General features: G+C 40.3%; 2 long non-coding RNA genes across 3 annotated transcripts; one reads left to right on the top strand and one right to left on the bottom strand.

The window, feature by feature from the left end:
- Nucleotides 1–10,209: 10,209 nt before the first annotated feature.
- Nucleotides 10,210–14,779, bottom strand: LOC101411889 (uncharacterized). Of its 2 annotated transcripts, XR_001118548.4 has the most exons (4): nt 14,697–14,779; nt 14,251–14,409; nt 12,183–12,361; nt 10,210–10,891 (listed from the first exon to the last, which is right to left on the bottom strand). It is a non-coding gene; the product is annotated as an uncharacterized lncRNA (long non-coding RNA). The 2 variants fall into 2 exon arrangements; XR_188140.4 differs by lacking the exon at nt 10,210–10,891 and having other exon boundaries at nt 11,570–12,361.
- Nucleotides 14,291–34,913, top strand: LOC131275993 (uncharacterized). The gene is made up of 3 exons (XR_009183464.2): nt 14,291–14,475; nt 15,539–29,974; nt 31,205–34,913. It is a non-coding gene; the product is annotated as an uncharacterized lncRNA (long non-coding RNA).
- The last annotated feature ends 28,516 nt before the right edge of the window (nt 34,914–63,429 follow it).

Here is a 63,429-nt window from a genome sequence, read left to right as displayed (position 1 = left end):
TTTCCCCCTCACATTTTCTCCTATTGTATAACATCTTAAATTAGTGTGGAACATTTTTTACAATTATTGAACAAATATTGAAGCATTGCTACTAACCACTGTCTAAGAGTTTCACAGTTTTGAGGGAGAAAAAGTTTGAAATCCACTGGGTTAGGTGATTCCATAAGATTTCAAGCTGAAGTCCCTGCTACCCACTCTGTCTTAGTGTAGGTATGCACACTTTTGGCTTTCTTAAACCGTCTTAATAAAAAAGATGCCCTTCTAACTATGATAGGACAAAAGATGAGATTTTTTAAAAATCTCATTATCTTCTGAGAAGCAAAGTCTCAACTGGTATCAAGTGTTGTCACCCAGAAGAGCTCTTTCTGTAATGATAAAATATTTTTGAACCTAGTGGTCTAAGTCAACTCTCAGTTGGAGGATACATTTGTCACTTTTTAGGTTCTCTTTTCCTATCTGCACTTGCCAGATGTTTCTAGAATACATCATTTTCTTTAATCACCAACTTTCATCATTTTCTTTTAACACTGCCCTATCTTCTTAGTAGTCATTTTGACAAGCCTTAACACATATACAGTAACTTTAGAACTTATAAAAAATTCACCAGTAACTCATTTAATCTTCTATCTTATAGAATGAACTATCAGCCAAGTCTGCCTTCCTCCTCCAAAATGATCACCTTGAGTATGAAAAAATAAAGAGAAAAAAATTGCTGGAACAGATATTAGATTTTTTTTCCACTGCAATTTATCTTTACTAAGCGGCTGTCTGGGAACTACTCCAACCTGATGTGAGGTTCTCTTTGATAACATGGTGTTTCTAAGCAACATTGTTGGACAAACCCATATGTTCAAGTGGTCAGCCACCACTCTGTGGCTTCAACTGACAGGATGACAGTGTTCTTTTGTTGGACATGTATACAATTTGATGCCTGTTTTGTTTAATATCTGTTTTTACAGCAGGCTTTTTAAAAGGTACAACTAAAACGACGCCATTTCAGAATGTCTCCTCATATAGATTGTCATCGATTAGACATCTTTCACCCAAAAACACAGGAGTAAACTACCTTGATATCCCTGTAAGCAGTCAAGTAGCTACCTACAGTAAAGTCATCAGGCATTCACAGCTCATTTGCTCATTTTTCAAAAGATTTCTCTCCACCAGGCACTACTTCAACGTGAGAGCTGTCATGATTCACCAGGTCTTTTCTCTGAAGAAGCCAGAAGAAACTTCTCACCATTGAGGTGTCAGTCACCTCCACTTACCGGTTCTAGTTTCTGGGTGAATTTCACTGGGCAACCAGTGTGAAACACAGCTCCCACCAGATACCCAGTGCTGAGGGACAGAACCCGCAGAGCAAGCCCTGAGGGGCAGTCATGTCTAGAATTTGGTTAATAGCAATGCCACCTATCTACATAATAAATGGTAATTTTTATTTGCGTGACATTTACTGAAGACTTACCATGTGCCAGGCAGGTCCTGCACTGCCTCATTATTTTAATACTTGCCACAGATATAAGCCTTGAGACAGCTTTGAGGCAGGCATTATAATTTTTAAAAGTGAGAAAAATAGAGCTTAGAGGAACTAAGTCATGACCAAAAGCACAGGAGCAAGTAGAAAGAACCTGGATTCGAACTTGGATCTATATGACTTCAAACTCATGCCCCTCCCACCACCTCAAGTCCTCCAATATTTGTCGTGCTGCACCATGTTCTCTGATACCTAAACCAGGAGAGCATTGGTGAAACCCCACTAGATCAGTGTTGATTTCAAGCTTGCTCTCAGACTATAAAATGTGTACAATTCTACTGTCTTTAAGAAGGAGAGAAAAACCTCCTGTTCCTATGTTTTCTGGTTATATTTACCTGTTTTAATTTTCTATAAAGTCATTTATCTTTTTTATGGATAGATTTTGCAAATAAATCCTTCACTATAAGAAAGTCTTTTGTCATTTTATATTCCCAGAACCCAAAGGCACCTGTGTGTCAAGGTTTTGGGGAGGCAGGGGGAAGGCTAAGCACATTCCACCAGCTGTGTCACCCCCTCCCCCAAATGTTCAAGAGAAGAATTCATGTCCAATCCCCCTAAACTAGACCTTTCAAGTTCAGAATTTTTCTTTTCAAATTTTCATTCTTATTTGCTCATTTATGATGGGGTTCCTGTATAGGCTTTCATTTTCACTTAAAAAAAAAAAGTCCGCTAATCCCACAATCCCATAATGGTTTTCAAACAATCCATCAAGACCCATGAGTGGGCCAAAAGTCATTGTAGTAGGTTACAACCAGCTCTTCAAAAATAAATAAGTAAATGGAATACAATATAGAGTAGGATAGAAAATATGAAAACATATCATCTCTGTGAGTGATTTTCAACCAGGTTTGCTCCTTGGGGACATTTGGCAACATCTGGAGATATTTTTAGTTGTCACGGTTTGGGTTGGTGGAGGCGAGGGAAAGAAAGGGGGGGAAAGGAGGAAATGTCACTGACATCTAGTGGGTACAGGCCAGGGACAAGCTCTACAATGAAAATGACAGGCCCCATAACAAAGAATTGCCCAGCTCAAAATGTTAATATTGCTGAGGTTGAAAAACTGGGCTCTATGCTTAAGAACAGCTTCATGAAACCTTTTGTTCCTGTTCTAGTGTGTGTGCATGGTTGAACATGGGTATGCATGGGTGTGCATGTGTGATGATGGAGATTTTAAAATGAATTCTTTCTAGGTGCTGAAAATTGAAGAGTTTGGCCAACACTGTTTGAAAATATGCACAGAAATGCTCATCTCTCTTACTAGAACAAAGGCTTGAGAGCAGGGCTCATGTGGCTATGGTCATGGGGTAGGAGACAAAGCAAGGGTGAAAAAGGAGAATGTATTAGGTGGGGTGGGGCAGGTCAATTTACTTCCTCATGCGAGAGCTTCTTCATCTATAAAATCGTTGCAGAATAGTGGCTCCTTGCAGGGGATTGTTTGTAGGAGTAGATGAGGCGATACTAAAAGAGATAATACTTGTCCAGTGCCTCCACCAGTGCCTCACAATTAGTAAATACTCAGTAAATGTTACTACTGCTAGAGTATCTCGGTTCCACTGTGCCTTCAAAACAAAACCCCTCACACATGGTAGTCAGTAGGTTTTAAAGGAAAGGGTTAGAATTTTGGAGTCACAGAAATGCTGATTCATGTGCTTCCATTGACCATTTCTTTTCTTTATAACCTTGACCAGGTAAGCCCCTGGATGAGGTTTACCACTTATGTTTCCTTAGTAAATTGGCAATACTATCTAACTTCAGGTGGTTTTAGTGAGAGTTATATCAAATAAGTAATGCAGAAAGCAATATGTATGCATTATATATATATAGCTATAGATATATATATATAGCTATAGATATATATATAGTTATATATATATAGCTATAGATATAACCTACTCAATAAATATTAGTTATCACACCCTTTTTCTTTGAGTAGTCAATACCTAGCAAAGTAGTCACCACAAGGTTGATATTCAAGATATAAATGTTGTATCTGAAACATCTAAACTGCTCATTCATAATTTTTGCTATAATATGTAGACTATTATTTTAAGTAGGGGGTTGAAAAGGTGCAAAAAGAAAAAAGATCAAGCAAAGACAAAGAACTAGCACCCTCCTTTCCTGTGTATCTCTGTGTAGCATCCTTTGACTCTTTTATATCCACAGGTGTGGTAAATTCTGGGTCTACTGAGCTTCTCCATGCATCATCCTTTTTTGATTGTCACCATAAGGCAATAGACAAGGCTGAGCAGGAATTATTATCCTCTTCTTACAGATAAAGAAACTAACACAAGTCAGGCAGAAAAGAATAAGAGAAATCACCTTGAAATTAGGGCCCATGACATTGTTTCTAAGCTCCTATTGCCTTTAACTAGCACAGTGTAGTTGCCTCAGTTTCTTCAAACTACTAGCCTCAACTTCCTCATTCATCAGGTTAAGGGGTGGACTAAATTATTTCCAAGGTTTTTTCTGATTTTTAAAATTCTTCTAATCAAAAAAACCTATGTGACTTTCCCAAGCTTATGGCTAGTGAATGCTGAACCAGAACTCTAGCTCTGGCTGGTGGCTAAGCAGGACTCACTCCCCTGTCCCCACACTGCACCAAGGCTTGACGTTGGTGTGGCCCTACTCAACTAAAAGACACCTGAAAACTACTTAAGTAAGACCCATTTAAATCTTCACTCTTTAAAAAAATAAGAAGAATTTGCGTGAGATGGTGCTTTTTGAAAAGGGAAGCAGCACCATCAACAAAACCCCATCAAATGCCCCTTGACTGAAAGATTTGGTCTTATTGACAAAGGATGTTTCTTTAAAGAACCAGATTATAAAGCCTCTCCTGTTATTTTTACTGGAACTGTGGTTGGCTCTGGGGTTTTGTGTATGCTCAGAGGACCTGAATCTCTGGACTGACCATGTGATAGCCAGGCCCTGGGCCTCAACAGACCTGCAACTCCTACCCTCTGGTTTAATGAACTTACTCCAGGGAGGTGAAGAAGGTCAACCACTACAGCAGGGAGCCAAGAGTGCCTACAACTGCAAGCAGGAGAATTGCATCCATCATCCATGTGGAATCTAAGCCCACTCTTGATATAGAGGTGGAGTGGACATAACCATCCCAGGGTCCACAGGATGGAGGAATAGAGTATGGATTAGAGTGAACTTACTGATATTCTACTATGGAACTATTATGATTAGTAATGGAAGAAATCATAGCATTGATGTGGAGAAAGTGGCTATGGTAGCTGCTGATGGTTGGGAGAGGGAAGAAGAGATATGATGTGGGGGCATTTTCAAGACTTGGAGTTGTCCTGGGTGATACTGCAGGGACAGTTGCTGGGCATTGTAGGTCCTCCCATGGCCCATGGGTGGACTGGGTGAAAGTGTAAACTACATTGTAAACCACTATCCATGTGGCGCAGCAGTGCTTCAAAATGTATTCATCAAATGCAATGAATGTGCCACCCTGATGAAAGAGGTTGTTGATGTAGGAGGAGTGGGGTGAGGGGGGTGGGGGCTATATGGGAACCTCATATTTTTTTAATGTAACATTAAAAAGAAAAAAAGGCAGTGGACTTGGCCCAGTGATTAGGGCATCCGTCTACCACATGGGAGGTCGGCGGTTCAAACCCCGGGCCTCCTTGACCCGTGTGGAGCTAGCCCATGTGCAGTACTGATGCGCGCAAGGAGTGCTGTGCCACGCAGGGGTGTCCCCCGTGTAGGGGAGCCCCATGCGCAAGGAGTGCACCCGTAAGGAGAGCCGCCCAGCACGAAAGAAAGTGCAGCCTGCCCAGGAGTGGCGCTGCCCACATGGAGAGCTAACACAACAAGATGACTCAACCAAGAGAAACACAGATTCCCGTGCCACAGACAAAGAAGACACAGCAAATAGACACAGAGAACAGACAACTGGGGTAGGGAGGAAGGGGAGAGAAATAAATAAATAAATAAATAAATAAATCTTTAAAAAAAAAGAAAAAGAAAGAAACAAACAAACAAACAAACAAACAAACAAACAAACAAAGAGAAAGAGAGAAAGAAAGGAAAGAGAGAAAGAGAGAAAGAGAAAGAAAGCTAGGAAAAAAAGAAAAAAACAGATTATAGTTTCATCGGCACATTTCTATCTGTTTCCTTTTCCAAAGTCACATTCTTCATTTTTGAGAGAGAGTCTAACTAGATCATTACAATACTGATAAGATATAAAACAACTGAATTTTGAAATGTTCCCTTTCTGTCCTATCGATTGCCTCAATAGCGGTTGCTGGTCCCAGGAGTAAATGATAGACTTGTTTCTTCTCAAATGGCACATTATGAAAATGCAAAATGTCTAGCACTTTTATAGGAATAAGTTCCCTGAGCTTATGCTTGAGAAACTATCCTATCATGAGGTAGCTAATCTGGAGACTTCAAACCATCTAAAAAATTAGCAGAAAGTATATATAACAAATTCAACCTCAACAATGCTAGTCACCACTCACATACTTTAAATCTTTGCAGTGCTCCCTAACACAGACAGGGTAAAGGACAGACCCCTTGGCTTGGCCTTCAGGCTTCCTTCTCAGCCTCACACTCACAGGTCTTGGGCTGCAGTTGTCCTAGACTGCTGACCCTTCTTCCAACTATGCTCTTTCATAGTCATTTGGTTTTGAACATGATATTCTCACTGCCTGGAATGTCGTCCCCCTTCTGCATCTCATAAGCACCTATTTCCCTTTAAGGGTTTCTTCTCCAACTAAACGTTTCCTTATTTCTTCAGGCAAAATTAACATCTCTGGCTACTGTGAGCTCATAGGAGCCCTTATCATCTCTCTTAAAAATGCCAAACTGTGCTGTGACTTTTAACCCACATATCTGTCTTTTTCACTGAGCTGTGACTTCCAAGAGGGCAGGGACTGTGACTGTTTAGGTCAAAACTCTGTGTCCAGAATTTAGCAATCCTTTCTTGTAATCATCATCCAATACCATCATCTCTGCTAGACTGTAATTTAGGAAGGTCAAGATCATATCTATCTATCATGCTATACTATACTAAGTATAGCACTTAGTGGGTGCCCAAGAAATAGATATCAATGGTATAAATCAACTGCAAGTTTCTAGAGGGGAAAAGAATATCTCAATTGATATGTGTATTCCCAGCACTTAGAGCAATTCCTGGCACATTGTAGGTACTGGTAAATGAACAACATGCAGGAAGGGTGAACCCTGTTTCTGACCCAGGTTCAATCCTGACCGGACTTTGTCTGCCTTGGCCAGATCTGGCTTCTCAAAGATTCCTCACTAAATGATTAATTGAGGCTTACTGAGGCCTCAGAGTTCACGCAAACAGTGCAGCTTGGCTTGACTTATGTTGTCGCCGGTTAAGAATTTCTTCTGCACAAACATCACATGTCCCAAGGATGAAGGGAAAGAATTACTATGAATTTGTGGGACTGATGGGCAAGGGCAGGAGACCAAGGACACAGCCTTCTAGAAGTTCCTCACTGTTCTTATCCAAAGGCATTTATTTGCTTGGGATAATGCAATTTTCCCATTTTAATTTTGCCACCATCATGAAAAATGTAACCATTGACTGTTCCATCGGAAACAGAACTCAGTTGGGGCATCTCAGGTTGTCTCTGGTTTCCCTCCTACAAAATCTAATAGAACTGACAACTCTGAAAGCTAAATGTCATGTGTTGTGACTTCTGCCTGTTCTTTTCTCTTTAGAATTTAACTAGCAGATATGCCCTTGTATTAAATTTCTTACAACAGCATTTCTCAAAGAGCATTTCTTAGAATAATTGTCCCCAAGATGACCCATAGAGAAGAGTTCTTATTTTAAAACACATTAACCAATAAAAGGCCCTTTGAGCCCTCAAGTTCAGTAATCTGCTTAACCTTGCTTGCATTTCCCAAACTCATTTGCCATGGAATCCTTTTTGTTTTAATACCTGAATCTGTAGTACACACTTTGGGAAAGAGTGCTCTAGAACAGGGGTGAGCAAATATTTTCTGTAAAAGACCAGAGAGTAAATATTTTTGACTTGGTGGTCTCCTTAGGGTCTCTGTCACATATTCTTTTTTTAAAATAACCTTTTAAAAATGCAAAAACCATTCTTAGCCCATGGTTTGTGCAAAAATAGGTTATAGGCTGGAGCTTGCCAACTCTTCCACTAAAATATTACTTCCTGACCAATCATTTGCCTTGATGAACGTGGGTCCAACAAGACTCAAAATGCACCAAGTTTTAACTATAACTTTCACTTCTTCTCTTTTGGAAGTCTATGAAAAATATTTCCTATAAAAGCATTTCCCCAGGATAGATGCTGGATAAGTAGTACTATAAGAAACCTAGTAACATGTTTGATTCTTTCTTGTGTGTCCAGCACTGTATAAGTTCTGTACTTATATCTTCTTCTCTAACTATCACAACAACCCTACAAGTTAGCTACTGGAGAAGGTTGCATTCAAACCCAGGTGGTGCAGCAGCAGACACCACACTCCAGCACTGCACAGCCCAGACTGATGACTTCAAGGCTAACTGGCCATAGATCATGACTGATCAAACAGATTTGTACCAACTCTGGAGGACAGAACAGTGAGTCAGAGCCCAGGCAATCTGCTCAAAACCCCATCCCTGGCTGCTGACCAACCAATCCCACCACCCATTGCTGTGGGTTTTTCCCAAACAGCCCTGTCCAAGAAAGGATTTTGGAAATACCTGGATTCAAATCCTGCTTGCATAATAACACTAACTGTATAATCATAGCCATGTTAATAAATTTCTTTCATTCTCAGTCTTTACCCAAAAAGATCGTACACCAACTACCTCGGAGGATTGCCCAGAGGGTTTAGTGAGGAAAGACAGGAAAATGGAAAGTGCCAAAATACTAGCTCCCATTCCCCCTCAACAGCCCTCTGAGAACATCTCCTTGGAACCAAACTGAGCTGAGCTCTGAGGATACAGAGCTGGTGAGCTATGGCCCCTGGCCTAGCCCCGTCTTCAAGAGAGCTGTGTTTAAACTGTACATCAAAAAGAGAAGCATTTGCCGGGCTGGGGGAGCACAGAGTAGGATGGGCTTAATTCTGGCTGGGGAGCTGGGGGAGACTTCGCAAAGACACATTTGAGATAGAATCCTTCCCGGGGGGGATAAGACTTAACCAGTTGGAGAATAGAGTATGATAGATTTGGGGCAGAGAGAAAGGAGTAGAAGACTGAGAAACCTGACACATTTGAGGAATGGCAGTTGCTCACAGGTCACTGGAATGCAATGGGCTGACAAGGTGACAGCCATGGCAGGCCAGGCAAATACCATGTGACATGACTTGGTTTCCAGGCTGCAGTGTGTATTTTATTCTGGAGGTGAGAGGTGAAGATTCTTCCATATCTTCCTCTAAAGACATCACTCTACCACTACTGGCATGCAATCATTTTTCTCTACATGCGTCACCTCTCTCCAGCCGTGAGCTTCTTCATCGGGCTGTCCTTGGAGCTACAGAACGAAAGTGCTTCTGCCAAAAGGTAAGTTAATTGTGTCCAAAGTCTGGTTCCCCTTTTAGAACCTAATCCCTGGTGTTTCCCACAATGTATAAAACACTTGCTTTGCACGCTCGTCTGGCACGCTAAGCATTCAGAAATGGATGTGGGAACTAAATCTAATTTTAGGTGAAACTGTCTTACAACAGAGTATTTTGGATTTTCCCTTCAAAGGTATCTTAAATAGATCCTTCTCATGCTGAATTCTGCATTTCAAAATGTATCAAGAACATTTTCTGCTTCTGACACTCTGGTAGACTCTTTCATAAAATATTTAACTTACAGTTGAAAGCAACCTTTCTTCATTTTGCAGGTGATTTAAGTCAAAGTTAGATAATAGGCCCAAGGACACAGAGCTAATTTTGGGGGGATATTCTAGCAAAATTTCAGGGGCCTAATATTTAGTATGATGAGCACATGTAAGTGAGAATGCAAACTCCTAAGCAACAAGGCAAAAATGGGTTCAGGTGATGTTCTCCTTATCACTACACTTGGCTTCTTGTATTTCTGCTTCCTGCACAGGATTTAAAATATTAAAGGCACCCAATTCAGATATGTCCTTTTTGTTATGAGGAAACAAGATAATCTCCCACGGTTTGTTTTCTGTCACCAACTCTGAGAAATATGCCCATTCATTCTAATAATGCCTAAAGCGGCTCACTTTCTCCTTCTAAAGGTACGGGTGAGAAAATGCATTTCCTGGAGGCCCTGGCCGCCCATGGCCTTGCTGGCATTCAACGATTCCGTCACCCCCAGTTATTTCACAGGAAATTTTGTGACCCTAACATTTTTCCAATTACAAAACATCTCACAGAACCGAAACATCCCAAGATTCAAACACTCCCTATGGCCTTTCGCACCCTGAATTGTCCTGGGGGCCGATTTGGGTGAGTTTTGGTTTTGCCCCCGTCATCTTTCCCCAGAAATTCTTGGCACATAACTCGTCAAGAAGCAGATGGACCCAGGCTGAAGTGAAAAAGAGTCAGGCTCTCTCTCAGGAGAAGGACGACTCTCTGGCGAGGGGGACCCAGGGGCACAGGTTAATAGCACTACTTTGTGGCCCCATACATCCTGGTAAATGCTCCTGTCTTTTGTTTACCCGCACTAGACAGTCACCAACACTCAGACAAATGAATTTGGCGCCTGCAAGATTTATGATATACTTCTGTGCTTAGCAATGTTTAATCAGGGAGTTAAAATATCACGGCGTGGAATCCTTTACAAGCATATACAAAGCTACCATTAGGGCTTCGGCAGGCAAGGGGGTTCAAACAGTCCCTCCAGGCCCTCCCGAAACACAAGAAGGAGCCACCGACTGGCAAAGAGCCTTAGAGGACAACATCAGGATTCATTTTTTTATTTCCTTTTGCCATTTTTTGTTCCTTATTTTATTTTTTTAAATTCTCAATGTTGAAGTGGCGGGGTGATGGGCAAGGACAAGTGACCCCATCTCTACCCCACCCCCACCCCCTACCCTCTCTCTGCTGAGAGCGAGGAATTAGGGGAAGGTAAATTAGGGTCAGGAAAGGTGGTGGAGGCCGCTCCCAGAGTTCCGCGTGTTTGGATAAGGCCAGCTAGCATGTGGGGGAATCAGCATGAGGCATCACACCTGGAGGAGGAGACGCCGGCCCCGGCCCCCGTGCCATAAGCCTGGCTCCACAAAGTCTAGCCAACATCTGGAATGGATATCAAGACACCCAAGGCGGTCCTCTCTGGCGCGCCCTCCTACCTTTGTACTTTTCTGTTGCAAATTGAAAAGCAAAACAGACATCAAGGATATATTTATATAACTGTCTTCAAGCTGCATTTTCTACTCCCATCTGCTGCACAGGATAAGTTTCAAGTGTTTTCTAATAAAAAAAAAAAAAAAGAGTGGAATTGAGGGGAGGGCGGAGGTGGTTGTGCACGTGTGTGTGCCTGAGCGCCTGCTCCTTATTTGGTGTACTGCCCTGTCTCTTTTAGGCTTCATTTATAAGGAGAAGTAAACACATGTTGTCTCTGCAGGTAGCTGTGTTTTAAGATGTTCCGGTGTTCTGCATGTCACATTCCTTCGAAAGTTTGCATTCACCCAAATTTAAGGAAAGGAGGGTATATTTCTTAAATTCCTAAAACCTCCCTGCTTTGGTGAAGAAAGTTAAGGGGGATAGAAGCACATATTTTTGTTGTTAAGTCTTTGGAGAAAAGAGAAATGTAGAAGCGTGAGATGGTGGTGGGGTGGGGAGGTATTTAAAGGGAAAAAATACAGCGTAAGGTAGAAATACATCAGATCCAAAATAATTTAGGTTTGTCTACATTTACTTAAGTATGTGAATCCAGATGTGACTTTTGTTGATTATTTGTGAACAAAGCTGGGAGCACAGTTGGCCAAGTTTAGTGCAGAGTTAGAAAGTTTACCAGCCAGGGCAGTCTTTTTTTTTCTGTTAATAAGGAAATGGAGAAAAGAACTAGGATAGAGGGATTCTGAAATTTTTCTTCTACCACTAGCCTATGTTTAAATATGAGAAGTGAAGTCATGAATCATGCAGCAATTATGCAGATAATTCAAGATTTATTAAAGCAAACAAACAAAATGGGCCTCAGCTTCTGGATGTGTTGAGTAAAAATAAGGTATTCCCCCACATCTCAGTTAGCTGAACATTTTTCTCAGTTTGCTACTTCACAGAGGACAGTTCAGGTCAGATATCACCAGGGGAAAGGCAAAATGTACAGTTTGTCTATTGATTGCTTGCCAATCCATATTTTCACTGGTAATTTTTTTTTTATCTTTACCTCAGAATGAAAATAAGCCTTGGCTGATCAAAAAAATGCCATGCCTAACAGTAGTACTCTAAATTAAAAAATACCATCAGTGAGAGTTTCCTGATTTCTCAGAAAAAATGACAGCTGGTTTCTGATTACAGCAGAAAATTGTGAAAAGAGCAAGACTTTGAAAGGAGACAGATATGAGGTCAAATCAGAGCTCTGCCACGTATTGGGCTAGTGACTTAAACTTTTGGATTTGTAATTACCTCATCTGGAAAATAAATCCAATAATAATTACCTCATAAGGGAGTTATAAGGAATAATGTGTTAACATTTCTAAAGTGTCTAGTGTACATTTACATAGGATTTAAGAAATGATATATATTTTTTCGATCTTACACCAAATATGGTCAAATACCCAAGGCAGACATCAATAATCCATCCCTGCATCCTTTCCCACAGGGCTGGGTCTCAGGCTTTTATAGAATCTTTTCATCATAGCTCTTCTTCATATTCCCAACTCCAAATTACCAGACTTGTTATATCGAATATAGCTGTCATCTTGGTCTTATCTGGACCTGGTGGGGAGGAAAGAATTAATGATATTTGTTGAGCACCTACTATATTCCTGATGCTGTGACAAGTGTCTTGCATTTGCTGGGGTTACCCTGCTGTTCTATTGGCAATAGATGAAGATCAGTTGGATTCCTGGGCGCTTGTTACCTGGATCCTGGAAGTGGACATAAAACCTGCTAGCAGGAATGAAGAGCGCAGTCAGGGTGATGGCAAGGACTTGCATGTTCCTCATAGGTCTAGCATGAGATCAAGCTATAAATTTGCACAAAGTATTTAAACCTAATAGCTAGTATCAGGTTACATACATTTGTTTTGCCAAAATAATGGTCACTTTATCACAAAATATATAAATGAATTTCTTTGAGATAGGGTACAGATTTCTATTTCAACTCTTGTCATGACAAACAGAAGAGAAAAATAAAAAATCATTAGACAAAACATGACATTTTCCTTTTCTCTGTATGGAAGAAACCACCAGCATAAAGAAAGCCCTGATTTTACAATTGAACTGCTCTGTGCTCCTCTGAGACCTGTTCTCTTTGCATCGTTGTCCATCACAGTTACAGAAGCCACTGCTGGGTGTGGAGATACCTAGAACCAGCCAAAAATTCCCCACGCTCCCTGTCAGCTCTTTCCAGGAAGATTTTGTGTTCATGTCCTTGAGTTTTCCTTATCGTAACAGATGCTGAATGGTCAAGAGGAAGAGAAGACACCCACACTTCCAGTGGCATCAATGGAACCAGACCTCGTGTGAAACTCCTCTGACTACACCCTATGCCTCAATTTCCCCATTCATACAACTGGAATATTTATCTCCTGGAGCAGCCATAACAAAGTACCACAAACTGGCAGCCTTCGCACAACAGACATGTATCCTCTCAGAGGGCAGGAGGCCAGGAGCCCCAGGTCAAGGCGCTGGCCCGGTGGCTTCCTGCTGGAGGCACGAGGGAGGGTCTGTTCCATGCCTCTCCTCATGTGGTTGCCAGCAATCCCTGCATTCCTTGGCTTGTCGCTGCATCACCACAATTTTTGTCGTGGTCTCAAGGCCTTCTCCTCCATGTCTCTGTGTCCACATCTCCCTCTCTTTCTCATCTAAAGTCACAGCAATTGAACTTAGGGTCCGCCCTAACCCAACAAGGCCTCGTCTTAATTGAGTACATCTGCAAAGACCTTATTTCCAAAGAGGATCTCCTTTACCAGTACCAGGGACTGGGATTTGAGCAAATCTTTTTGGATGGCCCAGTTCAACCCATGACCAACAGGGATGACAATAGCACCTACTTCTTGGATTTGTTGTAAGGATTAAAGGAGATAAAATGTGGAAGGTACATACAACAATACCTGACCCTTAGAAACTACTCATTTCTTGATGTTTATTACTATTACACCAGATGTTTATTACTATTACAAGTACAAAGGCCATTATGATAATTCTTTTAACGATTCTATATATCATGATATATTTTGTGGGAATAAAGATTGTCAATGCTGGAAAAATAGTTAAAAATACCTATGATTCTGAAGTTTTAAAAAGAACCACATATATATATGGGTATGTATAGGTAGTTATGTAAAATTATTTATAAGAAGCATGTATATATATTTATATTAAAGTAAAAATATTTTAAATATATTTAGATTTATATTTACTCAAAGAACCTTTTCACATTTTCAGCCCCAGATCCTATCAGGTTTTCTGCTGCCTTTTTAGTTGGGGGATAGGTTGTAACTACATCCACATAAAATTTTAGAACCTAAAAAAAAAACCTCTTTCCCTAAGGTTAAGCAAAAACATTACTGTTTTGCTGTGAACTTTGCTTGTTGCTTACTGACAAAATTTCCAGTTTTGCTCAATTTCCAAAAGAATGTTATGAAGAGGTTGGACTCTTACCTAAACTATGTTTGTCCAACGAGGTCAGCATCAAGCTTAAAAGCCTTTCTGATCCAGAAAATAGTGGTCATGTCTTCAGTCATTCTGTGATAGTCATGGAAAGTTATAGCACAGATGTTCACATTGGATCTTTCCTCCTTTGCCCAATGGCCTGTGGAACTACAAAACAAAACCAGAGCAAGAAGATGGGAAGTACCAGGTTCATGTGGCAAATGAAAAGAAAAGGTAAGACTGTAGCACCGCCTTCAAGCCAGGGACAGCAGGGATAGGAAACAAGTAACGAAATCCAAACAGTGCACTAAAGGCAACAGAACCCTTTAGAGAATCCTCTGAAAGGTGGTGCAGCTTTATGTTTATGAGTGTGGATTCTAGCAGAACTCAAGGAGTTTGAGTCCCAGCTTTGCCATTCACTAGCTATGTGCCAGGGAGCGGAATACTTTACTTACCTCTGCTTCAGCCACTTTCTCTGTAAAATAGGAATGAAATTAGTAACTTGTTTAGGGCATTGCTGTTAGGATTAAATGAGTTAATAAATGTTAAATGATTAGAACAGTGCCTGGCACAAAATAACTGTCTGATAAATTTTAACCCCAAAATACAAAAGACTAAATGGAATTATTCCCCTTAAAATGTGAAGATTCAAAGGTTATTGGTAGCAGACGAGTGACTTCCAGGATTTGGGAAGGTGGGGAGTGGAGAATGACTGCTTAATGGTATGGAGTTTCTTTTGGGGTGATGAAAATGTCTTAGACAGAGGTGTTGGTGGTACAGCAGTGTGAGTGCGCAAAATGCCACCAAATTGTACACTTGAAAATGGCTCATTGCTAATTTTATGCTATAGGAAATTTACCTCAATTTTTTAAAAAGCTAATAATAGCTGTCGACCCACATGGACCCAGAAAAGCATAACTGTTTGTAGAAGAACCTCAACCTTTAAGGATGACCCTAAACTGGCCCAAGGGCAAATCCAGTGGCCTTACTTTTTAGGTGTTCCTTGACCTTTTGCCAAGCTACAGCCGGCACGAGTTCTGCCAGGCCAATGCGGTGCTTTTCCGCTGCAGTTCACCTGGGTTCACTGAAAATCACAAAGTACTCAATGCAGGGAAAAGATGTTCCCAGGTCTGACTCTCCTGCCCTAGGGCAAACCTTACCACGTGGGACAAATGGCTCCTTCGGTTCCTCCTTAGAGGTATAAGAAAACAGAACTCCTGCAGACTCTTTACTCTAGTTCTGTGGATTCAATGTAAAGGAGGGGATGGAAAGCCACTCTTTTTTGTTTTCTTTAAAGATGAAGAAGAAGAGCTGTCACCAACTCGGGCTCAAAGAAGAAATCCCCTTGTACCCCCTGAGCCAACCCCTTACCACTTTTTCTTAAAAGAAGGGTGGCAGTAGGAGCTACTCGTGCATCTGGAGGCAAGAGGCGAGCCCACAGGTCTTCAGAGCTAGGCTTGCAGCCAAGAGACAGACCAGCGAAAGCCTGCGAATGCTCTTTACGGCTCTGAGCCGACAGCTGAGCCCTTAAAAAGGCTCTCAAACAGCATGTGCCTTTCAGCTGATTTCTCAGAATCACACACCTCAAAACACTGAGCAGCCCTCAGCTCCAGTCCGCATAACTCTGCTGGGGAGGGACAAGGCTTCTCCGGCAAGCCCGGGCCAGCAGGTGGAGTGAGCAAGCAGAAGGCTCCACGTCCTCGCTGACAGCCACTAAAGACCCTGGCTTGACACGTTTTCCAGAGGCTCTCCCTTTATTTGAGTACTCATTTCCAAAATCACTCTTTATCATCTACATCCATTCAATAATTGAGTACCTTCTATGTATCAATCACTGGCATGCAAAGCATTAGAATATGAAAATAAATTAAACTGGTCATTAACGGAGAGTAGATGTAGCTCAAGCAGTTGAGCACCTGCTTGCCACACGGGAGATCCCAGGTTTGGTTCCCAATGCCTCCTAAGAAAAGCAACAACAACAACAACAACAAGCAAACAAGTGAAAACGCCAATCCAGGGGAGTCAATGTGATTCGGTGGTTGAGCACCAGCTTCCCACATGAGGTCCCAGTACCTCAAAAAAAAAAAGGTCATTAGCCAGTTTGGGGAGAGGAGCTATGTAAAATACAGTAGGATAAATGTCATAATAGAGCTGCCACAGGGGAGGAGAGCACACCTAACTCTGTCTGAGGGAGGGGATGGTGAAAGATGGGTTTGCACCAAATCTTAAAATTTGATAGATTGACAAAAGGGTGGCAGGGTATTTCCTAAAGTGATTACCAATAGAGTTATGCATAAAATTTAAATTAATGTAAATAGATGCATTTTAGAATGTTTATTTTATCATTGCTGAATGGTCTTAAATCATTCATGGAAAAAGAAAGTAAAAAGAGAGTGAAAGAGAAATGGAGGGAGCGTGGGAGGAAGAGAAGTAGGGGAGAGAAGAGGAGAGAAAATAGAATAATTTATGACTTTGTCCACATAACATACAAAGAGGGGTTAACAGTAAAAGAAATGTGAGAGTGACCTTGTTAAAAGTGTGAATAAGCTAAACACTGATAGAAAAATTAACTTTAAACTCACTAAGTAGTTCCAGGTCAGTTAATGACTGAGACACTGAGTGTGTATGTATAGTATATATGTGTAGATGTAATGAATCTGTATGTGTATATGTATGTGTATGTGTAAATGTATATGTATGTTAAAGAAATTGAGTTTGACTCACATAATTACCTCCTTCCAAAATGTGGTTTTTCATCCTATTTGCCAACTACACACTTTTCTGGAAAGTTTCTACAAAGTATTTTTTCCAAAGCAACAAAGCCACTAGGATTGATAAGAAGTCTAAAAATGATACCACAGAAAGGTAATTGAGAAGATTGTGTGTTTAGGATGAAGAAGTCAAGACCCAGGGGAGTCATGGTGGCTGCCAACTAACGTCTACCCAAAACCAAGTGCTTAAAATATTTAACTCCAACAACCAGAACAGAAAAGGGAATTGACTGCCTCTTGGAAGACGCACCTTTATGTTCACCTGAAAGTAATCAAGAAGAGACCAGAGGGTCATCTACCTTCGAAGGAAGCATGATACAGAAAGTTGAAATCCAGCTCTAATATCATTCTTAATTCTAAGCACTGTAGTTCCTAGATGATCATTCTAACAGGAAGGGTGATAGCCTCAAATTTCACCAAATATAAGAGACCAGAAGCAAACACTGTTTTCCCATATTGGGGCTGCCTATTCCTGAAGGTGAGTCTCAGGAAAGCTTCAGATGGGAAAGAATTAACAGTCTTGTGAGGCAGTCCATGATGAAAGGAGTGTCTGCAGATACTTTATTAAAATTTCGTTAATGTTTGGAAAGCCTTAAAATATGTTGATTGGGTTCAGAGTCTGTCTTCCATCCCCCTCCAGTTTTCTCAAGTGATTCTCAAGTGGTCCATAACATGGACAGAAATCTCACTCATTCTGTCCATACATCTCTCTGATAAAATTTCCATCCTTAGTCAAAAAGTCATATATACTGTACTATGGAAAAAAGTTCTCACTTCAGAAGAACAATTGCCTGCTGCAGAAATAAAGTAATGCCATTCCTATGAAATCTATAAACTCAAAACAGGGACACAGAACTAGTGGTTGCCAATAACTTTAACTTCATTTATCTATATTTGGCAAAAATTGTGCTGCAGCTGGAGATGAAATGCTGAGCTAAATAACTGCAGAGACGTGAGCTCCAAAACAGCAATTACTAAGCTGTGCTGCCTTGTGTAAGATTTCACTTTTATTTATTATATTTAAAGCAACTCTCTAACTCTGTACAGTACAGACAGCATTGTCTCTTCAAGTGATAGCTGCTCAAAGAGCACCTCCAACCTGCTATTTGTCCAGGAAGGTGCTTTAATGCAGACCATAAATGTCTCTTGCGGCCACATTAAAGCAAGTCTAAGTGGCAGCCTTGCCACCAAATGCACCTCTCCTTTGTCCATAATTGGAAGAAACAATTCTCATTTTCAACTCAAACTTGGCTTCTCACATACTGTGCACAACTCTGATGATGCCTCTTTTTTATCAGTGGAGATATTGATAATTATAATTGGCAGGCTGAGGAAGAGGGCTATAAATAACTCATCAGCTGCCACAGAGTAGAGAAGTGGTGGGGGAAAGAGGTGGCAACCTACGCCTCTGAAAGGGTATAATGGAAGATGGCTCCTCACAGCCATTGTCTACCCAGCCAACATCTGTTTCTTATAGTGGGTGATGATTTTCATAGAATCATAGAAATTAGAAATAGAAAAGACCTATTAGGTCATCTACTATAGTTCTCTGCCAGTGCAGGATTATTCTCTACAAGAGCCATTCTAAACTCTTTGTTCTCATACAAAGATGTGGTATTTCACAAATGGCTCCCCAACAGAGAATGGTTTTAAGTGGACTCCAGAGGTAGAGGAGCTGAAACATTATTAAAAACCTAATTCTGTACAATAGACTTTTACATTTTAGAAGACACGGCAAGATGGAATGTTAGCAATTTATATAACATAGAGCAAATTCCACTAGGAATGTTCCAACTTATTTCAGAGGACACTCAATTTTTTTTTTTCAGAAATGGGAGAATAAAGGGCTAGCTAGGAAGTTATTGAAGTTATTTGTTAATCCAGTTCTAAAATTATTCCAAAAGTTAAGCTCTCTGAGATTGAACATTTTTAGGGGTATCATTATTCAGTTTCCTCTTGTTAATGACAAACTATCTCATTTTTAAAATTTATTAAATATATTAAGTTCTATTTTAGAAGCAAATTTTTGGTTTCATGTTTCTAATAATGCTTTATGTCTCTGAAATTCTACTTGCAACTCCCCAAACATTTGCCTGGTCTTCAAATCTTCCTTTTTACCTGTCTTGGTCCATCAACAACATTAGGAAACAAATCTTTTATAAATTTAACTTCTAGTACTGACCCAACTCTTTCCTTTGGGAGGAGCTTTAACATGAAAGAACCCCTAAGGTTATGCCTACGACCCTTACCTTCTAATCAATAGGAACCAGTTCTTATTTTTGCTCTCATTGTCTCCTTGCTCTTATATTTGGCGATAACTCATACAATCAACTTCAGACATGTTCATCACATTCTGCTCATCAGATATGACTCAATAAACACCAACTCATAAAAAAATATATTCTAGCATTTTAGAAGTATGTGGTCTGAAACTGTAAACAAAAGAGGATGTGTTCTAAATTAAGTTAGGAGCACATGCCAATTGGGATATGAAATATTAATCTCACCTTTTCTACCCATAAATTATTATCATGCTATAGTGAGTGATTGAGGTATGCTAGGGTCAGAATTATTTTATGACACAGTTCAAATACTTTGTGGTTTCAAAAAGAAAAGCCTCTTTCTTCCAGTTATGAAATCTTTTCTTTGAAGGCATGACAATGACCCTGGAATTTCTTAGTAATATTTGTTGTTGTTAGGAGCATCAAAAGATATTTCGTTGAGATCTATTTTCTATGTAACAGATAAAAGGGGTTAAATGGTCATAGTTTTTCCACAGTAGGCAATTTTCGAGCACCTATTCTAAACACAGCACTGTGCTGGGAAATGTTGCTAAGATAGCCTCTGTCTTTGAGGAGATCATACTAGGATGGGTGAGACAAAAATGCAGGTTTATAATTCAGTGTGGCAAGACAGCCAAGGGTAAGGCAGCAAAGAAATATAGAGGAAAAAAGAGGTGACTTGGCCTTACCTTCTAGAAACTTACATCTCGGCATGGGTAATAGTGAAGGGTGCTTGTGGAGAAATGACCCATAGAATGAGGATGAATAATTCTGTGTACATTTTGTGGTGTCCTTCATCTAGTGATTCTGTAACCAAAATCCCACAGAGACACAGATTGTAGAAGAGTCATCAGAAACTCTTTCCTATGTAGTCATAAATCATGAGAAGAGCACTAGATAGGACCAAATTTTGTTTGTCCTATTGCCTGTAGGCTGAGTCACACTCACCAAGTTGTTCACTCATTTGTTCAACATGTTCTTAGTAGGGTATAATCCATGATAGTCACTTAATTTCGGTCAGCAACAGTTTCTATAAAATTGTAAGAAAACGACCTGTCTGCTTTTAAATTTTTTTTTAAAGATTTATTTATTTATTTATTTCTCTCCCCTGCCCCCCACCCCCCACCCCAGTTGTCTGTTCTCTGTGTCTATTTGCTGCATCTTCTTTTGTCAGCTTCTGTTGTTGTCAGCAGCACGGGAATCTGTGTTTCTTTTTGTTGCGTCATCTTGTTGTGTCAGCTCTCCGTGTGTGTGGCACCATTCCTGGGCAGGCTGCACTTTCTTTTGCTCTGGGCGGCTCTCCTTATGGGGCGCACTCCTTGTGTGTGGGGCTCCCCTATGTGGGGGCACCCCCGCGTGGCAGGGCACTCCTTGCGCGCATCAGCACTGCACATGGGCCAGCTCCACACGGGTCAAGGAGGCCCGGGGTTTGTACCGCGGACCTCCCATGTGGTAGACGGATGCCTTAAACGCTGGGCCAAATCTGCTGCCTGATCTATCTGCTTTTAAGAACCACATTAGATAATTTACCTGATTTGTAAAGTTAATTCCAATACATTTGTGAGGGTAATGTTGACCTGAGTGATTATTTCCCAAATCTGTACATTTAACCAGTTTCTTAATGATTTATACATGTTCATACCCAATTAAAGGCATTAAACTGATATGTTTCCAAGTCTCTTTTTTAACATTGCCATGCCCTTTTCACTAACTTATCATGCACTTACTATTTGAGAGAGCCTGGGAAAAGTATTGTGGGTGATACAAAAATTCCTTTGACTGAGTACTTTCTTAAAGGGGCTTAATCTTAGAGGAGATGCTTATGATTGTCTTTTTTGATCATTTGAATTATTTCAGAGTTTGACTGTGCTACATTTCTTATTAAAATTTAATCATAACAAACCATGGTCCTATAAGGATCACTCTATCCAGATATAGGGATGAACTTCCTTTGTTACCTATGAAGAAAAGTTTCCACAATACTGCACTGCTAGGAGTGGAGCTGTCCTTTTTTTGAGGGTGGTCTTGATAGCATACAACCTATCTAGGTTACCAAGAAGACTATGTTTGCATCTCCTAAAAGATATCCACCTGTCGACTTCCAAATGGATTTCCCACACAAAATCATTTTGGTAGCAATGGTTTTTCCATTTGGGTGATCCCACATCACACACAAATACACTCTCTTAGACTGTGAAATCATATTATGAACAGGTGCTTTCTTTTTCTGTCTGAAGAAAATGTAGACAGCCCTGAAGAATCCTGGAGAAGGGCCTAATACCATTCTCTATGCATTTCCAACTTCATTTGCTTGCAAATTGTGCTTCCTGGACTTTTCCTGCTGTTTTTCTTATCTTTGACTTTCAGGATTGAGATTTCAACTTTTACTTTTCTAAAAAGAAATTATTGTAAGAGTACCAAATGGTTCTGACCTTAAGTGACCAGCTAGTACAACTCATCCCTGGATAAGGTTATGGAGATACTAGCCTACCACCATAAGTTCAAGAACTTAACAATTTGACAGTGATGCCAAATGCCTCCCATGATTATTTCATTCTTTTTGTTCTTTTTCCTTTGTTTATGCTTTTTTGCCAATTGACATTGAGCTACAGGAAAGCTAGAACCATGTATGAGTCATCTTCTAACATCCCTTGAACCCCAGTAAAATCACCCTTCTGGAAAATGCCCAAAAATACTTGATGGGTGATTTTGCACTGATCCAGTCACACTCCCACCATTGCTCTTTTGGTGTCATGAGCTGGTGAGCAGAGCAGCCTGTCCCAAGAAGCAGATAGAAGCCAACTCATTTGTAAAGGAACTGGGCCAAAACTCTTTATCTTACCAGCACCACTCTCTAAACAACGAAGAAAGCCAGCTACAAGCAAATGAATAGTATATCCAGAGTATTTGCATTATCTCTTTCTTTTTAAACTATAAATATTTGGATGACCTCTATCTAATGAGTTCTACTACCTGGTAATTTGGGGCAAATTGCTTAACATCTCAATCTTCATCTCTATAATGAAATGGGTAAATAGCTGATCTCCTAGGTTCATTTCAGATCTGAAATGCTTTGAATACATTTTTGTTAATAATGACTAAATAGTTATTGGGTGAATTGGATAGGATGAGCAGAAAAGCATATGTTTACATTTTAATTCAGTTTGGTAAAAATACATTAATATCTACTTTATGTTGGGTCCTAGAGGAGAAAGAAAAGAGACCTTGACATTGATTTTGTCTGCAAGGAACTAAGGTCCTGTCTCTGAATGGTGTCATAAAATTGTCTTATACTTTTAAGATTATAAATATAATTGGTAAAAGATGTGGTCAAGAGTGAAAGCAGTTCTTTAGCAATTACAGCCCTTTCATCTCATAATCAAATGAATCACGCATAGTTGTGAAATGGGTTTGTTACAGATGAGCGTTGCTGAGGTTGGGCAGGCCTCACTTCCCCCTTTAATGCCACTTCCCCTCCTCAATCCCAGGACACATACACTCTCTAGTCACAACAAGCTTTGCACGGCTTCCTTCCAACTTACACTAGACCCTTTCTTCATTCTGGGCCCTCTTTCTCGGAGACTTTCTCCCTCTGCTTCCTGGCTCCTATTAGAGCTGGTCATCCTCTTCTCTGTGTTCCCCTTGTCCTGGCCCTGACCTCCATTTTTACAAGGCCATAGCATTGCAATTGTTTGTCAGATGTAGATTTCCCTCCCTGGCTTCCAAGTTTCCCAAGGACAGGAACTGCCTTTCCAATTGACCTGAGCTACAATGGCCTTCAATAGAGGTGAACATGTATCACTTACTATAAAAACATGTGCAGTTCACCTGCCCCTGGTCCAGGGTTACAGATCAATTTGTTGCTTTGCCTTTTGTAGCTCTATCATTGAAGAAGAAATAACTTCCCTGTGTAAAAGCCAGTCTCCCATTTAGAGAGTCGACACCACCTTAAAATCACTCCTTCTAATAATGCTAGAAGGGCCTACAGAAATGGACTAACCTCGAGAACCATGTAAAGGTGTCAGATACGAGGTTGCAGATAGGCCAGTGGAATATTGCCGCCACTAAGCTTTCTCCTTCCTCTGTCTCTTGCTCTTCAGCTTATTATAATTTGTTAGTGGACATGCCTATCTTTCCCTCTGGATTGTATTCCTCCTGAGAGCAAGAACTGTGCTTCCAATGCAATAGCTTCCACCTTGCAGAGTCCATGCGGGCTGAATTAATTACATCATTGCTAAGATTTTTGAGCCCTAGCTATGGACCAGACATTGTTCTTAGAGCTTTATACATAGTAACTCACTGAACCCTCACAAGGCCCCAAAGAGGAAGGTATCCTCATCATCCTCATTTTACAAAAGAGGAAAGGAAGATACAGATTGTTAAAGAAACCAGCTCCAAGTTACACAGCAATATGTAGCAGGATCGGGACTCATCTAAGGCAAGCATTCCAAAAAGCTCATGTTGTTTGGCACTAAGTGGCATCACCTACCTGTGTATCAAAACATGGTATTTAATATTTTTGCCGTGAGCCTATATACCAAGGAGCAGTTCAATGAACCACCCCATTTCCCCTTTCTTATATTTCCAAAGGGGTTATGCTGTAAGAAAATTACAGCATTAAACCAAAAGTGCAAAGCCAGAAAACAGAATCCAAAAGAATGAGTACATAATTAGTGTGCTCACATAACACCAACCAAAATATAAACCTGAACCAACTCACAGAAGTCTGCAAGGCTGATAAGAAAGTGCCTGTTTTTGTCTCCTAAGCTGCTTAAAGCAAATACCATGAAATGGTTCAGTTTAAACAATGGGAATTTATTAGCTTACAATTTGAGGCCAAGAAAATGTCCAAATCAAGGCATCATCCAGGTGATGCTTTCTCCCCAAAGACCGGCGGCTGGCAACCCTGGGTTTTTTTGTCACATGGCAAGGCACATGGAGGCAACCTCTGGTCTCTCCCTTCTCTACCAGGTTTCAGTTTCTTGCTCCTGTGACTTTCTCTCCCTCTCTTTATCTCTCTGTATTTGTTCCATTTATATAGGACTCCAGTAATAGAATTAAGTTCCATCCTGAATGAGGTGGGTCATACCTTAACTGAAGTAGCATCAAAAAAAGATTCTACTTAGGGAAGCGAATGTGGCTCAACTGATAGAGCATTTTTCTACCATATGGAGGGTCCAGGGTTCAATCCCCAGGGCCTCCTGACCCATGTAGTAAGCTGGCCTACATGCAGTGCTGCTATGGGGAGTGCCATGCCACGCAGAGGCGCCCCTGCATAGGGATGCCCTGTGAGCAAGGAGTGTACCCCACAAGGAGAGACATCCTGTGTGAAAAAGCACAGCCTGGCCAGGAGTGGTGCTGCACACATGGAGAGCTGACACGGCGAAATGACCCAACAAAAAAAGAGAGATGCAGTTTCCCAATGCCACTAGATAATGGAAGTGGACACAGAAGAACACACAGAGAATGGACACAGAGAGCAGACAAGGGAGGGGGAGAGAAGGGGAGAGAAATAAACTTTAAAATTTTTTTTCAAAGATTCTACTTACAATGGATTTATACCCTCAGACTAGAGGAGCCTGTTTTTTTGCTTGCTTTTGTAGCATTCTGCAAGGTGCAAATGCATGCTTCTTGAGGATTTGGCAATGAGTTCCTTAGGGACTACTAAAGCTGGATTTCACTTTTCACCCTTTATAAGTGCTCCCTATGGCATAAGACTGAATCACAAGGGGGTTCTGTACTTGTCCCAAACATCCAAAATAGTGTCATTTGCTGTAATAGTAAAAAGCGCTGGCTTTGGAGTCAAAGTAAACTAGGTTAGAATCCCACCTCTGTCACCTGCCAGCTAAATACCCTGCGACAATTTATCTGATTTCTCCAAGCTTCAGTATTAAAGAATGCTTGTGTTAGACAGCCATTGTGGGGATTTAAAGAATGATGCATTTAAAGTACTTAGCACAGCCCTGGCACAGGGCACAAGCTCAATGAATGTTAGCCATTATTTTGAAGGATGATTAATGCTTTATCATCAATATTTTCTCATGAGCAATCTTTTCAGTAGGGAAAAAAAAAAAAAGCCTGACCAAAGCAATCTCCTCATTAAAAAATTGTGTGTACCTTGTCAGCTGCAAGAGAGTCAGAATTGTCTCACAGGTCTGTTTTAGCTCAGAATTTCTTCTAGCTGGACTCTTTCCATTCCTGGCTTCTGGTGACCCATCCCATCCCGTGTCACCTCCCCAGACTGAAGCCCCTCACATCCTCTCTCCCAATCCATTGGTCAGTTATCTGTAGTTGTCCATTCAGCTAATACAAAACTGTGGTTCCAGCCCCAGCACTGTCTGCTACAACTGTGGGGACCCCATCAAGTCTTGTCCTTGTAGAGAGCTTATGCCCCACTTACCCCAAGTTGGTTTCAAGAGGAAAACACTGTAAGTGACTTTCCACAGGACTCTCACTTCACTCAGTCTTCTGCAGAAGATTAAGTGATTTTGTCTTCATGGCTCTGACATCATTTCAAATGCATGAACATTGGTCTGAAAGTTAATAAATTTCAGCCATCGCACAGTCTCAACTTTTGCAATTCCTCTCCTTAACAGAAAACAGTCACTGGCCAGATGAAAACAATTTTCCCACATGGTACCTTCATTTTCTTTTCCAGTCTGCATGCAAGTTGGAGATTGCACCTCTCACCTTGCAACTCTCACAGAATACAGGGCCTTTGCCATCTCCATGGGCCTCACAGGAAACTGCACACATTCCTTAAATTCCTCCCAGGACAAAGGGGCCTCCCTGGTTCTGCACCCACTGTGCAGACATGGAAGTGTGGAGCAGCGGGGAAGGCAGAGGCTGTTAAAGATGTGGTGTTGCTGGGCATTGGATTCCCTAGACATTCAACAAATTAAAGTTGCTCACCTTCAACTATAAGGAAGCAGACTAAAGGCTAGGTTTACAGCTGTGGACAAGACGAACCTGCTATCAGACCTTCTGGATGTTACCTTTTATCAGGGATATGCGATTCATCGCTTTCATTGTAATGGTGATAAATATGATAAACACAGGGGTGAGAGCATATAAAACAAGGGCCTAGACTTAGTCTGGGAAGCCGTTAAAGGTTACCCTAGAAAGGGAGATTTTAGTTGAACTCTGAAGTATGGATAAAAAGGCTAAAGAGGAGTCCAGGAAAGCTTTCTAAGTGGAGCTGAAAAGCTGTGGAACTGACTGAGGTGGTAGGAGCATGTTGTCTTGCAGAAGCTAAAAGACGTGCTAAAGTGGCTGAAGTACAAAAACTAAGGATGAGGGAACATCCAGGTTAATACAATATGACAGTCAAAAACAAGAACACACAGGGCATTATAGACCATGTGGATCATGCTAATTACTTTTAATTTTATCCTATCGGGGACAAGAAGTCATGGGTTTAAACAAAAGGGCAAAAAGGTAATTAGATCAGATTAGTCTCCTAAAAGGTTATTTGGCAATGTGAAGAATGAAAGTGTGGAAGGCAGATGAGAGAACAATCAGAAGGTTGTTGCAATGATACAGGCAAGAGTTGAAAGCAGCCTCGGTGGTGGCAAGGGAAGTCTTGATCATGGGATGGATGCAGCAGATGACAACCTGGTAGACTGATAGTCACTCAAGGCAGGACAGCAATGCACAAAAGTAGGAGGCCCAGAGTGGTGGGGCCAGCCAGCATCAAGACAATGAGCAATGGTTATACAAGGAAGCAAACCAAAGAGAAGCTGAGGCGGGACCATGGCTAACTGTGGAGGTTCTGTCTAGCTCCTGTTTAACTCCAGATGATTCACTTCACGTAAGTAAGTGTTCCCAGTATCACCACATCTTCTGAGAAACCAAAAATTAGATTTTGATGTGCAATCTCCCAATTTTTAATAAAAGCTAAGAACTAAACCAAAGTCATTATTACATGTGAGCCAAATAAAACACAGCTTCCTGTGGCGGCCATCTTGCAACTCCTAACTTAACACATTGTTGAATATAAAATCGCATTAAACCAGAACCCTGTCTTCAAGAAGTATTTGATTTAATTTGAGAGATGAACAACATATTTTAATGACAACACAAAAGGTAAGTGGTAAAAAACTGTCACATGAGAGGATATGATTTGTGCTCTGGCAGACCTGAAGGAGGAGAAAATTGAGAGCTAATAAGGTCAAGGAAAGCTTAAACTCACCAACAGGAAAGATGAAATAAGCCCAATAAAAGCAAGTGCACACATGCACATGCACACATCGAAAATGGGACACACCCATGGAACAGGACAATGACCCAGTGCCTGGGATGACCTTGCAAGGATCAACCACAAGAACTGAGGCAAGAAGCCAGCGAGTAAGCCCAGAACAATCTTCCCAAATACTAAAGAGATGATGTCTCTCCCTGCTTAAGGTTCTTCCATGCCTTGTGTAGGATAAAGTATAAGCTCCTTTGCTGGGCATTCTACCACTCCACCTATGTCTCCAGCTTCAGCTCCAGCCATTCCCTGGGGCTACAATTTATGGTCTAGCCTCACTGACAAACCCTTCCACTCAGGTCAGGCCTAAACTGCTTCTTAAGGACAGCAATGGGGAAGCCAGGATAGAATCTGCCCTTTCACTTCCTTTGTGCCATATCATCCCCTATTTTTGGATATTCAAGTTAGTTAAGTTGTTAACATTGTTATAACAACAACTCTTTAATGAATATAGCACTTCTCTGTTTGCAGAATACTCTCATGCATATTATTTTATCTCTTCTACTCAGCAACCCTTACAGCAGATATTATGAACTCCATCTTAGACATGAGCAAATCAGGTTCAGAGAGCTTAATTAACTGGCTTATGATCCCACTGTGAATAAATAGACCAAAATTCAGAATGCTAATCTTTGGAGTACAAGTCCGATATTCTTACCATAACATCACCACTTCTACCTTAGGAAAAACAGATCTTTGCATCTTTGCTCCAACTCCATCCCCCCTAAAATTATGAAAATTCTGTCTCCCTTCAATTAGAGTGACAAAGTACTCAAACTGTTCATAAAACACAGTGCTTTTGTTTGATAAATCATCTAGCATTTGATCATACATTCTCTTGGACTCTTAGTTGGAAAATTTCTTAGATTATTTCTCAATTATTTCTTTTATAGGTCTCAAAGCAAGAGGCAGATCTCCTCGAGGGCATATTGTAAGAGTTACATCTGTGTGTGTATATGTGCACATGTGTGTGTGTGAATGTGTTTTAGCCCTTTAATCCCCAAAAGATTTAAGCACATGGCAGCCTCTTGACAAATTTTTGTTGAAGTGAAAGTATAATTAATATGAATTCATTTAAATTTCACAAATAATACTTGAATACACCATTTGACACTTTGGAGAGAGTTAACTATCCTAACTGCAAAATAATGGAGTATCTGTAAGCTAGGCACCATCCTGAAGATGAGTTCTGGTTTACTTAGGGATCAAACCTAGACAACCATCTCCGGTCATCTTGGAGCCCCAAATGGAACATGGGTTTGCTCTTTGAACAGAAATCAATCTGAACTCGGTTTTCAAATTTTCTACCTGCCACTCCTACCCCTGTTTTCATAGTAAATGAAGTGGGCCGTGATTTCCATCAAGAGCAAGTATTGCTAAACCATTCCTCCATCTGTTCCTAACAGCTTGTCTATGGGGACTTGTCTTGCAGAGGCAGGGTTCAAAGGAAGAGGCCAGGGGAGTCCGTTTAGTTACCAAAACTTGACAAGCCCAACTCCACCCACATTACTACAGCCAATAATTGTCATGAAAGGGGTCAAGTTTGGAGAAGGAGGAGGACAAAGGTAAGTGAAAAGAAAGTAATGAAAAGATACAATTGAAAGAAACAGAGAGAGGGATTTAAGGAAAACTATAAGTTGAGAGGTAAGGAGTCGATAAACAGTTTAGTTGCAGAGAAACTCAAGAAAAGTTCATCCTCATGAACATGTATCTTATTCTACTCTGGCAAACTGCTGAGTTCAGGGCCTGCTACTGACTGTTGTGGTTGAAGATCACCAGATCTATGCAGTTGTGGTAAAATTCTCTTCCACCATGAATGATCAATATTGCATTGAGCAAGTCATATCAGTTCTGGGACTCAGTTTCCTCATTTTTAAAGTGGAAACATCTATTTCATCAGATTCTAATAAGAAGGAAACAAGATGATTCCTGTGACAATGTTTAGAATATTAATTGAATGCGAAAGTGTGGATGTGGCTGAAAGAGATGTGTTTATTGAATGAAAAAAATAATAGTGTGGTAGTTTGAGGCTTTTATGGACCCCAGAAAAGAATCATATCCTTAGAGTTAATCCATTCTTGGGAGTTTGAACCTATTGTAGGTGGGACTTTTTGATTAAATGACTTCACTAGGGCATGACCCAGGGTGGCTCTTAATCCTCTTATAAGAATCCTTTACAAATGGATAAATACAGAGAAACAAAGAGAGAGAAAAGCCACAGGAGCTCAGAGAGGAACCCAGAGAAACAGAGACAGAAGGCCACAGATGGAACAGCAGTCAGCGGAGCCCAGAGGAGAAGGCAGAGACTGGCAGATGTCACCACATGCCGCACCACGTGCCTTGCCAGATGAGGGAGGAATCCAGGACCATCAGCAGCAGGTCCTTGGGGGAGAAAACATTGCCTGATGGAGACTTTTCACAGCCTCAGAACTGTACGTAGTTAATAAATCCCAATTGTACAAGCCAATCTATTTCTGGTATATTGCTTCTGGCAGCTTTTAGCAAACTAAAACACACAGCTAACATTTTTTTAGCACCTTACTACGTTCCAGCCTTACATGAACAGCTTTAAATGTAGCATCTAATTTATTTCACAAAATACCTCTATAATGAAGAAATTAGTATTACCCCCACTATATAAATGAGGAGACTAACTTATGGAGAGATTCAGTAACTCATTAGGTCAGTCACACAACTAAGGAGAGATAAGGAATGCTTGAGAGGCAATTCAAACACAGGCAGTGAGAATTGAAATTCTCCATTATTAACCACTTACTATTAATAAGATACTTATGGATTATCTCATTTGATCCTCACAACAACCTTAGGACGTAGGTTTTGACATAACCCCATTTCATAAATGAGAACTTTAAAGGGAGGAAAGATTGTTTAAATTGCAATAGAGGCAAAGAGGTTTGAAAAAAGGGTGTTTAGGGGATTACAAGGTATTTGTTATGCCTCTTTGAGAAGCAGCATCAGGAAGTGGATAAGAGAATGGACATTAGGACCAAACTTCCTGGGATCAAATCGCGGCTCTATAATTTACTTGCTGTGTGGCCTGAGGCATGTCACTCACCCTCCTCATGCCTGAGTTTCCCCATCTGTAAAATAGGTATATTAATCTGGGAGCTTGTTAGAAATGCAAACTCTTGGGCTCCACTTCACATCTAACTCGAATCCAAACCTTCATTTTAATAGACACTTCAGATGATTTGTACACATGTTAAAGTTTGAGAAAAGTTTAGAATAATAGCTAAATGCTATGTTAGCAGATACACGTGTTATCTTTATAGCTGAGGCATAAGTGGGGAGGAGGCAGGGAAAGGTGGAATATTAACCTTGTAAAATAAGTCAAGGATAAAATGTGAAGGGTCCTGCCAAGGAAAATGGATGTTGTCCTGGAAATAAGAGGGATACAGAGATATCCTGGTAGGTGGGGGGATTTTTAAGGTTCCCCTCCGAATAAAACCAGACAAATTAATGAACAAACTTGCAAAATTGTCTGATGGCAAAGCCAACTCACGTGGTCCACCCAGAGCACAGAGTATCCTCTGGCACTCACCTAGGACCATGAGGACAGAGATTTAGCCTATGCCTGGCTCATCGAGGGTCTGCTGAATGAAAGAACATTGAAAGAATTGTCTCCTTTTCACTCTTCCCAGATTGTGCATCAGGACTTCAAATTAAGCAGATGAGACAATTCATGTTGAAGTGTGTTATAAACTGGGACACACTATACAAAATTGAGTATTCATCATTGGAAAAGCAATTGCCTTCTAAATGGAAACAGCACCAGACTTGCCAGAAGAAAATGTGGACCCTAGGATTCAGAACTTTATTCCAAGAAATATCAAAGAGATTCTGATTTACTAGACCTGGGGTGGGTGGTGGGAGTAAGGGTGGGAAGATAGTTTCTTGGAAGAAGGTCCCAAAATTTGCATTTTTAGAAAGCATCCCGAGATGACTCTAATGAGAACTACTGATTTAGACCATGTGGTGGCTTAGAGCTGTATGTTCCCCAGAAAAACACGGTCCTAAACTGAGTTGCATTAAACATCTCTGTGGAGCGAACCCATTGCAAGGACCTTTTGAAGAGGCTACTTCAGTTAAGGTGTGGCCCAGCCCAATCACGACTGATCTTAGTCCTACTACTAGAGTCCTTTATAAGCAGAATAAAATTCAGACACACAGAGAGAGAAAGCCAAAGGGAGCAGCCAGAAGCTGAACATCAATGGATCTTGGAAGACAAGGGAGAGCCCAGGAGGTGCCGCCATGTGCCTTGCCACGTGACGAACTAAGGAGCAAGGATGGCCAGCAGCCAGCCCCCGAGAGCATCTGGGGAGAGAGCATCACTTTGATGATGCCTTGATTTGGACTTTTTTCTAACCTCAAAACCATGATCAATTAAATTTCTACTGTTTAGCCCAACCCATTTTCTGGTATTTGCTTGAGTAGCCAAAAGAATCTAACACAAAGCAGTTCTCCAACTCGGGTGTGCATCAATCAACTAGTGGGTTGTTCAAACCCAGATTATTGGGCTCTAACCCCAGAATTTCTGACTCAATAGATCTGGGGTGATGCCCCAAAACCTGCATTTATTACACATTCTAAGGTGATGCAAATGCTGCTGGTGGAGATCTACTGATGTGGAAGGAGTTCCCAACGCAAACACACACCTCCAGTCAAGGTCAGTGTCTCTCCTGTGGATTTATAACAGTGACCACACACCTGGTTGTTGCATTTGCCACGCTGCGTTTTAATTGCCTATTTCTTTGTTTGTATCTCCTCGGACCCTGTGCTCGATCCTCTGTATCCAGCATGACTCTTTACTTGTAAATATTAATTCTTGGCTTTGAGGATGGGATTAGGTAAGATAATGTGCATAAAGCACTTGACACAGTTGAAGCCTCAGGGGCACATTGCATAGTCCTCAAGGCTGAGTCTGGAGCCGCAGGGACCAGGCACCTGCTTGCCCATCCTTGCTCCACCTCCTCAACTCCCCTGCACTCCAGCTCCCCAGCCTTCCTACCTCCTGAGACACACAGGCGAGAGGCTCAGTGCTGGACTGTGCTCCCAGGTGGCTGGCGTAGGAACTTTCCTCTTTTTCCTGCCGTCTTTTTGCCCACAATGCCATTGTCCAGAATATTCTCCAATGAGAGACCCTGCCCCACTCCAATTTCCAGATTTCTTCCACAGGAATAGATGTTCCGAGAATTCTACAGTTATATTTCTTGGAGGAATCAGCATGGCATTTAATTCTGAGCCATCTTATTCCCAAAGAAATGCAGAGAGTCTCGCCCCTGCCTAACTGCGCCAAGTTCAGACAGAGAGCAGAGGCTGGCCGATCTGGCCTCCCATCTCCTTGGCACCCCCTCTCCCATTTGGGCCAGATCACCAGGCTGTATGACATTGTCCTCCAACCCCCACACCTCTTCAGGGGCCCTGTCCTGACACTTAGACATCCCTGTTCTCCGGACACTGCCCTCCAGCAGTGTCCCTCCTTATGAATTAAAAGTGCCATTACTTTTGAAAAAAAAAATGCTGGGCGTTTGCATTCAGACAGAGGGAGACATTTTTGGGGGTGGAGTTGGGAATTAGGAAAGTCTTCTAATCATTTCCAAAGTCACACTTTATAAGTCAGGGCTTTCTCCGTTAAGGATAATGAACATATAGTGTTTCTTATATGCCAAGAAATGTTTGGGATACTTGACACATTTAGGCACATTTAAGTTCTACAATTGCCCTGTGAGATCATCATTGTCCCCATTTTATTTCTGAGGAAACCGTTGTTCAGAGAGATTCAGTAACTAGCCTAAGGGAGACCCTTGGTAAGAAACGGAGCTGGGATTTCACTCTGAGCTGCCCTGCTGGATCTGATAACAGCCATCTAATTCCTATCTATGACTTTATTCAAACACAAGGCTCCCTGAAGAGGGAGGAGGGACAGAGGCGCCAGGGCCCTGGTAAAGACTGCCAAGCAGCCCCCAAGGCAGGGTGAGGTCACGTGAGGCATAGACCCACCCAGACCTCCCAGATGGCCAAGCTGTGCAGCCTTCCCATCCGGGGTACGGAGGCACCGAGGCTCAGGCCTGCACGTCGGTCACTGCCAGGCTTCTCTAAGGTTGTCTGTCTGTGACAGAGATCTACAGACACCGAAATATGAAGCCTGAATCATGAAACTACCTCACCCCGTATATAACTCCCAGCCCCCTGAATCTAATGGAAGTCCAGACCGTTGTAATTGTGACTGATCATAAGCACATAACTTCCTTTCTTCTCGCCCTATTCAGCTCCCTCTAAATACAAATTTCTTTGCCATTGTCCCTTCCCTCCTGGACTCTTTAGCGGCGCCTGTGAGTTCTATGGGAATCAAGCCCCGGGCCTCTGCAGCAGGACTTCTGGAGCAATGGCCCATCAATGTCCATCTTTGTTAAGGCAGTATTCATAAGCTCAGTGTGCTTTGTCGCTCCAAGCCCTTCTCCCTCCCAGGACCCCAGCTATTCCCAAAAGGAGCTGCTTTCCCCAAAGCATCTACAGAGCCAGATATCTGCAGTTACCATGGTTAATATTTCTGACTTGATTGGCACTACCAATAATTGAACTGCAGTCTTTCTAGAGCAGCATGCTCTATTCATTAGCTCCTATTGTGTTGGACCATTGCATCAAACCACATTATCTTTCTGCTTAAAAAACAATGAAAGGAGACCTGAATCTCTGGACCGTCCATGTGACAGCCAGGCCCTGAGCCTCAGCAGACTTGCAACTCCCACCCTCTCATTTATTGGACTTACCCTGGCCAGCTAACAGGGAGGTGAAGAAGGTCAACTACCATACCAGGGAGCCAAGAGTGCCTACAACTGCAAGCAGGAGAATTGCATCCATCATCCGTGTGGAATCTAAGCCCCCTCTCGATATAGAGGTGGAGTGGACATCACCATCCCAGGATCCACAGGATGGAGGAATAGAGTATGGATTAGAGTGGACTTACTGATATTCTACTATGGAACTATTATGATTAGTAATGGAAGAAATCGTAGCATTGATGTGGAGAAAGTGGCCATGGTAGCTGCTGATGGTAGGGAGAGGGAAGAAGAGATATGATGTGGGGGCATTTTCAGGACTTGGAGTTGTCCTGGGTGGTGCTGCAGGGACAGATACTGGACATTGTGTGTCCTGCCATGGCCCACTGGGTGGACTGAGGGAAAGTGTAGACTACAATGGAGACCACTGTCCATGTGGTGCTCCAAAATGCATTCACCAGGTGCAGTGAATGTGCCACGATGATTGAAGAGGTTGTTGACGTGGGAGGAGTGGGGTGAGGGGGATGGGGGGTATATGGGGACCTCATATTTTTTTAATGTAACACTTAAAAGAAAATAAAGAGGAAAAAAAACAATGGAAGGAAGGAAGGGAGGGAGGGAGGAAGGAAGGAAGGAAGAAGGAAGGAAGGAAGGAAGGAAGGAGGGAGGGAGGGAGGGAAGGAGGGAGGGAGAGAAGGAGGGAAGGAAGGAATATTATGTTATATTGCCATATGAGATGTTACAGTTTTGCTTCAAGAATGAAATCTTTATAGTCGGAATGGAATGTTGTACCAGTTTTGGCCCCATCAAGAATGGTGAGATGTAAAGTGAGAAATCTTAATTTTGGTGGCACAGTCACACAGAATCAAAGCTAGAAATCAAAACTAGCCGAGTCCCAGTGTTTGTGTCATGAAGGCAACTGCTCATTTGTTTACTGTACTGTCAACATGCTCAGAACCATCTTTGAATTCATGTCTCCCTTGTGTCTATTTATAGCCTATCCCCATTCCCAGCATTTTGAAAATCTTTTGTGAGTTTCTGGGAGTTTTAATGTGATGAATTAATAAAAAGTACATGAATTTGTAAAATCTTTGGATTCTTATGTATATTTCTATTTTTAATAGTCATGACAATGTTTCATTTGTTTGTCTGTTTTTAAACTAGAGTGGTTTCCTTTTCCTTCATTGCAATTTTGCTTTTGCTTTCTCTCTTTTTCTCAATTACTTCACCACTGTTCCTGGAGATATATGAATACCAGACTACGTACCTGCGTAAACAACATTATTAATAATAATTCTGAAAGATAAAAATAAAAGGTGGGGTTTTCTTTCTTTCTCTTTCTTTTTTTTTTTTTTTTTTTTTTTGTAAAACAGTTCTGGTTTTACAATTTGTGGCTTAAGAGATGCGAAATTACAAGACTCCATAAATCAAGGGTGACTTTTTTGTCACCAGTCCTCTCTGCTCATATCACAGAGTACCAAGAATACAACTCTACTGAGATGGACTAGTGTCACTTTCAGTCTCTTTCTCTCCAAAACTGACCTTTCTCTGTGTTTTTGAATACCATTTGGCCTCTCCTGGATTCTCTCTTCATCATATACAGCCTCCACTTAACCCTCCCATTTTCCTTTCTAAATATATTACAGTTAACCTTTTCTTCCCCTTCCTAAGATCCTCTACCCTTCACCCATCCCTTTATCACTCATTTCTGGAGCTCAAAAATCATCTTCCCTTGACTACCTGCCTCTGTTCACTCCCTCTTGAGTGAACAGGAAGTTATCAGGCTAACTTCCTAAAGCCACTTTTATTTCATTTCCTAAGAAAATTTAGTGTTAAACTGATCCTCACCCAGAGGGGGAAAAAAATAGTAAACTGCAATGATTAGAACCACCTACAAAGTTTTGTTTTCCAGGACTGTGTGAAGAATATGAACTGGCCTTATGCTATTTGCTTTATCAGGTTTCACCATCCCCTATTGCCCTGCACCTAGTTTCTTCTCAGATTTTACAACAGCTGCCTGAACCTGAAGGCAAGGCTAGCACACATCATGCCTGCGTCATATATTTAAACTTATCTGCACTACTCTTCAATCGTGTAATGCCAGTGTCCTCCCTGTGCCACATCCCTCCCAGTCCTGCTGCAATTGTCCCTGTTGCGTTCTAGTACAACTGATCCTCAAAGTTCCTATTTCGGTTTCAGTTCCTCACCCCATTAATTCTGGTACTAATAAAACCCCCGCAAAGAAGTCTTCTGCTGTTCGCCTCACTGCTCTAAACTTAATCATACTGCAAGTCCAGTTCAAGTCTGCAACTCTTTCATGAAGGCTACTCCGTCCTTCCAGGGCTTACCAGTTTACCCCTGGTTGAAAATCAGGAAAGGCAGTGCCAGCACCATCTAGCCCCCCTCACCCAGCTGGCTGGAATATCAACACCGAAAGTTCCAGAAGTTCCGTGTTGGTAGACTGCATCCTTTTTCCTGGTGCATACTATAGAGCACTTAAGTGATAGAGCTCAAGAAATGATAAATATGCTTGAGGAAGACAATAAATATGAACCATTATGCACTAAAAATCTGTCTCCCCATGCAAAAAGAAAGGGTTCTTTTCTTTATATTCCTAGGACTCCTGTTCTCAAGAGGTCCAGGGAAGCTGGTGGAGTGAGAGTTGCCCAGGGCACTTTCTGAGCAAGTGTTGGGAAATGGGTTACTGATGCACCAGGTGCTCTCGGTTAGCCGCAGCTGGCACATCATTGTAGTCAAGCTATAGGAGGACATAGGGCTTGTACCAGGTAGCCTGGGCTCTAGCACCACTGAGCTCCATTTTATTCCCCAAACACAATCCTGCCTTAACCCAAAACTCGAAGGCCCCTTTCTCCTATGTTTCTCTTTCTTGGAATGCCTTTTTTATATCTTACAAGGTACAGCTGAATGGTCATCTCTTCTGTGCAGCCTTCTCGAAACCTCCTTTCACTCCAGAGGAGCAACTGATCATCACTTCTTTTTTGGTTCCTAGAGCCCTTCAGATGTGTTTTTCTTTGCTGTACCCTTCTCTATAGACTAAAGCTATGACTCACCATTTTTCTTCCTTCCCGACAGTTCCCCTTAAACCTCAACCATTTACCCCTTTGCCATTAAATTTCTCAAATGCTCGCCTTGAGCCTTCAGTGAGAATCTGGGAATCAACGTAAGAGCACATTGAGTCCCGAAAATCCCCCCTCACCCCACCATCCATCCCTCTGATGGAAAAAGTAACATATTTAAAATTGCTGAGGACAAGACCTGGAAAAGTGTAGGTCCTGAAAAACATGCTAATTGTTTTCCTTCTTTCTAATTGTAGGAAAAATGAACTCTAAGTTGAAGACTTCCCAAATAATTTAAATGATAATAAATCATTTCCAGCCCAAGTAGATATTTAAATGTGTTAGATTCTGCCACCAATTTTCATAGGAATTTAGCAGTTGAAAATGTTACAGCAAAAACACTCTGGGTTTTGCTTTGATCCACTCAGCTAGCAGCGACAAGAGCCCTAAATGAGGCCAAGACGATGGGTTCAGTAGCATTCTTTTCTTCCCTCTTTGGCCAAAGGCCAGCCTCTGGGCATGGTTTCCCAGAGTCAGACTCTGCAGCGTACCTACCACTGAAGTCAGCAGTCGAGCCCTTCATTTACAAATGAAGACACCCTTGCCCAGAGAAGTACAGGGACATGCTCAAGATGACAGGGAGGGCCCTGCTCATAGGACCAGACCCCTCTCGGGCCAGGGCTGGGGCTCCACAGCAGGCCGGCCTCAGCCACAATAACAATGGAGAGAGGATGGGAGAGAGTAAATGTGTTGGCCAACTCTTCTTCAGTCTTCAAAGAGGGAAGACTCCAGTACATCCAAGGGATGGTGGGGCCAAATCTCTATTGTGCATTATATCCCCCGTTTCTGAACTCTGGTGTTCTTACTTGGATAGCACTTCCTTAGCTCTGCTTAGAGTGTCTTCCATAGAAAATTTGGTGCTGCATTCTGAATCCTTACTTCTCACTTACATATCACCACATCACATTATCGCACTCGCTTGTGTGCACATGTGTACACACACACACACACAATTTACCCTCTCCATCTGAGCACAAATGCTCTTTCTAGTTCATCTTTAGGGGATTGAAAACAGATTGCCAAATACCGCTCCCAAAATATTTATCATTACAAGGAAAGTAATTTTTAACTCATCAGACCACATTTTAGTAAATCCCAGCTAGATTCTGATTAAACAATGAGAGGAGCAGATGTGGTTCAAGCAGTTGGATGCCTTCCTCCCCCACTAGAGGTCCCAGGTTTGGTTCCCATTGCCTCCTAAAGAAGATGAGTGAGACAGTGAGCTGATGCTATGGGCTGGCCTGGAGAGCTGGCACAACAAGGTGATGCAATAAGGAGACGCAATGAAGAGACAGTACAAGCAGGAAGTGGATGCAGCTCAAGCAATGATTGAGTGCCTCCCTCCCATGTGGGGAGTCCCAGGTTTGGTTCCCCAAGCCTCCTAAATAGAAAGAAGACAAGAAGACACAGAGGGCACACAACAAACTGACAGAGAGAGCAGACAGTGAGCATGAAAAACAAGGTGGGGGGAATAAATAAATAAATCTTAAAAAAATAAAAAATTAATAATAATAAGGGGAGGAGGTATAGCTCAGTGGTTCCCACCTGCTTCCCATGTACTAGGTCCCAGGTCCAAGCCTCTACTACTACTACTACTAATAATAATAATAATAATGATAATAATAATAAAACAGTATTCATATTTGTGCTACCTCTGAAAAAATCTGAAAAAATTCAAGGTGAATCTAACTCATCTCAGTACCTTCTGATAACGGTGTTGCTTTTAAATCAATGGGCTACCGCAGGCAATTTAATCAGTGTACCTAATACTAGCCAAGCCTCTGTTATCCAGTTATATTTTACCCATTGTTAATGCTCTAATTTCAAGATACTCACTCCAGGCATTTTCAATATCCACACAGTGTACACTGAGGAATTTAATTAATTTTAATTTAATTCCAAGTCAAAATTTAATATAATTCTCATTCTAAAATTAAGACTATGTATAAATCATGGTTTATTATGCATTTTAAGTGAATTATTACCTGGGGTTTATTATTTAATAGGCAACTACTTTGCTATATTCCAGGAGGTGTTGGTGGTCAAATGTGCAGTCTAGGGAAGGAAATGAACATTGACTGAGGGCCAGTCAGCCAGTGGCCAGGTACTGAGGCAGTTGTTTTCACACTTGTTCTTCCCCTTGAGGCTTGCAAGCCTTCTGAGGAGTAGGTGTTACTCTGAAATAATTTGGGACCTCATGATAATCTGGCCATTGTGCTCATGCCCCAGTCTCTCCCAGACATTTTTTGTAGGTTTGTGTTTTCCACGTACATCGGTGAGAGGCTTGGAAGAGAGTCCAATCACACTGAGGAAAGATGAACGGCTGGTCTTTTCTATTTAAGAGAATCTGAAAGAACATGCCATAAATTATCCTCCCCTCGGTTTTCTTCGTCACTCTGAGAAGCCCTGAGTCCTGCCGCAGGATTTGCCTGGCATGCAGGTCTGAGAGCACAACGAAACGTAGGCATGTTTTGGTTCCCAGAGCCAGCTACGGAAGCATCGACCTGCACTGCACAGCATGGAGCTTTCCCTCACCCTCCACCTTCTTCTCTGACTGGGTAATGCAAGTGTACTAAGAAGCTTTTTTTCTTTCTTTTTTTACCTTAATGAAAGCACACTTAAAGTTTCCAGATCAGATTTCACATAACACTCTATCTCACCAGTTCCATTCCTGATCAGAACCATCTTATTTTTATTTGTCATGCCTTCTCCCCAAAACAAGTCCCCACTCTGCCCCACCCCAGCTAAAGATTTTATTATTTTTGCAGGAAAAAAAAAATCACAGTGCAAAATTTTTAAATAAACAATAATTTTTTATAGTTATTTCTCATCTATCTCCCCAGGGAATGCTGAACATCTTATTAAGCTCCAAAGCAGCTATCCCTGGGCTATGCGAACTCTTACAGTTCTTCTCCAACTTTCTCGGCCTTTCTTGAATCCCTGCGGAGATGCTAAAGTTCAGTTAGCTCCGTTACCAGTTAGCTGTTTTCATGACCTTCATCTTTCATTCTTGTTAGCCAATATTCCCAATACGCAAATAGTTGCATTTTAAGAGCAGAGCAAAATTCTTGTCCTCGGTTTGACATACTTAACTACTGGCAATGATGTATTCTCAGGATAGCTTTTTAAAGTCTGTCTGCAAACAGCACCAAGATTAAACGCGGCTCCCTAGCCACACTTCTTGCAAGGAAGAGTCTGGCAGGCCAAGAAGATCACAGTTTGGGCTTAACACACGTCGGTAGTTCTAGACAGAAATGTTCTAATTTTGGAAATGCAAGCAATCAGTAAAGCCCAACAAATGGTACGATTGTACATCCATCTATTGTAAACTCAAGTAAGTGAGATATATTTATGAATTCAGAACAGCTTACTCATTCCTTAAAAGCAGTTAAAAATCCAAACCAGAAATATTCATATAGTTTCTTCTTTTAAGTTATCAGGTTTTCTATAATGTAGATGAATAAAAATATATTATACCAAGTGAGAATAGTTTCTTTGTATTTAATTAGAAAATTACAACACTTTCTTTGTTGTCGAAGCATGTACAGAGATAGACGTGGTCTAATTGAATCCCTTTTTCTACTTTTGGTTTTCTGTGTTCCAATTTTTCTTGTTTATCATCCCAGTACTGTGTTCATTAGAATATAGAAATGCTTCTATCTTGGCCTGACATTACTTCTAGCTGAATTACGGGTGTGATTTAAAAACAGTTAACTGGGAGAAGGGCTTTTCTTCCCACACTCGTGCTTGTGGTGACAGCACATATGTTAACTCTTTCTAGTTTTGGATGAGAGTGGGTGAAGATGATGCTTAATTGCTGGCCAGATTCTGTGGATTTTGTTTTTAGCACAGTAAATTGATCTAACAAATGTCTTCTGATAGTTGCATGCTGCTGCTGCTGCAGGTAGAAAAATAACAAACTATTAATTTACACAGAAAGAGAATTTTCACATTAAAAAAACAGCCATTGTGAATGTAGAATGGAATATTATATAATCAATAAAATGAGGTTTACAAAGTCATGTAGGTGTGTAAGTTCATATTTAAAATGATAAGGAAAAATTCATGTGATGTGATAGAAAAAATACAAAAAGTTCTAAAAATATAGACATTTGAAATTGTATTATACATATAAATTATATATTTTATACATGAAACTCTATGTGTATGTATATATATATACATATAAAACAATGATTATGTTTTATAGGAAGATCACTTGATTGTTACTCTTAAAAATATATTCTCATGGTTTCCAAATTTTTCCCCCTAGAACACCTTATTTTACAAAGAAAAAAAAATCTTGTTAAAAACCACATTTCAAATAAAATACATTTATATTTCCATGTTCCCACTGGCAATTTTTTAAAAAAGCAAAATTTACTATTTTTCTAATTCTGAGAATATTTTAACCTTTGAGTTATTCCATATAACAATTCCCATGTAATAAAAAGAAGAGTTATTTCCTAGGAGACTTAGGAAAGCCTTTCTTTCTGAAGACTTCTAAATTTACACTACGAAATACAGTGCAGGGGTACGATGGAAGCTCCATTGCTGTGAAGTATTTCCTTTGCCACCACATTCTGCTCTATTTTGTTATAAGCAGGCACTGTAAATGAATGGATGCTCTATTTTTTCATCATCCACAACAATTAGTTGGAAGGTGAACGTCTCACTCAAGTCAACATACAATAAACACATTGTAAGCTACTCAGGAGCCCTGCAGTGGGTAAAATGAAAGTCACAAAGAGGAAAATGTAGGAACCCATCAGACCATGCAAGAGCCATTTTGCTTCACAGCACCAAAGCATTTTTGCCTATGGTTTTTAAAATCATTAGTTCCTTGAGAAGGTAGATTGTTCTCCTAAAGAGGAGCAAATGAATTGGCTGCAAGAATGTGCACCTCTTGACTTAACTGGGAACACTCCCCTGCTTGTTCCCAGATTGACTCCCAAATCAAATAAACTTCACCTGCTTGACCTAGATGCGTGCTTGTTAGTTTGTTTTGCTCTTTATTCCTGGGAAAGTGAACTCCCTGCTAAGTGCACGATAAAAAAAAAGTATCCCAAATATGTCCACATAGAATCTGACCCAACACTCCCTCTGTCCCAGTCTGTGACAGCTAAGGTTGCAATCCTGCCTCCTTCCTTCAGCATCTGCTTTAATTCACCATCAGCTGAAAGGAAGGAAATTAGTACAGGCAAAGAGAACAATGAACACACTGTAATTTTTACAATACACTAGCAGTAATATTGTGACAAACAGTGCAGCAGTGTAATTCAGTGCCTCCAAACACTCAAGCATAATAGTGAGCAAGATCAGTATTTCAAGAGCTAACAAATGATTTCGGGCATCCAGGGCCTGGGACAGAGTACACGCTCAGTAATTATGTGTCAAACAAACAAACCAACCAAAGAATGAATGAATTGTGAATGAATGAAATTACGTAGTATTTGAGAAAATCCAGAAGACGGTTTCCAATATATTTTTCACGGAAGCTCTTTATGTAAATATTGCTATTTGGTTTGTTTTGGGTTTTTTCCTAATCAAGTATCTTTTATTGCAAATCATGAGCCATAAAGAAATCTCAAATGGGCTGCTGGATACAACACAGCAGTAAGGCTATATGGCAGATGAAACTCTTTAAAAATCAAAGTACATTTCCCCAAATGCATTTTATTAAAGAAAATGAAGGAAAGCATTTATACGATTGTTAGGGAAAGGTTCCAAATTTAAGTGCAAGCAAGTTCCTGAGAAAAAAAATTAAAGCTAACTCAGCCACTTTTTATATACTTATTTCCAATGCAACATAGCTCAGTGAATACAAGACATAGAATGTAAATTATAATGTTACATGAAAAAAATTGAAAACTTGTGGAATTTGCACCTTAATTTCTTCTTTTTCAAAGGAGGAAAAATGAAATAGCAGGAGCTAAGACAAGCAATATAGTAATTAAGTACAGGGCATGCAGTCTTTAAGCAAGCTCTGAGTTTAGGACTTATTTAAAGTATTTAAATATTAACTCCCCTTACTGAATTATATGAAGTAGGAAAAGATACATTAGTTGCAGCACTAGAATCAAGAAAAATAAGCACAACAAAAACTAATGAAAAATCTCTCATAGAGACTCAAAGGATACTTTGTAAATACATATGGAACTCAGGTGTTTGTTAATTTCATCTACAACAAAATAAATGTTTAAGTGTACAGTCTTAAAAGACATGCATATTCAAGGACACCCCAAGTCAGGGAAACAATGGCCTTGCTTAGGCAGAAAATGTCATTGAATGCTACGACTTTCCGAGTACTGCCATGCTAAATCAGTCTGGCACATATATCTCATAATCTAGTTTTCTGGAAAACAACTTAAACAACATAGAACCATGAACTCACATATTAGAGCTAAAATAGCTTCAGCAGCACCTGTAACATTTCAAAGACCCACATTTCTTTCTCCATCATAGCTGGGATAAACTCAACCAAGCTATAGCAGTTTATGCAGATTCCTCCCTAACCCTCAAATCATTATAAAAGGTTTTCTTACTTTTTAAAAAATAATATACAAAATTATTTTTATTGAAATAAGGCATAAAATAATATGTAAAATTATTTTTTATAAAAATAATACTTGCTAAGGTAAAAATTCATCGGAAAATACAAAAGAAGAAAGAAAGATACCTTTGCTACTATTTCATTTCCTTTAAAGCCACATTGTGATCATTAATAAATTTTGTATGTAGCTTATGTTTTAACATTTCATCTTTAGCATTCCCTGTGATATTCAATATTCTCTGAAGACATAAATCACCATTTGTTAACTAGTCCCATAGTCTTGAACACTTACGTGGTTACAAATCTTTTGAGATAATAAATAGCATTGTGAAGAATGATGATGGAAATTGTATGTTATGCTATTAAAGGCACAATATACAATTGGACACAACTCAATCTGAATTTAGTCAAATTGATTTTCTACATTTAGCAAGATGATTTTAAACGCTGGTTCCATCCATTCCATTTGTTATGACTGAAAAACATAATAAGCATGGCTTCTAATACCTTCCTTGATGTAGTTGATCATGTGCCTGGCAGATATAGAGCAAAGAAGAAACTTAATTCAGTTAACAGTGTTAATTCAGATTCATTATACTACATTAAACAATGTGCTAACAATGCACTGACCCTTGTATCACCCAGCTTATAATTTTCATTCTTGTACACAAGGTTTTACTAAATGTTTTAGCAAACAATATCATGAATGCTAGGTAACAATATGACAGCAATCTCTCCATTTTGCTAGTCTAATAGCACTGTTGAAAGCAATAGCATTCATTTAGCACAACTACTTCTTAGAAAATATGCATGAATCCCAAATGATGGCTTTTTATTTATGCATCTTCATTTACAAACCATATCTTATCACTCGAGTAGACCACTATGCTTCAGTTATAAGAAAAAAACTCCACCAGCATAGCAGTGGCTTAAGAAACAGGTTCATTTTCTCCCAGGGCAGTGGTCTTTCTTGGATTAGCTCAGAATTTCTGAATCCTTGGCTCTCACACCATCTCCATATCAACATGTGCTTCTGCCACCGTAGCAGCAGGGTAGAACAGGCTCAGAATCATCTTTCAGTGATGATTTATGGATGTATTTGTGGCTAAAATGAATAATTTAGGGAAGTTAAGTTTGGTTGGAGGAAAGCTGAAGGATAATCTAGGGACTATGTAACAGTGATTTTAGAAGTAGATGAGGATTATGGTTAATAGTATAAATACAGGAATGTTCTACTACAAGGTGTTAAGAATGTGTTGGTACATGGGAAAATATACCTAATGTAATTTATAGACTATGGGTAGCAATAATATTGTAATATTTTTGTAACAAAACAAATAAGGTCTATATCAAAGGTCAAAAAAAGAATATATGGTTTAATTTCACAAGATAAGAATATGATTAAACATTTTTCTTCTTGATTTTCTTCATTAACAAGGAAACCTTGATCATGTCATTTAACCCATCTGTGTATCTTTCTGAGCACTGGAGGAACAATTGAGTTTGTTTTCAGGATTAGATGAGATAAAAGTGCCCGGGCAGAATTTTTTGGAGTAATGCTTCCATAACTTGTTAAGCTGCATTTTGTCTCTTATTTTTTGAATATGAAATACAGTTTATTTTAAAAAGAAAAGAAAAAAGAATTGTCCAGCAGCAGCAGCAATGAAATACTTGCACCCAGAACTGACATCCACCACGTCATTCTGCTCACGTTTCATTGCCAAAGCCAATCCCCTGACCCACTAACTTCAGGAGGCAGAAGCCAGTAAGGGAGAAATTGGTAACACCTACCCTCCCCCACCAGATCTTTTAGAATCTTGCCAGGAATGGGGAATGGATACTACCTCTCTCTGTCTAGAGATACTGGAATTTCCTTTTTGCCCTCGGTGACGAGGTCACCAGCTCGTCTCCTCTGGTATGCGCTCAGGCCCCATGATGGCACAAACGCTCCCAGCTGTATTTCCCAGGCCTGGCTTTCCGGTATTTGATTGGCCTTGATGATAATAAACCAAGTCCTTGGAGACAGGGGGCCAGTTAAAGTTGGGTTTTTTTCTTGGTAGCCCATCCATGGACTTTTTAGGAGAAGGTACTGCAGTGTAACAGAATTCAAATCCCAGCTCAAGTGTGTACCTCTGTATGGAGAAAAGGATTCAAGGTCACCTGACATTATTGAATGAAGATAACTCTTTATTTCCTCTCAGCATCCTCCCATCTCTGGTCCCCTTACACATTATTCCTTCAGGACCATACAGAGTTCCTCAAGGAATTATAATATACCTAATCACAATAATAACAAAGACTTATAGAGTGATATTATTTGATGCTAGACGTTGTTCTAAGTGTGTTACATAAATTAACTCATTTATTGTTGACATCAATATTTGAAGTATATATTATTATTTGCCCCATTTCAAACGAGGAAACTGAGGCACAGAGAGGCTAAAGAGCTTACCCAAAGTCACACAGCTAGTAAGAAGTGGAGTCAAAATTTGGACCAAGGTCTTTTGGCTCCAGAGACCCTTTTCACTTTTATTGTACATTTACTTGGGCCAAGATAATTTCTCTAGGTTTTTGTATAACTCTCAAGACCAATAAGAACGGTTTGTCATTTCTATTTGCACGGCAGATGCTGATCTTGCCTGGTTCTACCACTCCTGAGAAGCAAAGCTGGGATTTGTACCCAAAATTTGAACCTGGGATTGGATACAACTCCACAGCATAGGGTGTTTCCTCTCTGTCAAGCTGCCATTTGCTTTGCTGTCCTAAAGCCTAGAGACCAAGTTCTCTTTCTCCAGTTGTATTTCTGCCTGTAATGGCATTTCGTTTCTTCCCATACAGACTCTTTTCTTTGCATTTCATTCTCTCACGCCCTTACGGAAGAGCTTGCAATCCCCAGAAAATCGCTACCTTGGCTCATGCAAATGTTGCTTACTGCCTCTGGCCCTGCTCAGAAGGCTTCTGTCTACCATGGGCTTCCGGCTCTCCCCAGGGAAACTTGCTAATTCAGATGCTCTCTCCCAAAGCAACTTGAATCACTGAAAGCTCACACTCAAGGTCCCTGGTCCTCCCTGGATTCTATGTTCTCTCAGTGCAGGTTTGTCCCTGAGATTTCCTGGCAGGTTTGAACCCAAGCCCAAAGACTCGAGGCTCCCTTTCTCAATTGCAGTACTTTCCACCAGGGAGTTGAGGGGAAGCATGGACTCATCTTTCTCTCTGGGCAATTGGAAGGAGACCTGGACAGAGGAGTCACCACACAAGATGATCTCCTCGGGATGGAAACTCTCAGAGCAGCAGGGGAAGATGGGTGCAGCTTTGGCAGCCTCTCATTACTGACTCAGGCTTTTAGCATGTCCCTTTCCTATAGACATTTGGGACGATTGCTATCACTGGTAGCTTTTGATGCAATACACAGGATAGCTGGAAGCTAAGGAGCATAATTAAATTCACAGCTCTTTGCTGCAGGATTATAATTTAATTGGAGCATTACAATTTACTAAATACTGTTACAGTGGCATCAGATCTTATTAATCAAAAAGTGGAAAAGCTGTGGGCAGCAATTTTTCTTTACTATTTATAGTAGTTTATTATTGGATTCTTACCTCTAGTGTAGAATGGATGTTAACTTTCTAGCTCCAGATTCAAATAACCCAAAAAAAAAAAATTCAAACTCAAGAATCTCCAATTTCTAGTACCTACAAAAAGCTCCTGCCTGCAAATTCAAATTGAAGTCTTCCAATTTCTAAATGTCTCCACCAAAACATCACATTCACTACATAGTTCACAACTACCCTAAAATAACTTCTATTTTTAGAAACCAAAAGACAGCAAAATAATGCATTACGTTTTTCCTATGTACCATTTACAGGGCTAAACTTCTATAATCTTTGTGGGACTATGGTGAAGAGGAGCAGTTTGAAGTAAGTGTGTATATTCTCATCCGAATAACAGAGTCCTACACGGAATCTTGTATTATCTCCAGTTTTGGAGATAAGAAATTGAAGTTCAAAGTGGTCCAAGGTCATCAGTTAGCTAAGGAGAAGCCAAGCCTTGATATCTCTCTCATTAGAACTAGCTCCTCTTATGGGTTCTTTCCAACTGAAACAAAACAGCAAGTGCTTCTCAAGATGCTGCTTGAACTAGCAAGCCCTTTCTCACTCTAATGGGTGATTTCCTGCCCACATCACTGATGAATGACCAAAATGGTGTAGGTCCACAAAGAAAAATGATAAGCCAGCCAAAGTCAGTCCAGCATTCTTTCACTCTAAGCACTTGGGCAGCGGTCAATTTCTCTTTTCTCCCCTCCAAGGGAAGAACTCTCAGAGTTCTACAGTTTCTGGAGGGGAAGCGCTGACTGTGAGAAGGAACTATTTTTAGTTATCATTCCCATCTGTTAATATTCACACAGTGATGGGCTCTCAAGACCAAACTCATGAGAATTCATTTTTCAAATTCATTTTAGAATCATGAGCATTCTAACTACCTGGTCCTGGTTTCTGTTTTACAGAATTAACCTGATTTCCATGGGAATGAGCTTCAACTGCACGGTTAGAAAGAATAACTTGCTTCTTTCCCAACTATTATCAAACTTTCCCACAACTCTTTTCTACTTCCTTTCTTGACAGGCCTCAGCCTTGAAAAAGTACAGGCCACATATTTGGGGGCAAGGGTAACATATTTTGAATAGTGCTAATCTTGACACAGTCTCAGCTAGAATAATATGCTGCGCATTTCCACAGTTTCCTTGACAACGTGGGAAAGTACATGGAACCCCAGGTTTCTCAAGCCACACCAATTTAGGGTTAAAAATGGGTCAAACAGAAGAAAAGTGATGTCATATTTTCAGTAAATTCATACTGGGGACAATTGCCTCTACCCCACACAGCAGGAATGATATCCCTCAGAAAACTTCTCTCTGTAATTTCTGAAGACCTCAGGGCTTCCTACATGATCTTTTTAAATCAGTACTGTCAGACTCAGACATATGTATTAACTACTGTCATCTTCCTCTCCTGTACCAAGCATCTGTTGTTTAAAAAAATTTATTTTATTTTATTTTATTAGGAGGTACCAGGAAATGAACTTGGGACCTTGTACATGGGAAGCAGGAGCTCAACCAATAAGCTATGCCCACTCCCCTACCAAGCATCTTTTTTAAAATTTTTTTTTCTCTCCCCTTCCCCCCTCCCCCCAGCCCCAGTTGTCTGTTCTCTGTGTCTATTTGCTGCGTGTTCTTTTGTTCGCTTCTGTTGTTGTCAGTGGCACGGGAATCTGTGTTTCTTTTTGTTGCGTCATCTTGTTGTGTCAGCTCTTCGTGTTTGCAGCGCCATTCCTGGACAGGCTGCACTTTCTTTCACACTGGGCAGCTTTCCTTAAGGGGTGCACTCCTTGCGTGTGGGGCTTCCCTACGCGGGGGACACCTCTGCGTGGCAGGGCACTCCTTGTGCACATCAGCACTGCGCATGGGCCAGCTGCACACGGGTCATGGAGGCCCGGGGTTTGAACCGCGGACCTCCCATGTGGTAGAAGGATGCCCTAACCACTGCTTCCCTACCAAGTCTGCTTCCCTACCAAGCATCTTTTGATGATCAAGGCCTGCCAAAAATCCTGAAAAACCACATGACTGCACTAATCACAGCCTCTGAAGCCCACTGTCAAGTGCTCACCAGGTCTATCCCAGCCAAGGCCTGGAGAGTCAGGGAATCATAGGAAATATGCCCAAGGATGCAGTTTAAAAATCCTTCATGTTCAATGTCAGTAGCCAATATTTTTCCCACAAAATAAGAATAGGAGCCTTCCCTCCATAGCCAGGAAGTGAAGCACATTTCAGATCTGGTATCTTCTGCTCAAAAATATCATTCTTGCCAGCATTCATAGATATCGCCACTGCAAGCCAGCTCCGTCTTGCCATGGCACTTATGTCTCCTTTCTCTTACGCATATCATAAAATATGCAGATGCCCCATGACTCATCCTGCTTTCATATCCTGTTCTCCTTTCCTCACAACTCACATTGCACCAAATGTATCTTGTCTTCCACAGACCTCTCGTGGTGAGTAGATGTTTTCCACTACTCCATCATGCCATATCCACTCCCAGTAATATTGGGCATGGTCTCCTGGGCCTGGGATTGCCACCATTTTCTGTGCCCAGGTTCTGAGGCTGTGTGTGCTCCCCGGGATCTGTATCAGGAGTGGGGAGAATGCCCCTCCCTGACTTAAAGTCATACTTGTCCACCAGCCTCCTGAGCTGATGGGGACAACACCCCTCCATGGCCTCCCAAGCTGGACTCCCTACGCACCAAGATGGCGCAGATCCCCAGTCTTCATATTCACCTCTTAGCTAGGGAAGGGTCCAAAGAGCTGTGTCAGGATAGAATTTTCCAAACAGGCAACATACTCTCCCTCTCTTCTTGCACAGCTACTGCTTTGCCAAGGTCATTCTACAAAGCCTGTGCAGGACAGTCTGTGGTGGGGAAAATGGGACCAGCACAATGAGTGAAAGGAAGTCACAAAAGGTCCTAGTCTCTCGGGGCTGCCATAACCAAGTACCACAAGCTGGATGGCTTAAAACAACAACAATTTCTCATCTCACAGTCTTGGAGGCTAGAAGTCTAAGAATAAGCGGTCAGCAGGCCATGCTTCTTCTGAGGTCAGTAGGGTTCTGGATGTGACTTGCTGGCAATCTGTGGTATAACTCAATTTTTGCCTCTATCACATGGCCATCTTCTCTCTATCTTTCTTTGTCCAGCTCCCCCTTCTTAAAACAACACCTGTCATATTGGATTAGGGCCTACCCTAATCTATTTTGACCTCATCCTAACTAATAACAACTTCCAAGGTTCTACTTCCAAATAGGACCCCATTCACTACTACTGGGTTTAGGACTTGAACAAATTCTCTTGGGAAACACAGTTCAATCCATTAACACAGATGCACAAATACATGCAATGTTGTAGAAATAAAGTTGAAGGGTAGAAGCAAAATGCATTTTAAGGAAGCAGAAACTTAACTTGAAATCTTAGTTCTGCTGCTGACTTCCTGTGTGCCAACAAGCAAGTTGCTTAATTTTTATGGGTCTCAGTTTCCTCACTGTGGCATGACAGGGCTGGGCCCAGAAGGCTCTTGGATTGCATTCCACTCTGCCAATCCAGAGCTCTGAAGACACAAGTGGATGCCTTTAGTAATAGGGATAAAATGGAGTCATGTTGGGTTTGGAGTTGAGGTTGTAGGTAATCATCTCCTTTTCAATGTCTTAAGATGTATGATCGACAGAAGGATGTTGTTTGAAGGTATTGAATGGAAGATGTAGTTGGTACCATAAAGAAACAAGACTAGCAACAGGGTAGGGATTCAGAGGAAATTTCCCCAATTTGATAAAGAGCATCTACAAAAAACCTACAGTTAACATTATAATTAATGGTGAAAGACAGAGTGATTTTTTCTTAAGGTTGGGAGTAAGGCAAGACTGTCCACTCAAGGATGTCCACTTACCACTTTTATTTAACATATTGCTGGAAGTTCTAGCCAGTCAAAGCAAGCAAGGCAGGCAGATGAAAAAGGATAAAACAAAATTATCCACGTCTTCAGAAGCCATGATTGTCTGCATAGACAATCCGAAGAAATCTCCCAAACAACTATGGAACATAATAACTGAATTCAGCAAAGTCATAAGATGTAAGATAAACACATACACAAAACTTCATTGTAGGAGGATTGTGGCAAGATGGCACTGGACTAATAGGCAGAGTTGAATGCTCTTACAAAAACTATGGAGAAAGAGCCAAAAGCTGTCTGAGGACCTGCTTTGGGGGTGAGTAGACAAGGATGGTGCTATATAACTGCCAGGAAGGTTAGGGACAGAAAAACAAAGAAAGTGAAATGACAAACATGAGTTACCAAGCCCCCATGGCAACTGGAAAGGGCTTCTCTTCCTTATCCCCAAGATATTAAACTGGTGTAAAACTCACGGCCACTGACTGGATGGGGAACAGACATCGTCCTCCCTGTCAGCTGTTTCAAGGGAAAATGGAGAAGAGGTCAGGGTGCTTTTCTTCAGTGAATTCGGCCAGCAGAGGCCACTTTGAAAATCCCATCTGGAGATTCAACATAGGAACACAGGAAAGCTGGGATTGAAACACCTCTGTGGAAAAGTGCACTGACAAGTGCCATCTGCTGGCTAGTCTGGAAATTGCATGACAAAATCTGTTCTCTGTGCACTCTCTATCCAACCCCTGGGAGAAAATCTGTGCCACACTAGTGAGTCACTGGATTCATTTTGAAAACTTAAGCTGAGCAACTTTAAAGACTTTGAATAAGTCAAACCAAATATCAAAGAACAGCTGAAAAACAAACAAACAAAACCATGGTATCCAAAAGAGAGAAAATGGCCATGAGAGTAAATTCACCAACATATTCAGATGCCTAGACATCAGCAAAAAATTACAAGCCATACTAGGAAACAGAAAGAGATGGCCCAGTCAAGAACAAACCAAATATTCTGAAGAGATACAGGATTAAAGACAATTAATCAGTGATAATCACGCAACTCTCCTAAATCATTTCAAAGAATTTAAGGAAAATATGACTAAAGAAATAAAGGATATTAAGAAGACCAAGATAGACCACATGTTGGATCATGTATTAGTCAGCCAAATGGGTGCTAATGCAAAATACCAGAAATTGGTTGGTTTTCGTAAAGGGTATTTATTTGGAGTAGAAGCTTACAGTTACCAGTCCATAAAGTATAAGTTACTTTCCACACCAAAGTCTAATGCCACATGTTGGAGTAAGATGATGGCTGACATCAGCAAGGGTTCGGGCTTCCTGGGTTCCTCTCTTCCCCAGGCTCATCTCTCTCCAGACTCAGCTGCTCTGCTTTTTCCACAAGGCCATACTAACAAAAGAATGGCTCTGACTCTCTCCCCCAGTCCTCTGCCTGTGTTTAATGGAGATTTCTCTCCTTCCTCATGTATTTGCTTCTATGTGTTTACTTCCAGGGCTCAAGGATCAAAACATCAACTAACCCCTATGCCTCATGTTTTCTCTGTGAGTCCCCACCCACTAAGGGGGCAGGGACTCAATGTCCTACTGACATGGTCCAATGAAAGCCTTAATCATTATTTAATCAAGTAAAAATAAAACCTCTGAATCCAATACACTCTAATATGCCCAGAGGAAGAAACCAGTTTACAAATATAATCCAATATCTCTACAGGTCTTAAGACAAGTCTTGAATTTAAAAAGATTGAAATTATACAAAACATTTTGATCATAATGGAATGAAGCTGGAAATCAATAATGGGCATATAGCAGTTTGATATGGTTATGAATACCAAAAATAGATATTGGATTATGTTTGTAATCTGGTCTGTATCTGGGGGTGATTGAGTTATGATTGGGACTTTGATTGGGCCACATCATTAGGGTGTTGAGTCCCCCTTGATGGGTGGGGACTCACAGATAAAAGGCACAGCAGAGGACAGAGTTGGAGGCTTTAAATGTTGAAGTTTTGATATTGGCATTTGATGCTGAAGCTGGAGCCCCAGGGAGAGAGACAGAACCATTCACCTGATAGTCTACAGCTGACCATGTGGACAGAGGCAAAGCCTAGAGAGCCTCATAGTCTATAGCTGACCTTGCGGAAAAAACAGAGGAGATGAGCCCAGAAGAATCCAGGAAGCCTGAATCTTCACAGACGTTGGCAACCATCTTGCTCCAAAACGTGAAAATAGACGTTGGTGAGGGAAGTAACTTTTGCTTTATGGCCTGGTATCTGTAAGCTCCTACCCCAAATAAATACCCTTCATAAAAACCAACCAATTTTTGGTATTTTGCATCAGCATCCCTTTGGCTAACTAATACAGACAGAAAAAGGAAAATCCATAAATATATGGTGATTAAACAACACATTCTTAAACAATCAGTGGGTCAAAGAAGAAATTGCAAAAGAATTCAGCAAATATCTTGAGATGAATGAAAATGAATACACAACATACCAAAACCTATGGGACACTGCAAAGGCAGTGCTGAATGGGAAATTTATAGCCCTCAATGCTAACATTAAAAAAGAAGAAAGAGCTAAAATTGAACATTTATCTGCACACCTGGAGGAACTAGAAAAAGAACAGCAAACTAATCCCAAATGAAGCCAAAGGAAAGAAACACTAAAGATCAGAGCAGAAATAAATGAAATTGAGAATAAAAAAGCAACAGAGAGAGAATCAACAAAACCAAAAGTTGGTTCTTTGGCTAGACTTACAGAGAAAGAAAGAGACACAAATAAAAGAAATAAAAGAGATCATAAGAGGATACTATGAACAACCACATGCCAAAAAGCTAGACAATGTAGAAGAGATGGATAAATTCCTAGAAACACACAAACCACCTACACTAACCCTAGAAGAAAGAGAAAACCTCAGCAAACCAATCACAAGTGAAGAGATTGAAACCTCCCTAAGATGAAAGGCCAGATGGCTTCACAGGTGAATTTTATCAATCATTCAAAGATGATCTAATACAAATCTTGCTCATGTTCTTCCAAAAGACTGAATAGGAAAGAATGCTACCAAACTCATTCCATGGAGGAAACATCACCCTAATACCAAAACAAGATAAAGATACTAAAAAAAAAAAAAAAAAAAGAAAAGAAAAGAAAATTACAGATCAATATCTTTAATGAATATAGATGCAAAATACTTGCAAATAGAATCCAAAAGCACATAAAAGAATTATACACCACAATAAAGTAGGTTTTTCTCTCAAGTATGCATGAGTGGTTCAACACAATAAAATCAATTAGCATAATAAACAACATTGGTAAATTGAAGAAGAAAAATCACATGACCCTCTCAATTGATGCAGAAAAGGCATTTGACAAAATCCAGAACGTTGATTGAAAAAAACACTCCAAAAGATAGGAATAGAAGGAAGCTTTCTCAATATGGTTAAGTGCATATATGAAAAACCTACAGCTAGCAGAGTACTCAGTGTTGAAAAACTGACAGCTTTCATGCTGAGATCAGAACAAGACAAGGATGCTCACTGTCATCATTATTGTTCAATATTGTGCTAGAAGTTCTAGTTAGAGCAATTGGGCTAGATTAAAAAATAAAAGGTACCCAAATAGGAAAAGAAGTAGTATAACTTTCACTCTTCACTGATGATATGATCATATATCCAGAATCTCCTGAAAAAGCCACAACAAAGCTATTAGAACTAACAGGGAAGTGGATTTGGCTCAACTGATAGTGCGTCAGGGTTTAAACCCAGGGCCTCCTGGCCCATGTGGTGAGCTGGCCCATGTGGAATGCTGATGCATGCAAGGAGTCCTGTACCACTCAGGGGCATCCCCCATGTAGGGCAGCCCCACATGCAAGGAGTGTGCCCCTCAAGGAGAGCCACCCCATACAAACAAAAAAAGTGCAGCCTACCCTGGAGTGGTGCCGCACACACGGAGAGCTGGCACAGCAAGATGATGCAACAAAAAGAGACACAGATTCCTGATGCCACTGACAAGAATGCAGGTGGACACAGAAGAACACAGCAAATGGACACAGAGAGCAGACAATGGGGGGGGAGGGGAGAGAAATAAATAAAAAATAAATCTTTAAAAAAAAAGAATAGACAAGTACAGCAAAGTAGCGGAATATAAGATTAATATGCAAAGTCAATAGTGTTTCTATATACCACTGATATACAATCTGAGGAGGAAATCAGAAAAAAAATTCCATTTATGATAGCAACTAAAATAATCAAATAGTTAGGAATAAACTTAACCAAGGATATAAAGGGGACCTGTATTCAGAAAACTGCAAAGCATTGCTAAAAGAAACTGAAGAAGACTTAAATAAATGGAAGGACATTCAATGTTCATGGATTGGAAGACTAAATATCTTTACAATGTCAATTCTACCCGAATTGGTTTATAGATTCAATTTAATCCCAACAGTGGTTGTTTTTGCAGAAGTGGAAAAACCAATTATCAAATTTATTTGGAAGGGTAAGGACCTCGAATAGTCAAAAACATCTTAAAAAAGAAGAATGAAGTTGAAGGATTCTCATTTCTGGACTTTAAAACGTATTACCTATGTACGGTGGTAAAAACAGCGTAGTACTGGCATAAAGAAAGACACATTGATCAATGGAACTGAACTAATACCTCAGAAATAGATTGTCATTTCTACAGTCCAGTGATTTTTGACAAGGTTGTCAAGCCCTTCCAATTGGACCAGAAGAGTCTATTCAACAAAGGGTGCTGGGAGAACTGGATATGCAAATCCAAAAGGAAAAGAAAAGACCCCTCTCTCAGATCTTATACAAAAATTAACTCAAAATGGATCAAGGACCTAAATATAAAAGAAAGAACCATAAAACTCCTAGAAGAAAATGTAGGAAAATATCTTCAAGATCTTATTGCAGATGATAGTTTCTTAAACCTTATACCCAAAGCATGAGCAACAAAAAAAAAAACAGATGAATTGGACCTTCTCAAATTTAAACACTTTGCACCACACAGGACTTTGTCAGAAGAGTGAAAAGGCAGCCAATTCGATGGGAGAAAATATTTGGCAATCACAAATCCAATAAGGGTTTAATATCTATGATATACAAGGAGACCATACAACTCAACAATAAAAAGACAAACTACCCAGTTAAAAAATTGATAAAAGACTTGAAAAGACTACTATCCAAAGAAGAAATAAAAATGGCAAAGAAACTCATGAAAGAATGTTCAATGTCACTAGCAATTAGGGAAGTGCAAATCAAAACTACAATGAAATATCATTTCACACCTATTACACTGGTCTCTATTAAAAAGTCTGAAAACTGTAAATGTTGGAGGGGATGTGAAGAGATAAGAATGCTTATTCATTGTTGGTGGGACTGTAGAACGGTACAGCCACTGCAGAGGACTATTTGGCAGTTCCTAAGGAAGTTGAATAGACCTGCCAAGTGACGCGGCAATACCACGGCTAGGTATATTCCCTAAAGAACTGAGAACAGAGACACAAACAGACATCTGCACACTGATGTTCTTAGGGGCATTATTCATAATTGCCAAAAGTTGGGAACAACCCAGATGTCCATCAACTGACAAATGGATAAACAAATTGTGGAATATTATGCAGCGGTAAGAAGAAATGAAGTTGGGAAGCACATGACAGCATGGATGCACCTGGAGGACATTGTGTTGAGGGAAACAAGCCAGACACAAAAGGACAAATACTGTATGATTGTACTATTATGAACTAAACATACTGTGTAAACTTAAGGAGTTAATAATTAGGATAGGCCACCAGAAAATACAAGGAGGGTAGAGAATGGAAAACTCAGGGTTAATCTGTGCAGAATTGTTAAAAAGGTTATTTGTAAATCTTTGGAAATGAATGGAAATTGTTAAAGCATAAAGCGGCGTTTGTAACTAGCAGCGCTATTGGATGGCTAGGACACTGGTTGAAAGGATAGTCTAAGGTCTTGTATATTACTAGAAGTTAAGATAAAACTGTAACATGGGACTGTATAAGATAATAAAACCTCATACAAAACACAAATACGGGTAATATTGCTTATATAGACTGTTTTTATAAAATATAAATGCAGGTATACTAGGGAAGGAAACAGCATACTAGCTATGTATGGCAGGTGAAGCTTAGAGAGATTGAGAGGTGATGAGTTTTGTTTTTTGTTTATTATTATTGTTGTTGTTGTTTTATTATTGGGATAATGAAAGTGCCCTGGGAGTGATTGGGGTGATGAATACACAAACATTTTATTGCACCAAATTGATTGTACTCTTTGGATGGACTTGTTTTATGAACATGTATAGTATCAACAAAATTGAAAAAATTCTTAAGAAAAGAAAAATGTGAATGTACAAAATAAATGAGAGAGACAGAAATGAAATAGAACTATGTATGATGGGGGAGGTTTAGAGAGATTGAGAGGTGAATATTGAGGGGTACAGTTTTTTATTTGTTTATCTGGCTTTTTTTGGTCTATTATTACTATTAATAAGAAAAAATGAAGTTGCTCTAATGGTGGTTGAATTGATGAATGCACAATTATGTGATTATACCAAATGCCATTGATTATACACTTTGGATGGATTGTATGCTTTGTTAATATGTATCAATAAAACTGATTTTTTAAAAAGTCATTGTATTTCTATATACAGTTAATAAATAGACATTGAGATTAAAATTAAAATACCATTTACAATTGCTACAAAATAGAACACTAAATCACACATAAGACTTGTCTACTGAAAACTACAAAATATGAATAAAATAAATTTTAAAAAGATGTAAATTAATGGACAGGTATGCCTTTTTCATGGATCAGAAGATTCAACACAGTAATGATGATAATTCTCCCCAAATTAATATTTTCAAACCACATGTCCAAAAACTCTACTCTAGAATATATAAGCAATTCTCAAAACTCAGTAGTATAAAAATAATTCAGTTAGAAAATGTACAAAATACATGAACAGATATTTTACTGAAGATATACAAATGATACCAAAAAAAGAGCACATGGAAAGAGATTCAACATCATTATCCATTAGAGATGTACAAAATAAAACCACAACAAGTTATCACTACATACTTATCAAAATAGCTAAAATAAAAAAGCCATTATCAAACACATGGAGAAACTGGATCACACAAACTTTGCTGGTAGGAATGCACAATGGTATAAAAAAAATTGTGCAAAACAGTTGGGCCATTTCTTAAAAAGCTAAACATTCAAATCCACACCCCCTGTAATTTTGCTAATAGGCATTAATCCCAGAGAATAAAACGTATATTTGTTCAAAATATTGTACACTAAAGTTAAGAGCTACCGAAACTGGAGACAATCTAGATGCCCTTCAGTAGGTGAATGCTTAAAGAATCTGTGGTACATCTTTATCATGAAATACAACTCGGCAATTAAAGGAGTAAATTGATACCCACAACAATATGGATAGATGCCCAGAGAATTACGCTGAGTAAAAAAAAAAGCTAATTCCCAAATATGACAGAAATGTATGATTCCATTTATATAACATTCTGAAAGGACAAAATTATAGAAATACAGATTAGTGGTTCTCAGAAGTTAGGTAGGGGATGGGGGTGGGAAGGCAGGGGGTGTACTATAAAATGGCCTCATGGAGGATGGTGATGGAAATATTCTATATCTTTCCATATTGATGCCACTATCCTATTTGTAATATTGTGTTCCAGTTTTATAGGATGTTCTCATTGAAAGAAATGGGAGAAGTTTTTGATGGAGGGCGATGATATTAACAAATGGGTGGTATGGGAACATTTAGGCTGGTGGGAAGAAATAGTATTGTGGAAACATCTTGGGAGGTCTGGGGGCAAACATTTGGGGCCATACAGCCTAAGGTATACAAACTGAGGCCTATTCAGTTTTGTTTGTCTGTTTATTTGTTTGTGTTTGAGGTACCAGGGCTAAGGATTGAACCCAGGACCCCATACACAGGAAGCAGGCACTCAACCGCTTGATCTACATTGAATTCCTCCATTCAGCTTGATGAGATAAGAGGAGGTAAGTGGAGAAGGAGAAGGAGAATGTGAATTGCAAATCCAATAAGACAAAAATGTTTTGCTTCAAGGACATAAGGTCAACAGTGCTATAATTCACTGTAAGACATGGATGAGCCCATTGGCAATGACTATTTGCAGAACATTACTATGTTGCTCCTGGTTTCCTGAAATCCAAATTTTCCATCCCACCCGGAGTCAGCTCTGTGAAATTTTTTGTAAAAATTGAGTTTCAGAGTCAAGAAGATCTCTTTTTAAATTATTTTCTCACCATTTCCTGAGGGAAGGTTGGGCAGTTAACTTAGCTATCCCTCTTACTTCAACTGTAAAATGAATATAAATAATTCCTATCCCATAGGTTTGCTATGAAAATTATGTGAGACATCTAAATGCAAGGCGTCAGATCCTTACACAAGACAGGTTTTCTTTTTTTACCCCAAAGGTTTATTTTTTATTTCTTTCTCTTCCTTTCCCCACCTTCCATCCCCCCACAAGTTGTCTGCTCTCTGTGTCCATTCGCTGTGTGTTCTTCTGTGTCCACTTATATTCTTGTCAGCAGCACCCGGAATCTGTGTTTCTTTTTGTAGTATCATCTTGCTGCATCAGCTCTCTGTGTGTGCGGTGCCACTCCTGGGCAGGCTGCACTTTTTTTGTACTGGGTGGCTCTCCTTATGGGGCACACTCCTTGAGCATGGGGCTCCCCTAAGCAGGGGACAGCCCTGCGGGGCATGGCACTCCATGTGCGCATCAGCACTGCACGTGGACCAGCTCATCACATGGATCAGGAGGCCCTGGGGTTGAACCCTGGGCTTCCCATGTGATAGGTGGCCTCTCTATCCGTTGAGCCAAATCTGCTTCCCAAGACAGGTTTTCAATGAACCTTAATATCCACCTTCCCCTCTCAAATCTATGATATTACACCCACAGAGGATGAAATGATAGGAGATGGGAAGGCCAAAATAGAGGTTTTAACACACAGGATGCTCCATCTTCAGATAAGGACCTGATGGTTCCATGGTGCTGTTCTAATGAACATCTCAGCTCAGGTCTCCAGACTAACAACCTTGCTAAACCACACTGAATGACCATTTGCATTTGGCATATTAATTAATGATTTATATATGAATTGGGTGACTCAAAGATAAATACTTACATATTAAAATTACCTGTAGTTTAAAATAAGAAATTAGTTCTCTCTCCCCCTTGCCTCTGTGGTAGATTGAAATATGTTCCCCAATTTAGACACGGCCTTAATCGTAATCCACATTCCTGTGGGTATGAACCCATTCTAAAGAGGAGCTCTCGTGCATGTTATTTTAGTGAAGGTCTAGGTGAATGATGGTGGACCTTAACCCAGATTACCAGAGTCATTTATAAGCAGAAGAAATTCAGACATAGACAGAGAAAGCCATGGAGAGGAGCTGGAAATCAACAATACCCAAAGAGAGAGAAGAGGACACCATTGTGTGATATGAGGCAGGGATGCAAGCCAAGGAACCTCAGTGATGCCAGTAGCTGGTACCAGGACACTACAGACTTTATGGAGAAAGCATTGCCTTGCTGGCACCTTGATTTTGGACTTCTAGCTTCAAAATGTGAGCCAATAAATTCCAGTTGCTTAAGCCAAACCACTGCATGGTATTTGTCATAGCAGCCTGGCAAAACTAAAACAAACACCAACTAAAAAGAAAGGGAAAAAACCTATTTGTCACCATTGATTGATTTTTTAAAATTCACCATAATGTACTCTTTCTCTTTCATAATCTTTCAATAATAATTCTATTTGAATTTAATTATTTTCTTTTCTTTCTGCCAAACATACTTTGAAGTTTCTTCTCTTACATCTGCTTACATCTTGTTAGTTTTCACAACTATAATTACATCCTTCAAGGAGCATCATAACTTTCTATACCCTAGTGCCCTGAAAAATTTGGAAATAGGAATTGAGCATCTAGATAACCTGGACTTTATTGCTAGTTAAAGATTATAGCTGATTAGGGACCTTGCCTGAAGTGCTTGGAGCTTCTGCAGATTTAGATTTTAGATGTGTTTCGTTGAACAACTTCTATTACAATATAACAGCATTTCTTGGGGACCCACAGTGTTTAAAACAAAGAGGGATAGTGTTTAGAACTGCAGCTTTTATACTGTACATAATCACCCAAAAAGTTATTTAGATCCAGGATGAGCTATGTATTCTGTTTTTGTAAGGATAGTGAAAAAAAATTCTGTGAGCATTGTCCAGTTTAAACTTGTCACCTTGCTATATTATAAAATTTATTTATTTCTGCACTTTGGACTTTGAACATTTTCATTTCTTTAATTGTGAATAATGTTGATCATCTTTTCTATATCAGTGGACTTTTTGGTTTTGTATGCCTGTCCTTGACATCCTCTACTCATCTTTCACCTAGGTTTGTATCTTTTCATTTTGAATTGTAAACCATGGTATAGTAACATAATCATCCTTTCCTTCACATAAGTCACAAAATATTTTCCTCAGTTTACTCTTTTTCTTTGATTCTGTTTACACATTTTTGCCATGAGAAATTTTTTCTCTATTTAGCCAAACTTCATTTCTGGCTTCTGGAATAGAAAGGCCTTCTCCATTCCATCAGTATAAAAACTCCAGTTTTCCTTTCACTACTTTGAAGTTTCCCTTTATTATTAAGTCCTATGATCCAACTGGAATTTACATTTGATTTAAGAAGTAAGCTTGGGTCACAACCATCTATGTTCAACATGGCAAATTAGTTGTTCTAGTACCATTTAGCTTTCCTATTCATGAGCTCGGTGGTGCATACTGTTTGTTTGGTTTTGTTTGTTTGTTTTAAATAATTTCCTCTCTTATTCTTTAATTCATTTATTTTTGTATTTTTATTTACTAATGCTAGTTTTGAAAGGTATCTATTTTCTTCTTAGCATTGCCATAACCAAATACCATAGAATTTTAAACTTAGTGTGCTCATCTCTGGGTGAGCTTTCAATCTTATCCTTTATTTCATTAACTAGGGGAGGCATAGTGCTTGTAAAGTCTGGGTCTGATAATCCTATGTTGGAAGGCCTTGCAGCTCTGTCTGGTTTTTATGCAATGCACCTTGCATTTTGTACTCAGCACAGCGTTTTCAAAGCTTATCCATGTTGCAGCCTGTCTCATAACTTAACTCCTTTTTGTAGCCAAATGATACTCCATTGTGTGTGCATATACCACATTCTACTTATCTGTTCACGTCGATGGCCATGAGTTGTTTCTACCTTTGGGATCTTGTGAATAATGTTGCTATGAACATGGCTGTACCAGCATCGGTTGGAGCCCCTGATATGCTTTTTTGCGGGGGTATGTACTGAGGAGTGGAATTGTCAGGTCATTGGGAAATTCTATATTTAACTTTTTGAGGAACTGCCATCCTGCGTTCCATAGTGGCTGTGCCATTTTACTCTCTCACTGATTCTCTTTTTTAATGCCTTGCTTCTTTGTTCGAATGTTTTTACTCTGATCTTCTCATTTTTCTTGGGAATTGACATGTGAAAATCCTTTGAGAACTGGGATGAAGTTGGAATACCCCACAAAGAATTTGTACTTAATTCTACTAGGACTCCAGGACACTATTAGCCAAGGCTCTCTCTAAATTTCTCTCCTGAAGTCTTCTGGTCTAGCCAGGTGGAATGAATTAAAGCTGCAAACCCATGTAAGGCTGGTTTATGGCTACCACTTTATAGCAGTGAATCCCCTTCACTGCCTCACTTAGGTCCTACCCTCAAGAAAGGGAATATTTTTTTGAACTCCGGGGTGTGTGTGTGGGGGGGGTGGTATGTGTATATTTTTCTTTCAACTTTATACATTTGAA

The sequence above is a fragment of the Dasypus novemcinctus genome, chromosome 25 (genome assembly GCF_030445035.2).
Source record: "Dasypus novemcinctus isolate mDasNov1 chromosome 25, mDasNov1.1.hap2, whole genome shotgun sequence".
In the NCBI taxonomy this organism is placed as follows: domain Eukaryota; kingdom Metazoa; phylum Chordata; class Mammalia; order Cingulata; family Dasypodidae; genus Dasypus; species Dasypus novemcinctus.
Note: the sequence above shows the minus strand (reverse complement) of the source record. Positions and strands in the feature narration are given on the sequence as shown.